The 59,119-nt window shown below is 34.4% G+C and overlaps 3 protein-coding genes and 1 long non-coding RNA gene across 9 annotated transcripts in view; 1 reads left to right on the forward strand and 3 right to left on the reverse strand.

Annotated features, from left to right (window-relative positions):
- LOC146949583 (uncharacterized) overlaps positions 1–1,111 on the reverse strand; it is a 1,404-nt gene extending 293 nt beyond the window's left edge. The window contains exons 1-2 of the mRNA XM_085748537.1: positions 492–1,111; positions 1–425 (exon numbers count right to left, since the gene is read on the reverse strand). The exon at positions 1–425 is cut by the window's left edge and continues 293 nt beyond it. Of these exons, the coding sequence (XP_085604663.1) occupies positions 1–425; positions 492–1,111 (1,045 nt within the window). The remainder of the gene's footprint in view (positions 426–491) is intronic.
- A 10,873-nt stretch (positions 1,112–11,984) lies between these two features.
- Positions 11,985–16,194, reverse strand: LOC146949584 (uncharacterized). Of its 6 annotated transcripts, none has more exons than XR_015027326.1 (4): positions 16,112–16,194; positions 15,990–16,040; positions 15,393–15,844; positions 12,075–13,000 (listed from the first exon to the last, which is right to left on the reverse strand). XR_015027326.1 is itself a non-coding variant. In XM_085745551.1 (2 exons), exons 1-2 carry the CDS (start codon positions 14,658–14,660, stop codon positions 12,364–12,366), a joined length of 678 nt encoding a protein of 225 aa, XP_085601677.1. In that variant the 5' UTR covers positions 14,661–15,370; the 3' UTR covers positions 12,081–12,363. The 6 variants fall into 6 exon arrangements, 1 of the variants encoding a protein (XP_085601677.1); XR_015027328.1 differs by having other exon boundaries at positions 12,078–13,000; positions 15,393–15,511; positions 15,731–15,844; positions 15,990–16,194; XR_015027327.1 differs by having other exon boundaries at positions 12,078–13,000; positions 15,393–15,531; positions 15,731–15,844; positions 15,990–16,188.
- A 15,733-nt stretch (positions 16,195–31,927) lies between these two features.
- Positions 31,928–37,479, forward strand: LOC146949585 (secreted RxLR effector protein 161-like). Its single transcript, XM_085748539.1, has 4 exons — positions 31,928–32,174; positions 32,232–32,336; positions 37,073–37,136; positions 37,404–37,479. Exons 1-4 carry the CDS (start codon positions 31,928–31,930, stop codon positions 37,477–37,479), a joined length of 492 nt encoding a protein of 163 aa, XP_085604665.1.
- A 6,397-nt stretch (positions 37,480–43,876) lies between these two features.
- Positions 43,877–44,867, reverse strand: LOC146949586 (uncharacterized). Its single transcript, XR_015025429.1, has 2 exons — positions 44,770–44,867; positions 43,877–44,116 (listed from the first exon to the last, which is right to left on the reverse strand). It is a non-coding gene; the product is annotated as an uncharacterized LOC146949586 (long non-coding RNA).
- Between the last annotated feature and the right edge of the window lie 14,252 nt (positions 44,868–59,119).

The raw sequence follows: 59,119 nt of genomic DNA on the forward strand, positions 1-59,119 counted from the left end.
CTACCACACTCATTTCCTGGTCTTCCTCCTCGAGATCATCAGTGGGAACAATTTCTTTGATCAAATGTCCTTTTCGGACCCAATCTTCAATACGCATGCCCGCGGTCATCATATCCGCGAAATCGCCAGATGCACTTGCAAGCATATGCTCAAAATAGAACGGATCCAGAGTTTCCAAGAAAATCTCGGTCAAATCTTTCTCTTCCAGAGGTGGACGGACTTGTTCGGCGACGTCTCTCCAACGTTGGGCATAAGCTTTGAAGGATTCATTATCATTCTGAGTCATGGCCTGCAGTTCCTTTCTGTTTGGGGCCAAGTGCAAGTTGTAGTTATATCGCTGGACGAAAGCCTCACACAAATCACTGAAAGTTTTGATATCATCCTTGCTCAGACTCATATACCATATCAATGCGGCACCAGTCAAACTATCTTAGAAACAGTGGATAAGAAGTTCATCATTACCTACTTGAGCAGACATCTTTCTTACGTACATTACCAAATGAAGCTCAGGGCAAGTGTTCCCTTTGTACTTCTTAAAATCAGGGACTTTGAATTTGGGTGGTATCACAACATTGGGAACTAAGCAAAGATCATAAGCATTTTTCCCAAACAGTTCTTTCCCACGAAGAGCTTTCAATTCCAACTGTATTCTGTCAAACTTTTCTTCCAGTTCAGCTATCCGGTCATATGCAACCACATTTTCTGAGTGATAGATTGGTCCAGGGCCCTGCTGAGTAGCATGAATCAAAGGAGCTGAGTAGGTCATAGCAGCTTGAGGGATCAAAGGGCCCGATTGAGGTATAGACATTGTCTGTTGCACAAAAGAAGTTTGAACCTTAGAGACACCAGGACGGAATACTTCATCAGAACTTAAAGGTGTACTCCAGAGATAAGCTTCCAGCATAGCATGTTGAGGAGTACTAGCAAACACTGTTGAAATCGGGGTAGTGGAAGCAATCGTCTGAGCTTGAGTGCAACCAATAGGAAGAGACAATGGCTGACTCTGTGCAAACATTATCAAAGATACCAAGTTCCTCAATATCTCATTCTCGGCCCGGAGGGTTGTCACCTCTTCACGAAGCTTGTGGTTCTCTCGTTCAAAATGATCCATTCTGATTTGCTCGAGTATTGTAGATGCGAGTAGACTGATGGATTGACCTTTTGTAGACAGAAACAAGACATGAGACACGGACTAGAAACTATGAATGCAAAATGATGCATGATATGCTTATGCAAAAATATACCAATTTTTTTTGAAGGACTTATCGAAGCTAATTTGTAAACATTGTAGAGGGACACGATTTCATTTGAATAGAGGGACACGATTTCATTTGAAAATTGTAAAGATATCGCAATCGGTTCCTTTTTCAAGAGGTAAGAACGAAACCAAGGACAAAGTTCTTTAACAAAAGCAAAAGCTTAGTTAAATTTTTTTTTGAAATTGTATTGCTTGGTGTTCATTCTTACAAGGTCCATTCCTTTGATGTTTACAAAAATCTTGGCTAAGTCCTTCGATAATTTTATGAATGGAAAAGAATATTTATGGATGGATGCATGAATGCATGATAATACTAAAGAATATAAAATACAAAGGGGGCTAGATTCACAATGTTGGAGTTGAAGGTAACGCCATTTGGTAAGGACTATGGTTTCCAATTGCACTTGTAACAAGGGTTCTACCAAGGTTCCCAAAGTTTTCAACCACGTTCGAATATTTGTTAGGCGACGAGAGTACTCTCGTTCCAACAATATTCATCGGTTAGTCTCGTTTGGGTGTAGTATCGCGTGACGACCAATACGAGAGTACTCTCGACTAGCCACCGCACTACGTCCTAAAAGGCCAAGATGGGTTAAAGGTGACTAAAGGTCCTCAACTTCGACGGTCCCTTGAAAGTATCATGCCATACGCGAGTACTCGCGACAACAACGGTATACCTCCAAGATCCCTCCATTGAGTGGGCTATCACATGTACCAATGCCGAAGAGTACTCTTGGCATGGAAACTATGATTATACCCGATCCTATCTTAAGTTCACTCAAGCCCGGGTATAGAGCTTATCTCACCATTCTCGTATAAATATTTACAAATTATATACAAATGATAAAGCATAAGAAATAAAGAAAGAAAGGTGGGCTTAACCCGCGTAGGATCCCCAGTGAAGTCGCCAATTTTGTAGACCATGGATTTTCGGGTGTCAATCCATTGATTGGAATTGAACCTTCAAATGTTTGACTTGCTTGATTTTATTCTTGGGAAGGGAAAAATGAGATTGAAAAACCCTTTTTTGGATCCGGGGGTCGGTTACGATTCGGGAAGGTGTTAGGCACCCGCGTCGTTCACGGTACTCCGTGAGAACCTCTTTCTAACTTTATTTTTTTATTCGAAAATTTGTTGTTTAAAGTTGAAGTGAAAGAATGGAGGGAGAAGAAGTGGGAGTTTTTTGTTATTCTTATTTGATCGATTTGAAAGGAATAAAGCCTCTGCCTACGTACCCTTTAAAAGGGATCAAAACCGCCGTAGTTCTCTCTTAAAAATATTTTTTGTGGGTTAGGTTGATTTTAATTTGATTTTGAAAATGGTTTTAAGAAGGGTTGCGAGACCTCAAGGTATAGAAGAATAAAATAGAAGTAAGGTTGTTTCATTTTATTTGAGAAATTTAGTCTAAGTTTAATTAAAGTTCATTTAGGAATTTGATTAAGAAAATAAAGGGAAAACCACTTGGATTTGGATTCAAGGTTTATTAAGAAAAATAATTTGACTTTTGCTTGTTTGATTTTTGAGATAAAAAGGATTTTTCTAAACTAACGGAAGGCGAGCGTAACAATGTGAAAAATAAAGCGAGAGTAAAGCAATAAATAAAGTGATATGGTGTCGGTGCAAGTGTCGGTGTGTGCAATGACTAAGCTATTACATACCATCCTAGGGGCATTCTAAAGCAAGAAATAAAAAGCTCAAAAATAAATTACATCAATGCCTAAAATACACACTAAGATATTGGAAAATAAATAAAGTGCAATGGGAAAATAAAATGCATGAGATTATACTAAAATTAAAGCAAGCAAGATATGATAAGAAATTTAAAAGCATCAAGTACTAGAATGAAATGCAATAATGTTAAGATTTTTAAAGCAAAGCATGAAAGCAAAGTTCACAAGTAAAGCAATGAACAAGATATTTAAAATTGCATGAGATAATGTTTTTTAAAATGTTAAAGCGAAATAAAAACAAAGCCATGAAGATTAAAATGTTTCAAAAATGCTTAGAATTAAAGATACAAAATGAGTTTAAAAATATGCATGAGATATAGATTGAATTATTCAAACAAAACTAAATAATAATAAAAAAAAAAAAAAGACGCATGATATATACAAAAAGTATGAAATGAGATTAAAGTATTAAACAACCTAAAACAACACATGGTATTAAAACACTGATTAAAAATAATAATGCATGGAATAAGGTTAAAATGATGTATTAAGTTAAGAGAAAAAAAAATTACTAAAGATGCAGGGAGGGGGTACAGAGCAGTAACAAGGGGTATACTAGTAGCAAGCAGAAAACAAGACAGAAAACAACACAGTTGGGCTTAAAGAGTTGGGTTGATGGATCGGTTTAATTAAAACAGGTTATGGGTCATAGAAAACGGGTCAGGTTTAAACCCAACTATTGAAGAAGTATAAAGACCCATTAGTGGAAAAAATTCTCATAAAAAACAACACGTTTTCTCTGTTTTTGAACAACATATAACCGCTCTCCACAAAGGTCATCTTCTCCGGTGATTAGAAAGTTTCCGGCACGGTGGCCAGTGGTGCACCACCGTGTCGGAGTTTGAAAAAACACTACGAACTCAAAATTTTTCACGGTTTTAGATATCCATTTCGATGTTAAACATGAATCCAAACTTAGTTTTTCGAAATTCTACCTTACAAACTCTAGATCTACAAAACAACACATCATCAACAAAACTCTTCATACACTAATTCAACACAAGTATGAACATGGAAATAGAGTAGATCGAAACAAAAGGGGAATGAAATAACGTTACCTCTGTTATATCGAAGACAACTATTAAGAAGGGAAAACTTCAAGTCTGCGTTTGCTCCTTCCTCTTACTCCGATCTGATTCAAATTGTTCTTCCTCTTTCGCGTTCGTCTTCCTTCGATTCAGATTCACTAACCTTGATCTCGCTTGACTCGGTTTTGTTGCACTTTGTTCCACCGGATTATGCTTCTGATGTGAGGATCTTGATGCTTCTGTCTCTTCACCGAACCGGTTTCAGCTTGCTTTTCCTTTTTAAACTCGGTTTTGTTTCCTTTGGAAAGTGACAGTTTGAAATTTTGCTAATGAGATCGTGAATGGTTCTGTTTCGCGAGTTCCGATCTGTTATAATGTTGTTGTTGCAACGTTGCAGACGGAGCTAGAACGGTAATTTTGCGTGATTCGAACAGGGAGAGGAGAGTTATTCGTGCTAGCTTGCAGAACCGATGTGTTGTTGTTGAAGGTTTGAGCGGATTTGTGTTGTTACTAGCATTGAAGGAAGTTTAGTTTCTGGAAAGTGAACATGGAGATTCATGATGAATGTGCATCGTGTTCTTCGATTTTTGTTGATTTTTTTATAGTTTTTGATCTGAATTTGAAAAGAGAGAAATGGAAAAGGTGTTTTGTGATGTGATTGGGAGGAATTGTGTTGCTGGAAATTAAAGAAGGTTGCTGGAAATTGTGAATTTATAGAAATGTTCTTGAGAAAGTCTCTTTGAGAAAGGGGTTTGATCTGCTTTTTGGTATAACCAATCAAAGTGTTTGTGTGGGTTGGTGGCTGCCAAATGTGTCAGTCTGTGAATTCAATGCAGCCCCCCTTCTCTCCAATGATTGGGAGTTATATATAGGGACCAACTAGGTTAAATGGAATGAATGGACAAAAGACAAGACTGCCCTTAATGAAACTTGGAGAGAAAGAAAATGCTTTGGATGCTCTTTGGACCAATAACAATGTAACAAGTGGACTTAAGACAAAACAAATTGTTGATAAAAACAAAATAAAAATGACCTTAAAAGCAAAAGAATAAATGGTAAAAATGAAATAAAATAAAATAAAATAGAATTGTAAAATAAAATAAACGTGATAAAAAAAAGTAATAAAATTTAAAGCTGTCGAAACTTCGACTGAGACGACTAAAACTCGCGGTGTTTTTTTTAAAATACAAACAAAACTTGTTAAACGGTTTAATCATACGGACAAAAAGGAATTTACCTAAAAAGGTTTATTTATCAAAGAAATGAATAAAAGACTTTAAAAGCACACACAAAAAATTAAAATGCCTAAAAAAAAAAACAAATAAAGCGATTTCAACTAGATAAAGCGCGAACAAAATTTTACTTGCAAGATAAAAGACTTTAAATTATTAAACAACGAATGAGGAAATTTTAACTGGTTAAAGTGAATAAAAAAGAAAGGGGGATGCTATATATCCCGACAAATTATCGAGCGAAGGCTTCACGACTGGAAATTGCTTTGATAACAAAAAAAAAAAAGTGCTCCCACTTACCAAACATGAGGTCAGCACACAATAAATGCAGAAGTGTTTTAAACTGTCGTGATACTTTGTGATTCAATTTTTCGCTGTACACAGCATTTTCCAAAAAGAAATTAAGCCGTTTTGAAATATAGACAAAAATGGGTAAAAACAGAGCAAAGTGGTCAAAATTTGGGGTATGACACCTAGTTTTGTTGTTGTCTATCTAAACCCTTGTTTCAGCCCCCTCTATCTCTCAAGGTTTACACTGATACAATGTTTATATTTATAGTAAAAGCAATCCCTCATAAATTGGAACCAAATCTCACGCTGAAAAATACGTTTTTATTTTATGCATCAGCGTACCATCGTAGTACGATTTTCCACATCGTACTACGATTTTCCCAGAATGAAATTGCCAAACCTGGTCCAAAAATCGTACTATACGATTTTCCAAATCGTGCTACGATGTTGACAGCTTCCAGACTTCAATTTCTCCAATTTTAAGTCACTTTCACAACATAAGCGGCTGTACATTCATCTTATGTCGTGTGTGTGAGAGTGATGCTCACATGCACTAGCTTGTTTGATTTCGAATTCTTAGGTTTTAATTGTTTCAACGTCCTTTGTGAGCACAAAGAAATGTGAGTCAATATTGTTCTTCAAACCAACTTTATTCCTAAAGAGAATATGTAATTTTACATGTTTAGATCAAGAGAAAAATATTTTGAAAGATAAACTTGAATCACTATTAGAAAAAAATGGTTTAGCGTCAGCTAAAAACTCATACTAATTGGACAACCACAGACACTAACAGTGATTTAGCGTCGTGATAGCATTGATGTTGTGGTTAACTATAGAAGGCTTGAATCTAATAGTAGCATCTGTTTTTTGATTCCAATGCTAATTTTAATGTCAGTAAAGGCCCCAAAAATTTGATATCAAGATCAATTATTAAACGACGCTAGCATTTGTCAGATGAAGTGACGCTAGTTAGCCTCTGCCAGGCCCACACTAATGTTGTAATAAGAAATTTTAGCATCAAAGAGCCTACGCTATTGTCAAAATAAATATTTAAAAAATATGCATCACTGATATTTAGTCTACTAATGCGAAGTATCATAAGAGCATATACAACCTCTCACATGATTACATGAAATAAGAACAAAGGATCCTTTAACCAAGTTGATGTTTTAAGTTTTTTTCCTTCATAAATTGGTCCTTTTTAAGTTAGAAGATATCTGCACCATTTTCCTATTTTCATTAAACTCAATTGAAATTGTTTATGTGGATGTTTAATGTTAAGTTGATAAGTTCAATCTCACTGTTCTCAAAATTAGGGTTTATAGATTTATTATTCAGCATTGATTTGATATAAAATTGATCGATTGCTTGATTTATATTGTTGTTTTTTTTTTGAACAAATGATTTATATTGTTGTTGATAAATGTTTATCTGTAAATTAGGCTCGAATTCAAAAATAAAAAGAAAAAAATGTGTGTAAGTAATCATGTTTGAAGTTATAAGCATTTTTAAGTCTACCACCTCAATGTTAAATGGTGCATAAAACACTTTTTTATCGAAGTTGGTTGAAAAAATGAGTAACAGTGAAATTATTCTATATTTAAAGGATCAATTTGTAAAAATAATAATCTTAAAGGACCAATTTGTAACAAAAAAAAATTAAAAAACTAATTTGTTATAAACTTAGATAACTCGGCCTAGCTACATTTTGATAGGAAAAGCAACCAAAATTGCATGTTGTTAATGGTTCTTTCATTCTAACAATATCAAATACACATTTAAGTTCTCATTTCACGTACTTGATTTTATATATTTTTTCATTCTCTTCATTTGTCAATGGAAAAAATCAACCAGAGTTGCATGTTGTTAATGGTCATTTGAAAACACCTCTACCCATTTTCGTCCTTAGTGCTTAAAAGTTGAAAATTTCATTTTTGCCTCTTCCTAAAGCAACTTAATTCCATCAAAAGAACTATATATTGAAGGTTGATGATGTTTGGTTAAAGATTTCCGTGGTCATCCTTCATGATCACAACCACTTTGTTATGAATGGAACCCATCATGTGTTGGTACCAACGGTGTCATGTGGTGGATTTGTCTGAGGTTGATTGACTGTATGGTTTTTTCCTAATCCTTTTCCTGTTTTGACCGGGGTTGGGTTGATTTTGATTTTTATTGTGGGAGAGTTTCTTTGTCTATGTGGCTTGAGTACTTCTTGTACTCATGATATGTAATTTTTTGTAATCTAATAGAAGTTTTCTCCTTTTCATTTATTTATATATTTCTTTTTACCATTAAAAAGAAACTGCAATAAAATGTTTTGTTGTGCCCTAATCTCAACAAATTTGGGGGTCTTCATGATCACAAACACATATCGTTTATAACGTAAATGATCAGATACTATGGAAAAACTAGCATATGCATGTAGAATAATATAATTAAAAAGAAAAAATAAATTAGAGGATGTAGTACTGATTTTTATTTTTTATTTTGTTACAAGAGGATGTAGTATTATGACATGCTTTGGTACTTTATCGATTTGATTTTTTAGATTTCTGAGTATCTTCGTAGTAACATTTTTTTTTTTTTTTAAAGGATCTTCGTAGTAACATTGTTATTGTAATCTTCCTCTAGTGTTATAAAAATCAGGATTGACCTACATATTTGATTGGTTTGATCAAAAGTTGAAACATTATTAATCTTTTCAATTTCCTATCTAGAAATTTATAAGATAAATGCTAACATTGTTAAGCCAGTACGCTATCACACTTCACACCTATGCTCCTCCACACATCATCCTCTGTATGGTAAGATCTATGAAGAACTTCAGGAGCCACATAATATGCACTTCCAACAATGTCATTAAGCCTCTCCTCTAATTTGAAAAAATCTATAGCTTTTAGCTTAGAATGTATCAGTTGAAGTGTAGAAGAACTTCTCAGGCTTAAGATCTTGCAGCACCACAACTTGAAGATGACAAAATGGAACAACATTTAGTATATGCAATATGTCATCCTTTGCACCATCTTGTGAGAATTTTAAAAAAAAAAATATAGTGGTCACACATGATAAAACCTATGTCATATAATCCTTCAAGACTTTCAAAAAGTGATCATACTTATCTCTCGTATTATCTTGAATAAATCTACACTTTACTTCATTGACAAATTCTAAGGCACTTTTAGCTTCACATTGTTCCAGGGATAGTCCATCCACCAATGGAAACTTGATTTCATATCCATCTTTTGGGCACGCAACAGTTTGATCTTAATATCAAGTCTCTATTACCTACAGATATAATGAGATTCACAACTTTTTTAGTTTCTCCATAGTCCTTCACTACAGTCCACCAAGATTTACGCAAAGCAAAAAATAATAAAGAAATCAATTTTCAAATGAGAAAAAATAATTAATTTGGTAGAGTGCGTATTTTTTTGGTTACATTGATAGTTCAAATTAAAAATAAAATAAAAATCATCAGTAGAAAAAAGATAAAATCAAACTCTTCAAATAAATAATTAATGTAAATCTATGAAAAACTATATCTTAATGAACAAGAAAACTATATCTATGAAAAACTATAACATAAATGATTTGATACTAAGGAAAATTTACCATATGCATATTGAATTGGCTTAAATATGGTATTGGTCCCTGCAAAATAGGCCAGTTTTGGTTTTAGTCCCTGCAATTTTTTTTTATAGTTTTTAGTCCCTGCAAAAATAGGTCAGTTTTGGTTTTAGTCCCTGCCATTTTTTTTTATAGTTTTTGGTCCCTGCAAAAATTTTTATTTTTGAAAATAGTCTCTGACCCCATTTATGTGATGATTTGTCACTTTTATAAATTAAAAAATAATTATTGTATCTGTTTTATTATTATTTTTTAATTAAAAAATAATTATTGTTATATAAATTATAAAAAATAATATTCTTTTTATTAAGTAAGCACATATGCCACATATGCACAAAAGTGACAAATCATCACATAATTGGGGTCAGGGACTATTTTCAAAAACAAAAATTTTTGCAGGGACCAAAAACTTTTAAAAAAAATTTGCAGGGACTAAAACCAAAACTGGCCTATTTTAGCAGGGACCAAAAACTATAAAAAAAAATTGCAGGGACTAAAACCAAAATTGGCCTATTTTTGAAGGGACCAAAAACCATAAAAAAAATTTGCAGGGACTAAAACCAAAACTGACCTATTTTGCAGGGACCAATACCATATTTTAGCCTATTGAATTATATAATAAAAATAAGGGTTAATTAAGTTTTTAGTCCCTATAAATATTCACAGTTTTGTTTTTAGTCCCTACAAAATAAAATCACACTTTTTAGTCCCTGTGCCATTTTTCTTAAGCATTTTAGGGACCAAAAATGTTCATGGAAAAATTTTATAGGGACTAAAAATGCTGATGATAAATTTTATAGGGACTAAAAAGTGTGATTTTATTTTGTAGGGACTAAAAACAAAATTCTGAATATTTATAGGGACCATTTACTTAATTAACCCTAAAAATAATAATAAATTATAGGATTTTGTAAGGATGATATACCTTTGGTACTTCGTTGATTTGATTTTTTAGATTTGTGAATATTTTCATAAGAACGTTTGTCACCGTCATTGTCATCTTCATCTTCATCTACATCTAGTGTCATGAAAACTAGGATTGACTTATAGATCTTGTTGGTTTGATAAAAAGTTGAGCACTTTGTTGATTTGTTCAAGTTCAGATCAAGAAAGCTATCAAATAGATGCTAACACCGCCAAACTGATAGTATATCAAATTAAACCGCCGAACTCACTAGATATTGATACTTGGTAAGCCTATTAAAAGATTACCGAAAAAGTGGAAAGGAAAAAGAAAATATATACGAAGAAGAAACAATGGAAATAAAGATCTAAAACACAAGAGAAGAGAAATCAATAAGCCTGAGAGAGATGAATAAGAAGAAGAATCAATGGAAGGGGCGGCGACTACTCTTTTTATATAGAATTAACAATAAAATGGACTTTAGGGTTTCATATGATGGGCTTGACCCATTACAAATTAGATTCATAATTAAAAGAAGTTTGCTAAATAGGCACCTTTAATTTCTCGCATACCCCTCAAAAGGATAAAATACCCCACTTGGAACGTAACTCCTGATCGGTCAAATTTGGGAGTTACGATCCGAACAACCTCTGTTACATACATGAACCCAACCAGTGACCGTGATTTGTGTTTCAAACTACTTTTTCACACTTTCTTAAACTTAAACAACATGTTACAAACTCAAACAACAAGGGTATAATTTCACAAACTCTACACATTCTTTCTCACTAGATCGTCGACCCGTACGATTCACGGGTCATATCAACCATAACATACCAACAATATGGTATCATACTAACATATTATTCTCAAATAAGTCATGTAATAAATATTGATCCACATTTGTCTAAAAAAAGATCGATCCACATGAATCATAGCATGATAACAGTAATTTTTGTAGAAAATCATACAAAAATCATAAGTTATTATAAATTAAAAAATAATTCTCTAAAGATCACGTTTGACGTTACATTAGTATCGTCATTGTATCTTCAACCTTTCCCTTTAAGTAATAATTCATACAACAACATACAATTGACCATATGAAAACATAGACGTTGCCATATATATACCAACATGTTTTAATGATTGACCTTGATTCATTCGTTGCAAATGAAACAACTACGAAAAATTGTCTTCGTTGAAACTTGAAATGGATTCATGTGTCAGAAGGTGTCAAAATTAACCCGAATATAAACAATTTATGTCCAAAATTTATCAAGTTTTATTTTTGACGTAATAATTTCAAATATGTCTAATGATATTTAGACATACTGGAAATAGTTAAAAGTACTGGCAAAATCAAAAGAATTGTTTTAATAACTATCATGTTCGACAACATTGTTAACAAAAAAGATAAAACTGATGGCACATGAAAAAAATTGTTCCTATAAGTCTTGATATGTTACAACATGATTGAAGAGTTGTATCTATTATGGACCTTTATTCAGCGCCATCAAATACTAAAAAATGGAGCCTTTTCTCAAATTGGTCAAACGTAACAAATTGCATCCGATAAGAAATAAAAGTGTGTTATTTGAATAACCATCATATATCATGATGGCTTCCTATTACAGATTTTTCCAATTATGCAAATACAAATAAGTTCACCAGTTTCCTTCAAAAAGATAAAAAATCAGCGGAACAATTGTTAACAATGGTAGTCACTTTATGAAATGAAACATGGACAATGAATGCCCAAATTAACTGCCTTCATCTGAATTACAAATATTGCATCCATTGGAATCACTAACAAACATATCCTAGGTTTTGTTTGGGAGTTTGAAAGGGAAGGAAAGTGAGGGCTTTGAGGGTGCAAAATATGAGGAAAAATAGGAAAATATCTCTCCTCTTTCTTCACCTCTAAACTCGCAAACAAAGCTTAAATGCAATAAGATCGAACTGAAAATTTTTGTTAGCAAAACAAAAAAATTATACTTACACTACTAAAACGTAATCCTTTTTTACATACAAAAAGTAATCCTTAAATTTCACATCTAATGCTTCATATTTTTTTTTATCAAGGCAATGAAAATAAAATGCAAATCAGGATTAAGGCCTGAACCTGTATACACAAGAGAGAGAAAGGAAACCAAAGGCTATCCTACAGCAACAAAAACAAAGAGTAGCCTGCCATGAAAAGCAAAGGGCTACATATACCCCTAAAGAATTCTAATCAGACATAGCATCTGTTATGCAAAATATATGAGTATCAAACCATCCTAATCATCTAATCACAATATTTGGAATTGCTTTTTATAACACCCTTTTTGGAACGAGTTTGTATGTGCTCACTACTTGTGCTTTTTGGTGAAACTTGTCTATTTGTCTGCTTCTTTTGCTTTTTGTTTCTAGCTGATGATGCACAAACAAGGCTAGACTCATGCTCCTCATTGGTATAATTCCCCCAAAACTTTTGTAAAATGTCCACACTTCTCTGAGCTTCAGAATAACAAGCAAATGCAGTATGCACTGGATGCTTCAAAATAGGAAGCTTGTCTGCTGATAGGGAGGTGTGGTAAGTGGTGATAGGCTGAGGCATAGCACAACCAGAGACAAGGTTCAGCACAGACTTGTTAGCAACAAAAGGCAAAGGCTGAGAGGGCCTGGATTCCGAGGGAGTAGGAGCCTTTTGCACTTTGCCTGGCTCTAAAATTGAATCTGCAGTGTTAGCTTGGGAGCTTTGATTTGTTTGCTTCTTGGTAACCAAAACAGTGTTAGGAGTTTTCTGCCTTCTTGACATAAAAGGAGTGAATATACTTCCCTCTTCAAGATCTCCTTCGAGGTTCTGCTCTTGCTCATCATCACTCATATCAGTCTCTTCATCAACCAAGTCTCCCCACGGAGTTTTTAATATACTTACACTCCTGCTTCATATGAATCATATTATTGTTGAGACTACTTTTAAAAAATTGCAAGCACTTCATGATTCATAACATAAAAAACATGTTAGCCATACTTCCTATCACCAAATTCGGTTTTTGATATCACAATAAGGAACTTGATCTTGCTAACTTTCATATATGCTTCAAACAAATAATCATCAGTCTAATGAAGTTAAATGTAACGGAGAAAGATACTTGTCAATCAAAAGTTCAAAATACTTAAATCATTCATGGAGCAACCAGCGAATGTTATGTCGAAAACCAATATCTATCTCAAACATACAATGAAGTATTCAAGCATATAGAATTCAATAAGTGTAGGAAGTTTCCTAAACAAATTGGTGAAGGAGGATTTTTTAGAAAAGAACACTAATAATTCCTGGTGGAGAAAAATAATAACTTAATGTTGTGAATTCGGACAATATCACACCAAGTAAAAACAAAGATGTGTGAAGTAAAGAAAGTCGTAATCAGTGGATAAAGTTGTTTCAAGCAACAACAAGCATACCTAAATTTATGTGTAGATCAACACCACAAACATAATCAAAGCAATAAAGATAAAAAAGCAAGAATGAAACAAACACACTAAGATTGGAACTCAGTTTGGTCCAATATGACCTACTATGGGGGCGAGAGCAGCTCTCCAATCCACTAAGATGAAAGTGATACAGATGAGTTACAAGAAATTAGCTTAAAAGCTCACAATGAACAAGACCTAATTTCTACCCATTTTTCAAGTCACCCACACTCTCAATTAGGGGCGGAAATAGGCTAGGCTGAGCCTGGCTTTGTAAGGTCTAAGCCTGGCATACTTTAAAATTAATAGGCCTGAGCCTGGCCTATTACCCGTCATAGGCTCATTTTCATGGCCTGTTCTGGCCTATTTAAAGGCCCAATGAAGCCTGAAAGCCTATTTAAAAGCTTATTTTACACTAAAGCCTAGCAACACATGTAAGCCTGCTACTAAATAGGCCAAAATTTACGAAGGCCTAAAGCACATGAATATATCTGCAACTAAATAATGAATTCTTATAAAGGTCTAATCACACCAATATATGTGCTACTAAATAACTAATCATATGAAGGCTTGAGTTTATGAGAAAAAATTCAACGATATCAATAATGGAAGATATATTATACATAAAAAGCTTAATAGGCCGGCCCGACGGGCTTAATAGGCTTTTTTGTAAGCCTTAGCCTGACCTATATAATTAAATAGGCTTTATAAAAAGTTTAAGCATGGCCTTGTTAATAAACGAGCTGGGTCGAGCTAGGCTTTAAATAGGTTAGGCCATAGGCCCCTGTCGGACGACCTGGCCTGTTCCCACCCCTACTCTCAATGAATCCTAAAAGAAAACACTAAAGGAAGCTTTTTGATCCTTCGAATGGTTAAATTTCATTACCCAAGGTGATTACAATGTTTCCTAATTCAGTAGAACCTCACTACAAAGACACTAACCCTAAATTTACCTCCTTTCTAATCCTAAGTTTCTCTCTTTTCAAGCTCTACTTCAAAATCTGAACTGAAACTCTTAAATAGTATCCTGCAGCAGACACAATCGTGTCACGATTCCTTGCGTACGTCCCAAGGTACAATTGACCTTATCCACAAATCGTTCACACCAGCTACAAATTGTGTCATGGTTTTTCTCCAGAAATCACCATGCTTTCTGCCAACGAAATCGTGTCATGCCATCAAATCGTCTCACGGTTTTGAGCTTCCTCATATTCACATATTTAAAGTCAATCTCAAAATGTAACAATCTGAAACATGGAAGTAAACTATATAGAGAAAATTTTAGCAAGTCAATCTCAAAATGTAACAATCTGAAACATGGAAGTAAACTATATAGAGAAAATTTTAGCATGAAAATTATCAACATACTATCTATTAAACATATCATTCATTCATACTCCCTCCATTCATTTTCTTCTGATGTTTTAGAGTTTCAATTATATTCCAAAACTTTTGATGTTTTAGTGAATTTATTATTGTTTTCTCAAGTTTACCCTTGTTGGAAAACACCGTAAACTATTAAAGTAGTTGTGACATTTGGTTTATCACATGTGAATTTAATGATAAATAAGGACATTTCAGTCAAAAACACATAAATATTTATATACTTTAATTACTCCTTAAAACTTGTGCCAAGAGCTAAAACATCAAAAGAAAAGGAATGGAGGGAGTATTAAATATATAGTGTGTGTACCAATTAAGACGTGAAAGAGGAGATCAGCACTGACATTCCAAAAATAACATTTTCAATGACATTTAGCATCCAAAACTATAAAAAATAAATTGCAAAGATAACTGTAAAAAAAAATATAGAAACTTCTAAAAAAGCCTAAAAACAAAACTTGTATGAAAAATTACCTTGAACCATGAAAGGATCTCGAAAACCAAAAAATCCAGGCATTTATCCAACAAATGCTAGCCACTCATTAACAATCAAAAGCCTCACATAAACCTCCTTTCTTAAGTGATGTGCTAATCTGCATTTTGCATCAACTCACTTGAAAAAAAGAAAATAAGGATTTAAAATGAAGAATAAAACCAAGGAGATGGAGTAATTCATGAGAACAATAAATAAGACATCTTCTTAGGAATTAACCATACAACTGATTTCAGCGTCATTGTATTGCAGTAGCTCCGTCATAAAAAATAACGATTAAATGTAACAGAATGAAGAATGATGGAGAAGTAAAACATACATGACTGAGTGCATCAATCAACATTGGAAGCAATAAATGTAAGCATGCGTCAACATTTTTAGGGACTAAATTTTCGCATGACTTTTCTCTCATATGGCTCATAAAGTTGTTCCCCTACAACCATATATGAAAGTTTGAAAAAGAAATTATCGATGAGTTAGAAGAAGAAAAAATATTAACCAAATGAAGTCAAGATATGTATTTTGCAATCAAGCATTAGCTCCTTATTAAGCCCAAACTTAATTAATAGCTCATTTACCTCACTGTGGATGTCAGAATGCTTCATTGGTGATTCCTCCTTTCACATTATCTAGACAAAAAAATCTTAAAATTGCACCAAATGTATGTTTATAGAGAATAAGAGAAAGCGACAATATGCACCTTTATCTTATTGTCACCGGTGCAAGCGACCAACCACCAGGAACACAACAAAAGTTCATAAGCAGGAGGATTTTCATTGAAAAGACCTCTTCCCTTAGCTTCATTGCAGCTTCAGCCTCCTTAGGCTCTCTTCGACTGATATGTGACATTGAAGCAATCAATCAAACAAATAAACAAATGAACTGCACTGAAGCCTTAAAAAAAAAAAAAAACAAAGAAGATGAAGTAGACAATTTTGTGATGACTCCTAGGATGAGATGTCCGGTAAAATTAGAAGGAAATAACTAATCATAGAATCGTATAAAGTAATAGAACTTAACAACAAGCACATTGGAGACCAAAGAGATATGTGGTAAAATGAGAGAAGACAAAAGTAATTTTTTTTTACTTGGAAACTGAACAAAAAACAATTGTACGTGAACTCATTCACTTTTTATTCTGATTTCAATCACTTTCCTACTAATCAACATTCAACTCAATAAATTAGAAAATAGAGACAAATTTTAGTAAAGGATTATAAAAGAAAGCACAAAAATAAGTGTTAAGAGTCCCACATCAGATAAGAGTTGGCCTGACAATGTGTTTATAAGTGGGGGCAATCCTCACCTCACAAGCCGGTTTTGTGAGGTTGTGTTAGGCCCAACCACCATTTCTAAGATGGTATCTGATGACATCTCGTCATTATGAAATTTTTATGTAATTTTGATCACATTTTGGAGTTCACAAGGCAACTTATGCAGCAAGAAAAGCAGAAAAACTGAAGAAAATGTCAAGAGACAAAACGTGTCACGATTCAGATAAAACGTGACAGGATTCTACAAGGCCAAAACATGCATTCGACATTGGGAAATTCGTGTCACGATGTCCAAACCGTGACACGTTTGAGGAAACCCTAATTTATGTGGGTTGTTACACAAGGCATAAATGTGTCACGATGTACTTAAATCGTGACACGATTAGGCAAAATTCTAAGCCTATTTATTCTGAAGTTTATTCCAAAAACAAGGGTTACAATTTGAAGAGAGCAAAGTGCGATTTTGAGACTACAAGACGGCTAGGAGGGCGATTTCTTCATCCTTTTACTAGTTCATGTATGTATTGATTCCTCTAATGATTATGTTATTTGTAAACACCATTATGAGTAGCTAAATCCATTAGTGGTTAGGTCTGAGATGATTCTTTGTAACCCTAATTAAACCATGTTACTGTGAAACTCTATTTATTGTGAATGACAATCTAGTTTTTATTCAATTCAATTGTTCTTAATGTTTTTTATATCCTGGTCAAATATAAATATCATTTAGTAAGAACGAATGACTACTGACTCTAGCTTTCGACTTAGACCTAATTGAATTGTTCTAATAAACATGGTTAGTCTAGGAATGGATAATCCTTTATTAGTGATATTAGGTTAACGTGCTTAAACCTTCAAAGGTTATTAGACCACCTAAGGAATTAGGGGTTGTGATCCTAGAAGAGGGTCCTAACTCAAGGGATTGATTAGGGCTATTTTGTTAACTATCGTGGAACTAGAAAATCATTCATAAGAATAGGTGCAATATACCAATTAGGGGAACATCGATGATTCGAAAGACCTAAACTCATCTCTCTCTTATTCTTAAAACCAACTTTATTTTATGTCGTTACTTTTATGCAATCAAACCAATCAACTGCCTAGTGGCAAAACAAAATAACTTTTATACATCCTATTTTACAATGTAATTGAATTATTGAAATTAAAACCAGTCCTTGTGGGATCGATATTTTTACTACTTCGATAGTATTTGGTACACTTGTCAAACATCTATTAGTATCAAAGCCTCTTCAAGATCCATTTGGCCACCTGCTATCAGGTTTCCGTTATCGGGCCACCCACCATTTGTGTTCACGAACCAAGCCCAATAGTGCTGGTCGTGAGGGGGGTGTGTTAAGAGTCCCACATTAGATAGGAGTTGGCCTGACAATGTGTTTATAAGTGGGGGCAATCATCACCTCACAATCCGGTTTTGTGAGGTTGTGTTAGGCCCAACCACCATTTCTAAGAATAAGCTGTTAAAATGAGACACCTATGACAACAATAAGAAATGCATAAGTTCGTGTATTTCCAAATCCACATTAGTCTTCCAATATCACAAGACATACATAATTTGGATAACAAATGCATATTATTGTAGAATAATTCTTACGTTGTGTAAATAAGCCAAAGCTACCGGTACAAAACTTATGGAAAATGTACTGTAAATGGGAACTAAAGATAAAAGCCAAAGAAACAGTGCTAAAATTTGATGTAAGCTCAGTTTGAGAAAAACATCATTATTTCATTTACTAACAATGAATTTAACTATCATTGTTTTTAATTTTATTTTCTGCCTCTATTTGTTTTGTAACTATCATAGAAACAAATTTGTAAACTCACAGTTCTTAACCAATAATCAAGTGCACCATTTCTGATGGCACCATCACAGAGAAAATATTATCAAATCCAACCAAAATCAACCATAATGTAAAAAAAACACATATGACACACAAAATATATATGTAAAGAGAGGTGCATTTTGAAACAGTTGGCAAACCTTTGACAGAATCATTGAAGTAAAATGAATATAGGGTTGGATTAATTATTTAATTAATCAATTATGAATTGACAATAATCAATTATTATAAGTTGATATCATAATATAAATTATGGTCTATTGTGTTAAGCATTAATTAGTTATGAATATATGTGATTGGGTTATTCTTTCTAAATGGACCGTGATGGGTTGGACCATTTAGCTAAGCCCAATGAGAGGTCCCTGCCCTCAGCTGTTTAGCTATTTAAACGTCATCCCATCAGACGGTTAATTATTCTGAAAATACTGTGAAAACCTAAAGCTAAACGGAACGAGGGTAGTCATTCCTCTCATACTTGTTGGCGGCTGTCCTTGATCCTTCATCAACCTAAACTTAAAGGTACACAGTTTCTTGTTCCTTCTATTATTCTCAATGATATGTTATAACCTGTATCTAGTTATTCATGGCTAAGTCTCATAAATTTCATCAATTGGTATCAGAGCCAAATAGATACGGTTATGGCTATCATTCTTGTTGTTCCGTGTATCATATGATTTTCAACATAATCTCTTTATGCCATATATTTGTTTCAATCCTATGAATGTAAATCGAATGAATTCTATTCTTGTTAGATCAATTTTACAATGAAATCAAAAGGCCCGTTCCAAATTTTGATCTTTTTTTTTTATCAAGCAAAGAAATTCCATTAAAGACCTAGAGAGGGCCAGAACCCTTAGCAACAAAAGTGCTTACAACAAAATAAAAAGAATGTGCAAAACATTACATCACACCGATTTATAACAAGGAAGGCTTGAACAAATTCTCAACGAATTAAACTAACAAAGCAACTGATAAAAGAACAACACCAAAGAAATGGAATAAGCTACTATCTAAACACCAAGGTTCACAAAGATGCTTTGAACACCTAAAGAGATAGAATCAACAATATCATAGAATATGTCTTGTTGCCTGAACAAAAAGTTGCAAATAACACTTCCCATGAAATCTTTTACCATTGAACCAACTATTCGGTATATGCGAAGGAAGCTTTGGGAGTACCCTTCTGGGCACGAGTCCTCATTCCGGCTGAGTTGAAGCTAGTAGGCTTCACTTTGTTTACCTGCTTTTTCTGCTTTCTCTCTGCCTTAGTGCTCTCTGACAGACTTGGATGATGCTGCTCAAAGATTGATGTGATGACTTCATCACTGTCCTCTTCCACAACTTCATCCCCCCAAAATTTGGAGAGAATCTGTACACTCTTAAGGGCTGCAGCAGAATGGAGAGAGGGTTTGGAGGCATGAACCAAGTTTTGGTTTGAAGGGAGCTTGTCACTTGTCAAACTATCATAGTAGGTAGTTACAGGTTGCGGCATAGATGGATGAGATGTGTTGTTGTCAAGAGTGACCTTGACACTAGCATCAATAGCTGCAATATGAGCACAATCACCTGGCTCTTGGGTCATCACCGGCTTATTGGAGGCCAAAGGGGGAAAATCAGAGGGCCTTGTTTCAAAAGAAATAGGTGCCTTTGATTTCTGCCTATGCTCTAAACTAGCCTTCTTAACTGGAAAGCCTTTATCAGATTCTGAGATATTGTTAAACAAGTCCAGCGAGTCCACAAAGTTATCCGAGTCTTCCAACAGTGCCTCCCCATGAGGAAGTTCACAGTCACTCGTGAGCATGTCGAAGGAATTGCGCAGGGATAACGGTGGTTGAGTGACTGCAGCCACTGCAATTTCTGGCCCAGCAGATACATCATCCGTAGCTCCTTCCTGGGTAATATTCTCAAAAGATGCCAAGATTTCAATTGGATCATGTCGCTCTATGACAGACTGAGATTGAGCTACGACCAAAGAGTGCTTGGTCCCTGCTGCACGGCTGACAACAATGTCAGTTTCAAACTGTACATGAGAAGGGCCAGCAGTATTGGTTCCCATTCCCACATTTGGGTGAATGTTGTGCATCTCCTTTGTGCCTATGTGATTATTGGTATCCTTAGTGACCTGATGAGGAATTGATTTTTTTGGAACCTGTAGAGCAATATCATTCCTGTTGTTGGAACTCAGTTTAAAACAACTATGAATATCATGACCCAAAGTCTTACAGTTAGCACAGTAAAGGGGGTATTCTTCATATTGCACAGCTACGGTGAGGGCATGGCCTTCACGCTCCACCACCACTGATTCAAACAAAGGCTCAGACATGTCGACATCCACAAGGACTCTCGCATATAACCCAAACAACCTGGATTTAGTAGCATCATCAATGGTTAGTGGGGTACCAATACCTGATGCGATTTCATACAAGGTCTGTTGCCTCCAATATTCCTGTGGAAGGTGCAAAAGACGGATCCATATCTGCGCGTGTGTTTGGACCTGATGTTGTGGAGTGAAATCCCGTGACCAACAGTAGAAACGCAAAATCCCAGGCTTCAAATTGACAACACTCATCGCCCAAACCTATCGCATATCCTCAACACAGTGAAAGTTGAATTCGTAGAACCCCTTACCAAGCGGTGTTATAGACCAACTCTTGAGCAGCGGCCACAGTCCGTCAAGCTTCGTCTTCAAAGCCTTAGTGGTGAGCGGAGGGTCACCCTTGTTCAGTGTCAGTCTCCCATGGAGGTTAGTTTTGCAATCTTCAATCCCAAATTCATATTCCCTCTGAGAAATCTTCACCCGGACAGTCTTACCCATCACAATTTTGGAAGGAAGCTAATGAGTTGAAGGATCGCGGGAGGATGACAGAGCTTGAGCAAAAGTTCGTCCGGTACCGGCACCGGTGTATCAAAGGCGGCAAGGAAAGGCCACGAACACACCATTGAAGAAATCACCAAGCCGAACAGTGAGTTCCCACCAGAGAAAAACAGAGCTCAGAGAATCAGAAACGTTACCAGGAAAATCAGATCCAGAGACGGTGTCGGAGAGTTCAGATCTGGAGATGAAAGCCGAAAGAGATGAAGAGGAGTTAACACTGTGAAGCAATGAAGCTGGAGAAGAGAGGATCGAAGAAGAAAGTAGAAGCATCAATCAGTAGAAGCCTCGCCGGAGTTTCGCCGGAGAGATGAGGGTTTCGTCAGCCATCACGTTTTACATGACAAACCTTTGTCCAAATTTTGATCTAGAGTTTTATTATATGTTGAACAAAGTTAATTACGAAACCTGATACAATCTTTTGCTGAAATCAATATCCTATCATGTATGAGAACTCATAGGTTTATTTTGGATTCGCAAAACCCAATTATTATTTTTTAATTGCCTTTTCTCTCGCTAATGGATTGTTAATTCGTGAAATTGAAAGAGTGCATATCTTAGTCGATCAATTCCGAATTTAACCCATACTTGATCGTTATTTTTTGAATCCTAGAGTGCTAAATTGATTCGGGTTATTTGTTGGTCGTTACGATCCGTTTCTGGGCAAATCGGGCATAGACGAGACCATCTTTTTAAGAAAAATAAATAAATAAATCCTAGGAACCCACGTGCGTGACAGACTCTAAGATTCCAAACTTTATTTCCTTTTTTTTTTTTTTGAGGGACAAAGTTTATTTCCTTTAAATGCCAAATAAATGTTATTTACTATTCTTATGATTTTTGCATTTCATTTTGGAATTTTTTGACACATGTAAATATTTTATATGTTATTATTTGGGGATAATTAAATTATATTCTCATTATTTTTTGTGTGAAACTTATATGAATATTCCTTACTCTTGTTTGACATTTATGAGAAATTTCACTCTCTCAAACTTGAGATTGATGTGTCAATGAGGAATGTTACATCCTCAATTAACTAGTAAATATTATATTATTTTGGGATAAAAATATAATTTCTCTTGTACCCAAAATATTCGGAAGATTTGATTTATTTTATACCCTTAAAATTTGGGAGTTATATTACTTTATGAAATCTGTAAATATTTGATATAAATTAGTATGAGGATTATATACCCTTTTAAATCATATATTCCCTAAATTTGAGTCTAAAATATCCTATGTGAAAATACTTTTATATTAATAACACTTATGAAAAATATTCTTTTAAAGTGTTATGATTGTGAAAATTCTTAGACTCAATTTTGTATATTCTTGCATCAAATTTTTTTTTATAAATTACTATATTTTGGGATTTGTTGATACCCTTAATTGTTTATTAAGTCAAGAATAATTTAACTATTATAGCATATATATTCTTGATTTGTGGGTTTCAAAATTTTGTCAAATCTTGAATGGATCATATATTCATTAAATTGGGAATAATGTATTTCAAATCATATATTCTCAATATTTGAGCCTAAACTATTTTGAAAATTTACTCTTATATTAGTAACACTAACTATCTAATCAATTAAAATGTTACTATTGTGAATTTATAGAAGACTCAAATTTTATTAATTTTAATGCCAAGTATAATTAATTTAAATTTTTCGATTTTAAATATTCTTGGCATTATAAATATTCTAATATAAGATATTCTTGAATTCATATTGTCTTAGCATAAAGATCCAAAGTTCACTAATTGATCATTCTTTCGGCGACATATTCTAATTGATCATTCTTTTTGACCGTGATGGGCTTTCTACTATTCTCTTTATTCTAGACCCGTAGTTTATTACTCTAAATTTTGTGACAAACACCATTAACTATCTAATTATGTGTCTTGTCGCAATTAAATATTTGGATCACAATAATGTTAAACTATATATTTTATATATAGTGAATAATGCATTGTTGCATTTTTTATGCTAAAATTCTAATTATGAATTAAAATTTGTACGCCTCTTTGTTGTTTATCCGTTAACTATTATCAAAACAACTTATTAAGAATCTAGGCAATCTTTTAAAATATGTATCATCCTTACATCTGAATTCTTATATAAATCATATTGATTTATAATTAGAGTCTCACATATGTTTATTTATAATTGCTTATTCTCTATTGAGAAATATTTTGAGATGACTATATTATAAGATATTCTCGTTAAGTCATCAAAATTCAGTGGCTCTAAGTATAAGGATGAATGTCACACTCTCCGAGGTAAGTTGTGATTTTATTATTTTATCCTCTTGTGACTTATTGCTTAATGTTGCACATATGAAGAAATTTAGTCTTTCTTCTCTTTTGTTGTGCAATTATGATATCCTATATAGAAGTGAAATCCTTTTTTAGAATATTCTAAATAGAACTATGTTGTTATATACTATTTTCTTACTATAATACTCCATTTTGTATTTATGTTCTTTCTAATTTATAGTGGGAGTATTGAAAAATTTTATTCTAAGAGTTCTATTCTGGATAAAATAGAAAACTATTTGACACACTTGTATTCTAAATAACAACTTTTGTTATTATACTACTTCATATAAATAAATTCTAAAGTCATATTTATGATGCGCTAATTTAAAATATTGTTAAGCACATTTTTCTATTATTTGAATATGACCGAAATTGAGTAAATTACGAATTGTTTATGCATGATATTATTTTATCATATTCTTTTAGGCGTAAACATTATTGATTTGTATAATTGTATTCTCACCTATCGTGGATACAACTATGCAAATTTTGTTAAATAGATTAACATTATATTGGTGACAGTCATACCCTATGGGTGTGTTGTTATTAATATAATTGTTATTATTCAATGTACCTAATATGTTTATACTTATGTCAATTATAATACTCTATCAATGTTTAAATTTTGAGACATAAAAATTGTACATTGTGATGATATAGTTCTTACTTATTATTATCCTTAAGGTCCTTGAATGAGATATACAATAAGTAAGTTACTCGATTAAAAGACATGTAGAAAATTGTATAAATTTTGCAATCCAATATTATTACATTTTGAATTAAATTTCTACCTAAATGTGATTTTTTATATATATAAATATATCGGCTTGCTACTATCCCTTTGTTATGTGAGTGACGGACATACCCTATCGGTGTGACGTTACTTAACATATCATTTTGTGATAGAGAAATAGTTGAATATTTTATTAAAATATCTTTCAAACTTTTTAATTCAACTATCATTGTCTATTCTCTATCAAGTGGGAGAATCATTGCTATGTATTGTGTAACGTGGTGGACATACCCTATCGGTATGACATTACTTAACATAATCATCCTTTTGTGGGTAAGATAGTTTAACTATCATTCTCCACCAAGTGGAGAAAATATCATCCTTCAACAAGTGAGAAAAATTCTACATGTCAACTAACTATATCTCATTAACAAATATATTTATTCGTTTCATAACATTAGATATGAAATTATTGTAGAGACTTATATTGAGGATATTAATTATGCTATTTCTATTCTTTAATTCTTATGGAAGCTTATGACTATTTTCTCTTATATCCTCAGTAATAATAAAATATAAGTCTTGTGTATTTCCGCTGCTTCTAACCTAATTTTTTTTCTCAAATGTGTGGAAGTATAATTGTAGCATTTGAGTTTTGAGTGAGTTCCTAAAATTGTGAATAGAGTCTTATATCGCATTTTATAATAATAAGAGACTTATCTCACTCATATGATGATAAACTTTTTATATAATCATCATACTCTGTCATATAAAGGTTACTATATTTATAAAATTCTTTGGAATTTTAATTGTGAAAAGGAGATCTTGTGTTATAAAATTCTTAAATGAAAATTTACATTCTCCTTAATTTCAAATGCAGAATATGTGGTTAACTATGAAACCCAATTCTTGATGATATTTGTCATTGATAAAATATGTATTTAAGCGGTTTTATATTATCCTTGAGTTACCACTTGTGTTAATAATTCTGCTATGCTTATGTGCAAAATATGTGGTTGAGTTCATGAAACTCTGTTAGTTAAAATTATATAACCACTTATGTTAATAATTTTGCACTAGCAACTAAGTATCCCACTATTGAATATTACATTATTGTAATATTTTTATATCAGTGATCACTAATGAGAATCTCTCTTACTCTTGTTTATATATATGTGGGATCAGTGGGAGTGTGTACACAACACTATATATTATGAGCTTAAATGAGAAATCTCACTCTTGTTTATATATATGTGAGATCAAGAGAAATGTGTACACAATATTATTCTCGTCATTGCCATATACTCTTGTGCACACTATAAAGTATGGCATAGCTTAAGAGACTTTAAACTTTAGTCTCTTTCTATTATATTGAGATATATATTAAAATTCTATCAATCTCAATTAGCATCATAATTGGATGCTTAAGTCAATTTTGTTGGAATATGCACAATAACCTCGTAGCATGCAAATATATATGTGCTTCTGTTTTATCAACATTCCACATTTTATGAGGTCATAAATAGTAAGTACAATGTATAATATCAATACTCCTATCGAGTATGATATTGTGTTCTTGTGGTACTTATAATTTGAGATAATCATAAATGTTCTTTTGTTATTGACATTCTAATGGCCACATTAATCCACATCCTTTTTCTTCAAACTAAGTGACTATGTTAATCCAATTTGGGGATTCTTGAATTTCCTATTTTATTTTTATGGATTTTCATAGTCACGCTTTTGCTAAAACTTGGATTAATTGAATGTCATAGAACATTTATTGATTTTTGACTAAATGTAATTACACTCTCTTAATAGGCTATCCCTATAAGTAATTACTATTTGTATACCTATGTGGATATATGACTTCTATAAAATTGGAAACTCATTGGCAGAACCACTAACCACAAACTTGTATATATGAGTATTGTAACTCATGATGATTTGATTAAGTCTACAATATTTTGGGTTAGTGGGAGTTTGTTATAGCATTTTTTAAAATGCTTGGGCCATTCTTTAATGACACATTCTCTTCAATTCAAAGTGTCAAAATAAATTCATCATTTGTTAGAAAAGTGAGTCTTTGATCTGTATGATTTGTTTTCCCTATCGGATTCAATTTCTGCAGCATTAAAGCTTACTTCTCTTTTGAATGATTAATGCTTTGACCATACATATAATTTTAAATTTTAAATTCTTCATGACAAGTGAATTTTTTATTCTTTTAGTAAATGAGTATTGTCATCCAAGTGGGAGATTGTTGGATTAATTATTTAATTAATCAATTATGGATTTACAATAATCAATTATTATAAGTTGATGTCATAATATAAATTATGGTCTATTGTGTTAAGCATTAATTAGTTGATGAATATATCTGATTGGGTTATTCTTTGTAAATGGACCGTGATGGGTTGGACCATTTAGCTAAGCCCAATGAGAGGTCCCTGCCCTCAGCCGTTTAGCTATTTAAACGTCATCCCATCAGACGGTTAATTATTCTGAAAATACTGTGAAAACCTAAAGCTAAACGGAACAAGGGTAGTCATTTCTCTCATACTTGTTGGCGGCTGTCCTTGATCCTTCATCAACCTAAACTTAGAGGTACACAGTTTCTTGTTCCTTCTATTATTCACAATGATATGTTATAACCTGTATCTAGTTATTCATGGCTAAGTCTCATAAATTTCATCATATAGCTCATCCAACAAAATAAAATCAATTGAAGATTAATATGCACTGACAGGATTTGAAAATAGCATATTAATATGCAAAATGGAAAAAATGAATAGGGTTTTGATGAATCTCTGTTGCATCCTTTCTTTACAATCTATAAGTATCAGATTCGACCTTCCAAGTGCAGAAATGAAGAGAAGAACAAATTAATTAAAAAAAAAAAATGAGAAGGTGATGGAAAGAGCGCATTTTGATTTAAAATTGGACTGATTGGAGGTATTTAGGTGATAACCCTAGAGTAGAGAAAATGAATCACAAATAGAAACAAATAATTTTGAGAAGTGATGGATTCAGATACGCTTCGATTAATGGAGAAGAGGAAACAGAAGCTTCTAGACGGACGGTTCCAAATTCAAACTGAGGGGGAAGAGAAAGAAGATGTGTTTTGATAAAGGGATGCATGAAGGTGCTTGAACAATTACCTATATAATATGCCTGTTTTCAAAGTTCAGAGAAGCTTCTCAATAACTTTGCATTGGAAGCTAAAAGGTGAGTCATTGAGCCTAATGAAGTGATTATTATGCATTAACTTAGGTAGTTGGCCATCAAAAGTTACCAAAAATGCATTCCTGAATATGCTTACTCATAATTGCATCGACACAGATGTGGCTTCCAACACTACTCACAATTGCAAACAATATTTTCTCACGTCAGTATTCTTTTGCTATACCATAAATACGAAACCATACATGACTAATGTATTCTTCTTGTTGGAAAATGACTCAAAAATGATGCATCCTGGAACTGTCAAAATCGGCGCCCGAACACTGTGCAATCGGGGCCCGATTTTGAGCTAATTCTGAAGGCCTGTGATACTGTAAAAATCGGCGCCCGAATGGTATAAATCGGGGCCCGATTTGTTGCGCTGCAGAAGTTAAAAAAACGGTTTTTTCATGGGCCGGTTCTGTTCCATTTGGTTTTTTGAGGGATGCTTTCCACTATAAATATAAACCTTGTATCAGATGATTAGGTGGTGTAGAAAAACAAGGTTTAGAAGCCAACAAACAAACTAGGGTTTATAGAGAAATTCTCTTGGCAACAACACTAGGGTTGGGATTGTTTTTGATTCACCTTGAACAAAGCACTATTAGGATTGAGTCTCTTGGTCACGGGAAGAGGCTGGGACTGAGGGTAGAGTTAGGTTTGAAGACTAATTCTTGTAACCTTCAAAATCTCTTTGTAAAGAAACTCATATCATTATAGTGGAACGGAGAGCTGCTCTCTCCCCCAGAGTAGGTCATCATTAGACCGAACTGGGTAAACAGATTCTTGTGTTCTTCTTCTTCTTCCTTTATCTCTTGCTGTTTATTTTTGTTTGAATTATTTTTTTGCCATCCGCTTCAATTGATTGCTTGGTATTAATTTGCTCCACGCATCAGTTTTATTATTGGTGTGGTTTTCACAACGAATTCACAACAATTGGCGCCCACCGTGGGGCAAAGGTCAAATCAGTAACCAGGTATCATGGGTTCGAAGTGGGATATTGAAAAGTTTACCGGTAGTAACGACTTCGGGTTGTGGAAGGTAAGGATGAGGGCAATTCTAATTCAACAAAAGTGTGTTGAAGCATTGAAGGGAGAAGCACAGATGCCTGCGCATCTGACACCTGTTGAGAAGACGGAGATGAATGATAAAGCGGTCAGTGCTATCATTCTGTGTCTTGGTGATAAGGTGTTGAGAGAAGTATCAAGGGAGACTACTGCTGTGTCTATGTGGAATAAACTTGATTCATTGTACATGACCAAGTCCTTGGCACATAGACAATGTCTGAAACAACAACTCTACTTTTACCGAATGGTGGAGTCAAAACCTATAATGGAGCAACTGACGGAGTTCAATAAGATTATTGATGATTTGGCGAACATAGATGTAAATCTGGAAGATGAGGATAAAGCCTTACACCTACTGTGTGCTTTACCTAGGTCCTTTGAGAATTTCAAGGATACTATGCTTTATGGCAAAGAGGGAACTATCACTTTGGAGGAAGTTCAAGCAGCTTTGAGAACCAAAGAGTTGACCAAGTTCAAAGAGTTGAAGGTTGATGAAAGTGGAGAAGGCTTGAATGTCTCAAGGGGGAGAAGTGAAAACAGAGGAAAGGGGAAAGGCAAGAATTCCAGGTCAAAGTCTAGGTCAAAGGGTGGTGATAATAAAACAAAGTACAAATGTTTTCTTTGTCACAACTATGGTCACTTCAAGAAGGATTGTCCGGAGAGAAAGGGCAATGGAAGTGGTAATCCATCCGTTCAGATTGCAAGTGAAGAGGAAGGTTATGAGAGTGCTGGAGCACTAACTGTGACAAGTTAGGAACCTGAAAAGGGTTGGGTCTTGGACTCTGGGTGCTCTTATCACATCTGTCCGAGAAAGGAGTACTTTGAAACTTTGGAGCTGAAAGAAGGTGGAGTTGTTCGCCTTGGTAACAATAAGGCTTGCAAAATTCAAGGTATGGGTACTATCCGTCTCAAAATGTTTGATGACCGTGATTTCCTTTTGAAGGATGTGAGGTATATTCCTGAACTTAAGAGAAATTTAATATCTATAAGCATGTTTGATGGTCTAGGATATTGTACTAGAATTGAACGTGGTATGATGAGAATTTCTCATGGTGCATTAGTTATAGCTAAAGGGTCTAAAATACATGGTTTATATATTTTAGATGGTTCCACTGTTATAGGTCATGCATCGGTTGCTAGTGTAGACACTCTGGACATAACTAAACTGTGGCATTTGAGGTTAGGTCATGTCAGTGAGAGGGGTTTAGTTGAGCTAGCTAAACAAGGTTTGCTAGGGAATGAAAAATTGAACAAACTAGATTTCTGTGATAATTGCACATTAGGCAAACAACACAAGGTGAAGTTTGGGGTGGGTGTGCATAAATCTAGTAGGCCTTTTGAGTATGTTCATTCGGATCTTTGGGGTCCAACATCAGTTAAAACTCATGGGGGAGGTTCATATTTCATGTCTATTATTGATGATTTTTCTAGAAGAGTATGGGTATACATTCTGAAGAATAAAAGTGACGCTTTTGAAAAATTTAAAGAATGGCATACACTTATAGAAAATCATATTGGAACTAAACTGAAAGTGTTGAGAACTGACAATGGCCTGGAGTTTGTTTCAGAGCAGTTTAATGAGTTTTGCAGGAAACGAGGTATAAAGAGGCATAGAACCGTGGCATACACACCTCAACAGAATGGTCTTGCTGAAAGAATGAACAGGACCTTGTTGGAGTGTGTGAGGTGTATGTTGTTGGGAGCTGGACTGTCCAAGAGTTTCTGGGGAGAAGCTGTTAGTACTGCAGCATATTTGATTAACAGATGTCCATCAACAGGGATAGATCTTAAGACACCTATGGAGGTTTGGAGTGGGAGACCGGCAGACTACTCTAATTTGAAAATTTTTGGAGCTTTAGCATTTGCTCATGTGAGACAGGACAAACTTGATGCTAGAGCTGTGAAGTGTATTTTCATGGGTTATCCTGAAGGTGTGAAAGGTTACAGACTGTGGAAGATGGAACCTGGAGGATCAAAATTTATTATAAGCAGGAATGTTACTTTTGATGAGACTCGTATGGGGATGAAGTGCAAAGACCTGGATACAAGCTCAGAAACGGGGGTAGAGAAAATTCAGTTTGAGGTGGAGCCTACCACTGATGAAAGGGAAGGGGAGGATCAGACTCCAGTACCTGATGAGAGTGAAGGCCAAGAAACAATTGATCCTGACTATCAGCTAGCAAGAGATAGGATAAGGAGACAAATTAATCCACCTGTTAGATACGGTTATGCTGACCTCATTTGTTATGCTTTGAATGCAGCTGAAGAATTGCAAGACTCGGAACCAAAGAACTTCAGGGAAGCATTAGAAAGCAACGAAAGCAAGGATTGGTTGAAGGCAATGAATGAGGAAATGCTTTCATTGGAAAAGAACCAGACTTGGAAACTTGTTTCATTACCTAAGAATCAAAGGGTAGTGGGAAGCAAGTGGGTGTTTAAGAAGAAAGAAGGTATACCAGGGGTCGAAGCACCAAGGTATAAGGCAAGACTTGTAGCAAAGGGTTTTACTCAGGTGGAAGGGATTGATTACAATGAAATCTTTTCACCGGTGGTAAAACATTGTTCTATAAGGGTACTTGTGGCAATTGTTAACATGTATGATCTTGAGTTAGAACAAATGGATGTGAAGACCGCATTTATACATGGAGAGTTGGAAGAAACTATCTATATGCAACAACCAGAAGGTTTCGTGGAAGATAATACAAAAGTGTGTTTGTTGAAGAAATCTTTGTATGGGTTGAAGCAAAGTCCAAGGCAGTGGTATCGTCGGTTTGATGAGTTCCTAGTAAAGGCTGGTTTTGTGAGAAGCAACTATGATAGTTGTGTTTACATGATGAGGAGAAATGAGAAAGTCATTCTCTACCTTCTCCTTTATGTAGATGATATTCTTATGGCAAGTTCTGACATGCAAGAGATTCAGAAGCTCAAGAAAAGATTGAATGATGAATTTGAGATGAAGGATCTTGGTAATGCAAAGAGGATACTTGGTATGGATATCATAAGGGACCGAAACAAAGGTGAGTTGTTCTTATCTCAGCAAGGTTACTTGAGGAAAGTGGTGGAGCGGTTCAGAATGAGAGATTCTAAGGTCGTTGGCACTCCTCTTGGTCATCACACAAAGTTGTCAATAAAGTAGTGTCCTCAATCCGATGAAGAGAAAAGCAAGATGGAGGGTACTCCCTATGCAAGTGGGGTTGGAAGCATCATGTATGGTATGGTTTGTAGTAGACCGAACTTATCCTATGCAATAAGTGTGATAAGTCGGTTTATGGCAAATCAGGGTCAAGTGCACTGGCAAGCTTTGAAGTGGGTTCTGAGATATTTGAATGGGACTTTGAAAGGTGGTCTGAAGTATACAAGGTCACAACCAGGAAGGGATGCTTTGGAGGGATATGTGGATGCGGACTATGCAGGTAATGTAGACACTAGAAAATCTTTATAAGGTTTTGTGTTTACTTTGTTCGGTACAGCAGTAACTTGGAAGGCAAATCAACAATCAGTTGTAGCTCTTTCAACAACTCAAGCAGAGTACATAGCCCTTGTTGAAGGGGTCAAGGAAGCCATATGGTTGAAAGGTATGATTGGAGAAATGGGGATTAGTCAAGAGTGTGTGAAGATACATTGTGATAGCCAAAGTGCCATTCATTTGGCAAATCATCAGGTCTATCATGAAAGAACAAAGCACATTGACATTCGTTTGCACTTTGTTAGAGACATGATTGAGACAAAGGAGATCATGGTGGAGAAAGTGGCATCGGAAGAAAATCCAGCAGACATGTTCACCAAATCATTACCGAGATCAAGGTTCAAGCATTGCTTGGACTTGATTAACTTCATTGAAGCATAGATGAAGGTTGGAGAGAGCAGCAAGGTGATTGATGGTTAAATTGGCATCATCACCATTTTGGAGTCAAGGTGGAGAATTGTTGGAAAATGACTCAAAAATGATGCATCCTGGAACTGTCAAAATCGGCGCCTGAACACTGTGCAATCGGGGCCCGATTTTGAGCTAATTCTGAAGGCCTGTGATACTGTAAAAATCGGCGAACGAATGGTATAAATCGGGGCCCGATTTGTTGCGCTGCAGAAGTTAAAAAAACGGTTTTTTCATGGGCCGGTTCTGTTCCGTTTGGTTTTTTGAGGGATGCTTTCCACTATAAATATAAACCTTGTATCAGATGATTAGGTGGTGTAGAAAAACAAGGTTTAGAAGCCAACAAACAAACTAGGGTTTATAGAGAAATTCTCTTGGCAACAACACTAGGGTTGGGATTGTTTTTGATTCACCTTGAACAAAGCACTATTAGGATTGAGTCTCTTGGTCACAGGAAGAGGCTGGGACTGAGGGTAGAGTTAGGTTTAAAGACTAATTCTTGTAACCTTCAAAATCTCTTTGTAAAGAAACTCATATCATTATAGTGGAACGGAGAGCTGCTCTCTCCCCCAGAGTAGGTCATCATTAGACCGAACTGGGTAAACAGATTCTTGTGTTCTTCTTCTTCTTCCTTTATCTCTTGCTGTTTATTTTTGTTTGAATTATTTTTTTGCCATCCGCTTCAATTGATTGCTTGGTATTAATTTGCTTCACGCATCAGTTTTATTATTGGTGTGGTTTTCACAACGAATTCACAACACTTCTGAAGACTATATGATTGAAATCCTTTATCCAAGCAAACCGCTTAAGCAATCCGGACTTGAGAATCAAAGACCCTACTGACCTGACACTTCTAGCATCCTCAATAGAGCAAAACTAAAACTCAAAGAAACCATTCCCAAGAGATGTAACTCCCCGGTAGGGTTGGGAATAGGCCAGGCTTTGATAGGCCCGAGCCTTGCCTACGAAAATTTTAGCAAGCCTAAGCCTGGCCTATAGCCTTTCATAGGCCTATTTTTTTGGTCTGGCCTGACCTATTTAAAAGCCTGGACTGGCCTAAAAGCCTATTAACAGGCTTATTTTATATTAAAGTCATTAAATACTCAATTTTATTTATTTTTAAATAGGCTACATCGGTCTCAAAGCCTATTTAACTATAAGGCTTGTCTATCACTATAAGGCTTTAAAAGCCTATTTCACTATAAGACCTTAAAGCCTAATTAAAAAGTTTATTATTTAAGTTGTTTCTCTATTTTTATGTTTAATATAAATTATATTTTAATATAAATAAAAAATAAGTTTTATTAATTTGAATAAACAGGCCGGCCTATTAGGCTTCATAGGCTTTTTTTGATAGCCTAAGCCTGGCCTATTTACTTAAATAGGCTTTTTCAAAAGCCTAAGCCTGACCTTTTTAATAAATAGGCCAGGCCAGACCAGGCTTAAACAGGCCAGGCCATAGGCCCCTGTAGGTCGACCTGGCTTATTCCCAACCCTACTCCCCAATGACCAAGGTTTTACCAAATCGATTTTAACTTTTCTTTCGGTGCTATAATAGCTAAATGACTAGATCCTTTGGCCAAACTATTCTAGCATGAAGGCTGTTCTTACAAGCATCTGACCCTAACAAGTATTTCCTATAAAGGAATGGTGATTGAGATTTGACCCCCTTTCATGGTAGGCACTGACAATTGGCTTGATGTGATATAACAAACATTATTGAGAGCATTCGCGAAAGATTTTTGGGCTTTGGGTATTGTAACACCCTAATTTTTCTATGTTTAATTAATTCAATGAGGTTTAATATGTGGGTTTTTGATTAATATTATTGTTGATGCTGCTTGTGCGTGAGTATTGTTTTGTTGTTGAGAAAATAGATATAATGATGTGGAGTGGGAAGTGTTTTGAGAAAATTAAAAGGAACAAAGATGAGAGTCCTAACAAAATAAATAACGAGTCGTGGGTGTAGAAAGTAAAATTTTAATAAGTGGGGGATGGGAGAAGTAAAAGAGTAGTGCGTAGGAAAGGAATAGTGAAGCCATATATAAATAGGAATATTAGGGATTAGAAATTAGTTTGGCTTATCAGAGAAAAGGTAAAAGAGAAGCAAAGGGAGAGAATCGGAACCCTAGTGCAGCAATATCGAGCCAAACCGAAGTCTTATACGGATTCCAGGTAAGGGGGAGAATCTCTTCATCTCTAGGATTTAATTTTTGTTTTGGGGCTGTAGGAATGATAGAGAAGGAGAGCTACTGAAAATATTGAATGAGGGTTATTTTTGTAGTTGAAAGATTAAAATTCAAAACCCAGCGTTAGGATACTTGATTTAGAGCCTTTAATCATGTGAAGAGTGATGCAATTAGGTAAATGGTGTGAGAAAATAGTGTTTGGATGTTAAGGTAGTCCTAGGTAATGTTTCATATAAGTTTGGGATCATAAGGGCTCTAAAAGTGGACATCAGGGAAACTTAGAAGCATTCCCGTATCTCAAAAATGTATAATTTGGAAACATCGCCTAGCGCCCACAACCCGAGAGTGGGCGCTTCAGGTGTCTGTTCCTGGCACCTGGCGCCCACTTATGGGTGTTTTTCACCCATTTCTGTTACGAACTGGGTCTTGGTGTAAACATGAAAAACGTAGGTATGGATTTTAGCTTTCATGTGGCTTGGGAGTAACTCTGATAGGACTTCTAAAACTTGAGTTATGATCAAAATACTACATGGAGGTCAGCACGGTCATGCACTCTTCCTAGCTTTAGAAAAACCAACCTTTCCACCCCTCTCTGTACCGAATTGGATTTAGGTTCCTTCATGAAAGTTGTAGATATGGATGTGACCTTACTTTTAGAACTGGTTTTACCTCATTCATACATTCCTAAGTTGAGTTATGATTAAAATGTTGCATGTGGGTCATGTTGCATTGTTAATGAAATTTCAGCACAATCCTCCTAGTGGGCTCTTCAACATCTATAAAAGCAATAGTGATTTTAATAAATCCATTAGTGTGTAAAGTAAAAGGAAGGATCCCTAAACTATATATCTACGTGAGGGAGTGTGTTCGAGCATAAATAGAAGCGATTGTCTCAAGTAAAATGCAAGTCTAATTAAATATGAACCGAAGATAGTAACCTATAAGAACCTAATGATGTTAAAGATGGCCTGGTAATAGGGAGGAAAATACAATGATAGGGGGAGGGGGAAAGGGAGAGATTTACGGTAGATGACTAAGGTAAATATAGGTCCCTCGAATTAAAGATGAGCCTAAAACGCTGAAGTGGTTTAAACAGTAGGAGGAGAAGTAGAAGAGATATAGAGAAGTAGTCCACAGTGAGGTGGTAACACGAGAGTAAGCCCTTGGGATATTTAAAAAGGTCTAATGTGGTAAATCAATTAAGAAGGTATAAAACATGAAATAGATAAAGAAGTGAAAAGGGACAATGTTATGAGGGGGATACAAAGTAGGTGTTTTACTTGTAACTGATGAAGTTAAACATGATCTCCCTTAACCAATGATGAGTTTAGAAATATCGTTAAGTTGAAGAGTAAAAGAGTCAAAGTAGTTAAGAACTTAAGATGAATGTTAGATAGTAATGTATAAGGTGTAAGAATGAATAAAGAGTATAGAAGTCCAAATTAAATGATTGTAAATGATGAGTGTTATACCCTAATTTTGGACCTAAAAATACTAACTCAATTCTTCTTTTCTTGCATTTCAAGCCATTTGATATGTCTCTGATCAATTGCATCTTTCTCTGTTTCCTATTTCAATATTACTTGCAAAATTTACATAGAAGGGTATTTTAGTCCTTTCCTATGTTAAAACTTCTTTCAATCTTTGAAAAATTGTTTGAGTCTTTTCAACTGGTTTGAATAAGTCCTTATTTCAATTCTATGTCAAAATCCATTTCAAAAATTGCATTTGAAGTCATTTTGAGTCAGTTTAGCCCCTAGGGGCATTTTAGTCTTTTCAAGTGTTAAAGCTCTGTTTAATCTCTTAAAATTGTCTCTGAGTCTTTTAATTCACTTGTATAAGTTCTTGCTTTACTTTCCTGTTAAAAATCCATTTTAAAATTTGCATCTGAGTCATTTTTAGTCGTTTTAGCCCCAGGGGCATTTTGGTCATTTCACACAAAATTTCGACAGAGAGAGGTTACTTTAAAGTACCTCATTTAAGTAGTTGGTTCGTTTTAGTCCGTTTTGTGTCTTTTATCGTTTCACTTTACGTTATTTTCCGTTTACCAATTTTAGTTCAATTTTCTTTTTAATTTTCTTTTTGTCATAAAATTCCTAAAATTGCACTTTGGTCCTTTAATTCCTAATATTTGCATATTGGTCCTTTTTGTTACTTTTCTTTTTTAGCTCTTTAATTTTTAATAATTGCAGGATAGTCCCTATTTCGTATCAGTTTTGTTCTTTGTCCTTTTTATCAATTTTTGCAGGTCAGTCCCTTAATGTCCAGAAATTGCACAAAGGTCCTCAGGTCCAAAATTCAGCAAGGGACGAGTTAGTTACAAGTCCAGGACACATGTCACCATTTCAATGGGTCTCAAGTACACATGGTAGGTTATAAATAGGGTACAGTGTCAGAATTGGCCACAGAATCAATCACTACGAGCCACATCACCACAAACAATTCACACATTTTCTCTCTCCTCTAACAGAATCAAACAACAAAATCCATCAAGAACGAAGATGAATCTTCATCTTCTTCGTTGAACCCTAACTTCCCAGTAACAACTTTTTCAATCAATTGGAATGAATTCAAAACAGTTCTCAGAGATTCACTGAGGAATCTTCATCATCGAACCGTGACTTCTGCAATTCGAAGCTCAAATTCGTCACTTAAGCAATGAATTCGAACGATCACAGAAGCAAGAAAGAGTGAGAAGAAGAGGATTGAAGCAAAATCACACCAGTGAAGAAGAAAGATAAGAGAACAACTGATTTATTTTCAGATCAAGACTTACCAGAAGCTTGCGTGGATCTTTTGTTCGAATCTCCAAATCAAATCAGGTAAACATACAAAACCTTCTCGTTTTTCGTTTTAAATCATCATCGAAGGCTTAAAATTGAAAACAAACGGTGAATCGAAGTAAAAACTTCGAAAAGATTCGAAAAAGTTTGAAACGAAACCCTAAGATTTAAAATCACGAAGGTTCACCGTTCGTTTTTCAAATCAGAGCTCAAATTCGTCATCAGCACAGAAAATAGGTCAAGTTAGGGTTTGATTCCAAGAAGATTAGAAAACTTTTTCAAAACCCTAGAACGTAAGATTCGAACGTAGATCTGTTCGAATTTAAGCCTTGTTTCAAGAAATTAGTTCCAGAATCATAAAGAGGAGACTCAGATGAACACAATGGTGCAAAAAAGTTTCGAAAAATGTTCAGGTGTGGTGGCGCCGCCGGCGAACCACCACACCTCCGCCGTTGTGTTCATCGGAGAAGATGAAGAGAGATTGCAGAGCATCTCTCTCTAAAAACGTTGTAGTGAGAGAAAGGGGAGAAGGAAATGAGCTGGACCGGTTTCATTGTGTTTATATAGACACATGAACCGGTCTGGTTCAGTTTGGTTCATTCCACTTCTCAATCTCCATCGTTGGATCTTTGGTTCGCCACGTGGATGATCCAGATGCCTTGTTTCCATGTGCCTGAACCACCTTATGGTGTGCTGCATATTTGTAACCGTTTGATCTAGGGTTTGAGGATCCTGGATCAATCCAACGTCCCTGATACGTGTGGATAGTCCAGGATCCATTTTCCCATTGGGCTTGGGCCTATTTCTACTGGTGTTTCGTTTTATGCTTATTTTTGTGCTATTTCAACACTATATGTTGTTAATCACACCCCTGTTTGCTTCAAAAATACATGAGAAAACTCCTAAAAATATTTCCTAATGTTTCCTTGATATTTTTTTATGGATTCTTGGTGTTTTTATGTGTTAATAATGGTTAGGAAAATATATGTGAAATTGTTGACTTCTTGTTTAGTTTAGTGCCTTTAATTTTGTTAAAACCTTGTTAAAACTTCTAAAATTTTTATGAATTTCCTTACAACTATTTTTGACACTTGAAACTTGTCTCTTAGGATATTTTGACATATAAAAATAAAATAATAATAATGTGTTGTGTGTTGCTTCAATTCTTGAATGTTAGGTTAAAAACTTATGAAAATATGCATAATTTTGATTCCAATTTTTAGTGTATGCTTGTGAGTTAGGATGTGTGGATTGGGGATGGATTTGTCACTGTTTGGATGTGTTTTTGCTGTATGTGAAATATGTGTGGTTGATTACTTGCTTTACAAGGCAACTTAATGTTTGTTTGTGAAGATAAAGTGTCAAATATGTCTAAACATATCATGATTTTTGATTTGAATGTGTTCTTATAATCCTCACATCATTGATTGTAATAAAACCTTTAGAAAATTGTCATGGTGTGAGAATTATAGGTCATATGCTTGTCTTGATATTATGGTAAAGTTTTAGACATACTTTGCTACTTGTCTTGCCAAGTTTTGTCACTTTGTTAGTGCTATCTTACCTACCTATATCTCTATCTCTTTGCCTTATATCATTAACCATTTGTTCATTGTTTCATACATCATAAGCATTTCATCTTCCATCTCACATTTTCATCCTCTACTTTCTTACACTTTAACTTTCATGCAAAGATTAGAATGTAAAACTTAGGAATTTTGTAATATTTTACTTTATACCTTTAAATTTCTTGCAAGACCATAGAATGTATCTAGGGTATGATGTAAAGGACAATGGACTCTAATGATGTACACCGACACAAGCACCGACACATGCACACACCTCACTTTAGATGTATGGCTAGAATATGCATGCTTAGATGGATGTTTAGGATTGTATGTTTAGATGAATGCTTAGGATTTACACTTAGAAAAAAATCTTTTTCCAAACAAATGTGAACAATTTCACTCAAATCATTTTCTTAATAAACCTTGGGGTCAAAATCCCATTGTATTTTCTCTTTTATTTTCTTAATCAAAATTTCAATGAATCTTAATCATACTTGGACCACATTTTGCAAAATGACTAATTCCACCTCACTTTTTTCAATCTTATGCCCTTGAGGCCTCTTCTCTCTTATTCTTCAAAATCCAATTTTCAAACTTAAAATCAACCAACAAAAACAAAAACATTCTTGGAAGAGAACTACGGTGGATTTGATCCCTTAAACGGGTACGTAGGCAAGAAACAAAATTCCTTCAATTCAAATAAAATAAAAATCCAAACACATTCTTCTTCCTCCAATTCTTCACTTAGAAAAACTCTTAGGTTTAAATAAACATTTTCCAAATAGCATTTAAAAATAAAGCGCGCGCGTAGAAAGTAAAGACGGTTCCTATAGGATACTATAGTCGTTATGGGTGCCTAACACCTTCCCGTAGCGAAAACAACTCCCGGACCTCGATTCTCAAGGGTTTTGCTTACTTTTTCCCTTCCCAAGAAAAAATAAGATATCACCGGTTAAAAAGGTTCAAACGTAATCAATGTTTGACACCCGAAAAACCAAGATAAAACAATGAGAGGGCTGTTAAGACGAAAGGTAAGGAAAGATAAGGAGTCATATATCAAGTAATGAAATATAATAGGAAATGAAGATAGCGGTGAATAAGACGAAATTCAATTAGAAGAAATCAAGATGAACGGGAAAGAGGATAAGAGACGATAATCTTAATGACCAAAATTGAGAGAATAAAATTTTGAATTATAATGAAGTCGTAGTGAGGAAAGTTTCTGAAGGTAATGATAAGGTGAGATAATAATTTTAAATTAGAATGAAGTTAAGATTAGGAGAATGGTTGATGTATAGATGACGACGAAGGTGAGAACGAGGTAATAAGATATAAAGTTGCTTTAATAAGAAGAATAAGTATAAAAGAGTTAATGACAATGGTGAGGAAGAACCTAGTTATATAGAGGGGAGACGTTGTATGTAATGATAATGAATAAGAAAACATCTTGAGACTAAGAATGAGGAATAAGGTATGATATCAGGGATAAAGTTTGTAGAGAGCCTAGAATAGATGAGTGAATATAGTATGTCCGTAAGATTAATAATAAAACAAAATATAGGGATGTTGACATATAAATGAGTCACACGTAAGAGTTGGATTAACGAAGAGATATGAGAGTGGTTTAACCGGTTGACAGAGAGTAATGATGAGTAATCTTATAACTGTGACAAAGAGTGATGACGATTGATATTATATATATGTGAATAAATAAATACGAAGAGGAACAATGTGTATATTATAATTACGAGGAGAGTAATGAGGGTTAAATTACGATGATGAGGATGAAAATATCTATATTATAAAGACGATGAGAATGACGATAACTATATTATTATGGTGGGGAGATAGATGATGCTTATATATGATGATGAGGAGAGTTGTAATGTTCTGTGTGCTTACAATAGAGTCATGCATTTTAGGGGGAGTCTTGCATTAATATGTGGGTTATGTGACTATGTGTTTAATTGTATATGTGCAATACTTGCTGAATTTATTTCCTTGTGTCCATATAGAGTCCAGAGCATCGTGTCTTGCATGATGTGGGAGAAAAGTCCAGTAACATACTTCTGCCAATTATGTGGGAGAAAAATCCAATAACATATGTCTGGCAGGCAACTATGTAGGAGAAAAGTCCAGTAATATAACTCTGGCAAAATGGTGAGTAGGTGTGGTACCACATTCATATAGGTCGTTAGGAGAGTCCATATGCATGTATATGATGGTGTTTGTTTCTGGTATTTAATTGTGAAAATGTTGGGTTACTGTGTTATGTGAAATGAAGAGATTATATATGGTAACTGTTGAGGGTGAATAGATAGTAGAGATTATATTCCTTGATATTTATTTAATGTGCGTGTGTTTTCCTAATAATATGTTATTGCTGGATTTCTCATCTCTTTCTTGTTGTTGTATTTATGGCATCTATACGCATGGGGTACATATACTTAGGACGAGGAGATCTAGTTGTGGAATGCCTACAAGGTTGCGACGGGAATTGTCTTCCGTCAATTTTAATTTAGTAATGATTAGACATGTAATCAATACGAGCTCTGATATGTAACACCGGGGTTGGGATTGACGATTTAATTTTAATTACATTTTGAGTTGAATCTTGGAAAGTTTGTTATTATCTATTTATGATCGTTGGAAGGCAAGTACGAATTTATTAATGTGATCAGTGAATGATTTTCTTCTTCTACAATGGATTTATTTTAAAAGAAAACATATTATTATTATTATTTTGTGATAAATTGTCAAGTTTTGTAACATCCTTATTATTAAATAAATTCTTATTATTTAATATTTATCGTCGGGAAATATGGTGTTACAGGTATAGGTTTCGATTTGTGTTTTGTTGTGTTTGATGAAGGATTGGACTCGTTTATGAACTTCAATGGGGGTGATAAAACGATTGTTGGCCATTTTGGAGAGGTTTTGATTATGCGGGACAATTGTTATGGGTTCATCCGATGGTGGTAAAAGGGGACAGAACGTGAGCGGTCTTTTGGAGTGATTTGGGGAAGTGGGTTAAGAATAAGATTACCGATTTGGTGAGTGTAGGGTGAGGGTGGTGGTGTCATGGTCGATTTGATATGTTTGGGTGAGGGCGGTGGTGTGGTGGTCGATTTGGTGTGATTGGGTGTGTGGCACATTTCAATCGGACAGTGGGTGAGAATGACAGGTCGTGTGGTTATCAATAATGTGCGATGAAGTGAGAGACAATTTAATTGGAGATGATTATGAACAGTGTTTTCATCGCCAAAGCATTTCAGTGTTTATGTATATCTCTTTAATACATGTTTTTTTTTTAAGAAGCTAAACTAGCCCACCTAAATTGGCACCAGAGAGAATCGAACTTTTAAGAAGCTAAACTAGCCCACCTAAATGAAGCTAAACTAGCCCACCTAAATTGGCACCAGGGAGAATCGAACTTGAGACCTTGAGGAGGAGCACACTCCCAGATCCCAAGCCAATACCATCAGGCCAACCCAAGTGAGTTATCTCTTTAATACATGTTATGATCAAATGAACTCTAAAAGTTTATAATGAGACTTTTCTGCATATTATGTACTCCCTCCATCCCAAATAACCGACCTATTTGTCAAAATTACTTGTCTCAAAATGACAGATCTTTTTAATTTTTATGACAATATTAATTACTTTTTTCCTTCCAATTATACCCCTATTTGATAAGAATAATTTAATAAATGTTATATTTTCTCTCTTTCATTTTTATATTTTTTTTTCTTAGCATATGTAAAACGGTCCAATTAGAGTACTCATTGTGGGAGGGAAGGAGTATCTCATATGTTTTCTGCAAATACAAACATAATATCTCATATATTTTCATAAATATAAACACATAAAAACATTTCAATCACCAATTGAGAATTCACAAATAAAATACATATAGACACTTTATTTTTGTATTGAAACTATTAGTATTCAAATTTATAATTTTTTTATTATAGATAATTAAACATATTAATAATCAAAATTATCTGGGGACCTCATACGAAATCAACAAAATTAAACAAAAATAATTTAGTTACATCAATTGACATCATTTAGTTTTATTCTCTTTTTTTTTTTTATGGACTCTTTTAATTTTGTTAATTTCATGTGAATGTACCCAAATACTCCATCCATTTCAAAATGAGTGTCATTTCAGTAACAAAAAAAATTGTTTCAAAATGAACGTCACTTTCAGTTTTCTATGGAATAATAACTTTTTCTTTTTCAATTGTACCCTTCAATTATTTTTATATACACTATTTTGTAAGTTTTTTTTTCTTTAATGAAAAACAAACCAATAGAATAATAACTTTTTCTTTTCAATTGTACCCTTCAATTAATTTTATATACACTATTTTGAAAGTTTTTTTTTCTTTAATGAAAAACAATCAATAGTTTTTTTTTGAGAGAACAAACCAATAGTTGATTAGGATAATTTGATAAAATATCATCTCTCTTTCTTTTAATTAATGCATTTCTTAATATGTGTGTAAAAACCTTAAACGACATTCATTTTGAAACAGATGATGAATATTAATTTGGATGTCTCTATTTAAGAACTGAGGGAGTAAACTTTATCATCTTTTAAAGGATTAGATTATGTCTGAGTCTAAAATTGTTTTTCAGATCAAAGCGATGAGTAATTTATTAGTAAACATATGATTTAAAACTAAAAGGCAAATGTTAACTAAAATCATTGTATTTATTTTCCACCAGTCAAAAAGACTGTGTGACGATATACTTTGACAAGGTACTACAATTATTTGATGCAACAACATAAATCCTCCCTTACACATTTACCGATACCAGTGTAGAAGCCCCTTTCTTCACAATAATCAAGACACATTTGTATGTTCTTTGGACATGACATTCTGGGAATGCAATGTACGGTTGGAGGAGGTATTATATACCCTGCTGCTCCTCCTACAATCAATAGAATGTTGTAAAAAATTACAAGCACAAATTTAAAATTTATAAATTTATATAAAATCTAACAATTATTATTATTTTATTTTTTTGAATACAACAAGTTTGACTATGGATCATTCTACATATACCAACAAATTTTTTTTTTTTTAGGAAATATACCAACAAATATTATATTAACATATCATAAGAAGAATGATTTGAACCTAATAAAAGTGATTAATGCATACTAATGTTCATTGAATATGATTTTTTTTTCAAGTACCTTTTGTTTGACAAATTTTTTTCAAGTATTTAATCTCTAATAATATTCATATGAGTTTTTTTTATACATATTGTTCATTGTTCAATATTATGTCCTTTTTTACTGATCGTCCAATACTAATTAAAACTTTTAAACATGTCAAACATTGTACATATTTTTATGAAAAACACTATTCTCAATGTTAGAACATAATTTTAATTTCATTCTCGTTGAGTAGAGATAAAACTTTTAAACATGTCAAACATTGTACATATTTTTATGAAAAACACTATTCTCAATGTTAGAACATAATTTTAATTTCATTCTCGTTGAGTAGAGATGATTGTATTATAATTCTAAAGAAAAGTACATGAAAAAATAGATATAGAAAAAGGAAATTTGTTACCTGGACACAAAACATAAACAATGCATAGAACATAAATGAAAAACTGCACACGGTTTATGCCGGTTGCCATGTTCTCTTGAATGATGAATGAAAAAATACATTGACAACAATAAGCTATTTATAGAGTTTTTCTAGTCAAACATATTATTAAATTAGTTTTTCTAGTCAAACATATTAATTAGTATATTTCATTTTTTTTTGTGGTGGTCGAGGTTTATTAATTAGTATATTTTATATTTATTTTTTTGTAGTGATCGGGGTTTGAACCTCAGACCTTCAATATGGCAACTGTACTCATGAGCTTAACTCAGTTGGTAGGGGCAATGATTATATATGCAAGGTATAAATATAGATATAAATATAAATATAAATATAAATATAAATATAAATATAAATATAAATATAAATATAAATATAAATATAAATATAAATATAAATATAAATATAAATATAAATATAAATATAAATATAAATATAAATATAAATATAAATATAAATATAAATATAAATATAAATATAAATATAAATATAAATATATATGTTTTTGTAATAGTTTTAAAATAAATATTTTGATATTAAATAAATAAATATTAAAATTAAAATATTTCTTTGTATAAATAAATAAATATTATTAAAATTAATGATTTTTGTCCCCATGAGCATAGCTCAGTTGGCAAGGACATGCATTGTTATATGTAGGGGTCGGGGTTCGAACCCCGGACACCCCACTTATTCACCTTGGAAAAGATGAATTTTAACCACTAGGTTACATCGGGGTTCGAACCCCGGACACCCCACTTATTCACCTTGAAAAACGTGAATTTTAACCACTAAATTACATCGGGGTTCGAACCCCGGACACCCCACTTATTCACCTTGAAAAAGGTGAATTTTAACCACTAGGTTACATGACAAAAAAAAAAATTAATGATTGTTCTAGATAGATAAATATTTTGAGTGTTCTATTGTCATAACTTAAATACATATTTCTTCGTATGAATAAATAAATGTTTTTTTGAAGGAATATGAATAAATAAATGTTATTGAGTGTTTTAGTTAAATAAATATATTAAATTTAAATTTTTCTATTTGAATTCTAGCCACTAGGCTACTTGACCAAAAAAAAATTAATGATTGTTCTAGATAGATAAATATTTTGAGTGTTCTATTGTCATAACATAAATAAATATTCCTTCGTATGAATAAATAAATATTATTGAGTGTTTTAGTTAAATAAATATATTGAAGTTAAATTTTTCTATTTATATAAAATTATATTAGTGTGTGTACCCATTGACCACAAAGAGAAAAATTATTTTGAATTAAATTAAAAATAAAATATTTAATGCTTCATGTCAAATTATGTTAAATTTGAGGTAAAAAAAAAGATCACAAGAAAATAAGACAACTTTTAAGTTTTATGTTATATCTAAAATAAATTGAATAAATATAGCATAAGATATGCTAATAATAAGACCATTGGTATATAAATAAATAATCGATGAACATATTTTTATTGTAAATATATTTTAGCTTACTCAAGAAGTTGTAACATCCCGCTCGTCAGCTAATGGAAATTTTATCTGTTAAATGTAACAGAGGACTCAGATTCAAGGACAGTGATTATGGTGAAGAATGTTAAGTACGACGGATGATATTTTTATGAAATATTAGTCAAGTATGGACTTATGTATCAGTGTCAGGTAACACACGACTGAGACGAAGGGCATATAAGTATTTACGCACAAGGGAGTATATAAGCATGTTTGGTCACAAAATATTCATTTTCCCTTACACTTTCTCTCTCTAGGTTTTTGAGAAGAAAGTTTCTCCTCCTTCTCTCTACTTGGCCGCCCCATCCTTCCTTTCCCTAAGGCATCAAAGCTTCACAAGACATGTAAATTGGTGGATTAGCAAGCAAGAAACAAGAGGAAGCATGGATTTAAGCATGGTTTGGTGGGAAAATGGTGGATCAAGAATGAAGAGGAATCTAGGGTTTGAGCTTGGATCTTGAAGGAAAGCAAGAAAACATGATTAGGTGAGTTCCATAGATAGTTAACCTACCTTTGGTTGTGTAGATTCATGTTAGAAAGGATAGATTTATGTTTATGAGGGATTTAGGACCCTAATGTTCTTTTGAACAATTCTTGTTGATTCCATGTTAGTTTGCCATGAAATAGGTTATTTTTAGTCAATATATGTTGCTGGATGATTATGGTGCATTGCAGGATCAAACCGGACAAGTTTTGGGTCAAAACTGGAAATTTTGTACCTCAGACCCGAAGAGCCACGCTATTAGCGAAATCTACGCTAATAGCGAAATTCTCAGGATGAGCCACGCCCCAGCTGAGCTAATAGCGCAGCTCTCTGGACTTGGCCAACTTGCTTTGGCCTGTTGGCCCAGTTCAGGGTCCGTGGTGCCTTCCGAAGCTTTTCTTTCAACGTTTTACAACTTTATAACCCAAAACAACATCTAGGCAATGCACATAACATCAAACGATTCTTGAAATGAAAATCATGGCAATCTTAACATGAATGGCAAGAGTGAATTAAGAGAGTTTAAGCCGATATTACTCGGATAGCAATGAATTAAGAAAGGGATTAAAGTAGAGCCTCGATATAGCTTGTCGAGAACTAGATAGTTAAGCATAGAGTTATGCTTAGAATGTATTTATGCTAAGTGTGAAAGGTTAGATAACTATTCACAAAGAAAGATAAGCAAGCATTAAGATTACCTCTAGATGGATCGTTTAGGATCCGAGGTAAAAGAGAATTAGCATGGTTAAGTTTAACCTTCATGCATGTCACTAAGGAAGTACTTAAGAAAGAAAGAGTGTCATGTCTCTTGTTATCCAAATTGGATTCAAGGGGTTCCCCAAGGGGAATGGTTAAGCCGCAAGGGAGCCGCATTTCACTAAGCTAAGGTGTCGTGTCTTTTGTATTCCATCCAAGGTTGGGTACAAAAGGTTCTCCAACGGGAACGGGGTAAGCCGTAAGGGACCCGCACGTTCACTAAGGGAGTCCAGTGCGCTCTTGCTAAGCATTTCACCGGTAGTAAGGGATTATCTTCCGGGGTTACTCCACTCAGGACTAATCCATAAAATGAATTCAAGATAATTGTTTGTTACACGCTAACATAATCAATGAAGCTAACTATGCATATTGTTCATATATTTATATGTTATGTCATAGAGCCTTGACGTAGATCGTCAAGAACAAGTAGAGACTTGGCGTAGATCGTCAAGAAGTAGTAAGTTAGCAAGAATCACTTTTGTGATAAGAGATGATATGTTGAAGATACAACATATTAAGCAAGTAGAAGCAATTAAAGAAAGATATACCGATGACGATCTTAGGTTTCCCCTAATCGTCCGGTTTAGATTAGTGTCATGATATGTTATGTTTAGGCCTCGATACGTAGAGCGTATTCTTGGCAATGCTGTCTTAGATTCCCCCTCGACCGCCATGACACGTATAGGAAGTGAAGCCTATAACAAGTTAAGACAAGATTATGACGGCTCTAGTATGCACTACCGTCTAAGTATGCAAGTCCCCACACACGTATAATCAACCGTCAGGTTGTAATGTAGACACGTGGTGACCGTAGGTTTTCCCTTGAGGTTGCCTATAGCCTAGGATTTAGGGGAACTCACTGAGACATTATGTCTCATTCCAATCCTTATTTGTTTCAGATAAGCAGGACGTTTATGCATGCTCGTAGCCGGATGGATATTACTTCAAGGGTTCGTTCGTACCGCTGCAGGACGTGATGGTCATCAAGGATGTATCTTTATGTATGGATGAGATGTATTGTATTATTTTTATACGAACGGGACTTGATGTAAACATTATTGTTATACCCTAATTTTGGACCTAAAAATACTACTCCAATTCTTCTTTTCTTGCATTACAAGCCATTTGATATGTCTCTGATCAATTGCATCTTTCTCTGCATTTTATTTCAATGTTATTTGCAAAACTCACATAAGAGGGCATTTTAGTCATTTCCTATGTCAAAATTTCTTTCAGTCTTTTGAAAATTTGTTTGAGTCTCTTCATTTGGTTTGAATAAGTCTTTGTTTCATTCTATGTCAAAATCCAGTTCAAAAATTGCATTTGAAGTCATTTTAAGTCAAGTTTTGCCCCTAGGGGCATTTTGGTCTTTTCACATGATTAAACCCTGTTTAAATCCTAAAAATTGTCTCTGAGTCTTTTAATTTTGCTTGTATGAGTCTTAGTTTCAATTCCCTGTTAAAAATCCATTTTAAAAATTGCATCTGAGTTATTTTTAGTCGTTTTAGCCCTAGGGGCATTTTGGTCATTTCACACAAAATTTCGGCAGAGAGAGGTTACTTTAAAGTACCTCATTTAGGCCATTGGTTCGTTTTAGTCCGTTTTGTCAAATTTTAATCGTTTCACTTTACGTTTAGTCAAATTACCATTTTTTTATTCCAATTTTATTTTTAGTTTTCTTTTTAAGTCTAAAACTTCCAAAATTTGCACTTAAGTCCTTTTCCTAGTCTTAATTTTACTTTTAGATCCTTACTTTGTTTATTTCGAATTTTAAGTCCTTTTCAGTCAATAACAGTCCAGTCCTTTAACTTCAACAATTTGCAAATTAGTCCATAGTCCTTTTTTAGTCCAAACTTGGTCCAGGGCACGTGTCAGCACTTCATTGGGCAAGAGGAACACTTGGCACCTATAAAATAGTGCCAACTCAGGTCAAAGGGTCAGATTATTCACCATTCCAGAAAAGCCAACTCATCAAAAACACAGTCATCGTCTTTTCTTTTCACGCGCCACCACACCAGAGCTCTAACAAACTCTCTCCGCCACTGAAACCACCGTAACCGTTTCCAATTCACCAAAAGCACACACAATTGCACCAAATTCATCACAAAAACACTCAAAAATCAACGAAAGTTACAAAGATCGAAGCAACAATACACTCAATTCAGCAAAAATGTTCGAATTCAATCAAGTTCTCAGAGATTACTTGCGTAATCTTCATCATTGAACCAGAGGATACGAGGAAGAAGTTTGAAGAAGAGAAGAAGGGAAATCGAAAGATCAGAGGATACGAAGAGAAACCTGCAACAAAAACAGTTCAGAGTTCGATTCGATCAAGTCCAAAACCCTAGGGTTTCGAATCCAACACCAAATCGAAGAACAAGCAGTGAAGAAGATTCCAATCGAAACGGTTAGGGTTCAGGAATCAAGAGGCGAAGGGAAAACCGAAGTATTCCATCGTCTTCTCTCCTTTTCCAGTCATCAACAGGTAAAACATTCAGACTCCTCAGCTTTTCCTTTAACGAATTCATCAGTGAAGTCAGTTTAATGGTAAACGGTGTGGATCTTCGTACCTTTTCTCGTCTTTCTTTGAAAACGTTGTAAACAGAGGAAGAGACGAAGATTCACATCGTAAAAACGAACGCCATAGCCTCGTTTCAGATCGTTCTCTTTAAGTTTCAACATGACCGAACCCTAAAAGTGTAGATCTAGAAAGATCTACGAGTTTTCTGAAAGAAATAAGAAGAGATTCGAAAAGAGAATGAAAAGACGAGTGTTATGGTGTTTCGTTTCATCAAAAATAGTTAAGTCTCATGTTCATCGGAATCTGGAGATGACGGCGGAGAAGATGAAGTTTCCGACCGTTCTTCATCCTCTCCGACGAGCCAGTTGCAGAGCTCTCAGAGAGAGAAGGTCTTAGAGAGAGAAGGGAAATGAACAAATGGATTGGACCGGTCCTAGAACCTTTATATAAGCAATTGAACCGGACCGGTTCAATCCTGGTTCATTTCAACTTGTTTCCTTGCCGTTAGATTTAGGTCAAGAGTGATCTGGATCAATCCAACGCTCGTGGAGCACTTGGATGATCCAGAACCCGATGCTTCTTTGGGCCTGGGTCCCTTCTTGCTGTTTTTTTTTCGTTTTTGGCTTCTTTCTTGCTAATTACACCCCTGGGCTTTGCTTCCTGCACCTCCTGTGTGTCAAAATCTTTTGCAAAAAATTCCAAAGCATTTTTCCATGTTTTCTTGATGTTTTCTTGGTGTTTTTTCTAATACTTTTACACTGGAAATTTTGATAAAAAATATATAGGCAATTTTAGTGTTATTTCTTGAATTTTATGTTAAAAAATTGGTGAAAATTGGTTCAACTTTGTTTCTTGTCTTTGATGCACACTTGTGATACATGATATGTGTTCCTATAACTTCTTAGTCACTGTTTGAACATGATTTTGATACTTGTGTGTGAAATTTAGTTAGTTGCTTAGCTTACAAGTTAGTTGTGTAGTTAAATAATGCAAATAGGCTTAAAGTTTGTTTTAAAATGCCAAGTGAATCATGTTGCCTTAATTCCCATTCCAAGACTTGATTCTAAACCTTTAAAAATGTATTGGAATGTGAGAATTATAGGTCATATGGTTCTTGCATTCTATGAACAAATTTTAGCCATGTTTGCACTCATTTTCTATCCTTTATGTTCTAGTGTTTCTCTTGCTTTATTTCCTTTGATATTGTCATGTGTTGCTAACCATTTCATTTCATGTCTCATATTCTCCATAAGCGTTCCCATTTCATTCCACATCCCATCTCTTTCTCCACTTTAATTTCTTGCACTTTAAGTTTCAATTTCATGCAAAAATTAGAATGTAAAGATTTAGGAGTTCTTGTAATATTTTACTTCCATGCTTTTAATTTCTTGGCAAAGAGGCCATAGAATGTATTTAGGCCAATGATGTAATAAGGACAATGGACTCTAATGATGTACACCGACACAAGCACCGACACATGCACACACACCACTTTAGGTATATAGCTAGAATATGCATGTTTAGATGTATGTTTAGGATTGTATGTTTAGATGAATGTTTAGGCTTTATACTTAGAAAAAATCAATTTTCCAAACAAATATGAACAACATCACTCAAATACTTTTCTTAATAAACCTTGGGATCAAAATCCCATTGAATTTTCCTTTTCTTTTTCTTAATCAAAATCCTAATGAAATTTAATCATACTTAGACCACATTTTGCAAATCACTAATTCCACCTCACATTTTTTTAATCTCATTCCCTTGAGGCCTCTTTCTATTCTTCAAACTTCATTTTCAAACTTAAAATCAACCAACAAAAACAAAAAATATTTTTGGAAGAGAACTACGGTGGATTTGATCCCTTAAACGGGTACGTAGGCAAGGAACAAAATTCCTTCAATTCAACTAAAATAAAAATCCAAAAACATTCTTCTCCCTCCAATTCTTCACTTAGAATCCCTTTAGGTTCAATAAAACACTTTCAAAATAGCATTTAAAAATAGAGCGCGTGCGTAGAAATTAAAGACGGTTCCTATAGGATACTATAGTCGTTATGGGTGCCTAACACCTTCCCGTAGCGAAAACAACTCCCGGACCTCGATTCTCAAGGGTTTTGCTTACTTTTTCCCTTCCCAAGAAAAAATAAGATATCACCGGTTTAAAAGGTTCAAACGTAATCAATGTTTGACACCCGAAAACCAAGATAAAACAATTATTCATTTTGGAAAATTTTAATGTTGTATATTTTAATGTATCCAGTACTAAATTTAATGCACGTGCTAGACTTTCTAGATACGTCTGGTATGGGTGTTACATTTGGTATCAGAGCAGGTCGATTCAGACCGTGCCTTGGGTCATTAAGTTACAACAAAAGTAGTGGGACCATTGGGTTCCGGGTAAATGTTCTAGTTGTTGTTGTTAGTTGAGCCTGATCAACTCAATTTAGCATTCGATGATTAGAATGGATGCCTGAGAGCTGAATAGGACCCTGGAGGAACGAAGTATGTGATGAAGATGCACCGGAAAGTGTGAACTCAGAAGTAAGAACTCGGAGTGAGTAATAGTAAGGGGTTGATTGTGCCAGTAAGTGGCCGGTGAACTAAGCAAGTATAAGTGTGAATCCTCCGGGAATGTAAGGCAATGTTAAGACAGTATGTTCCGACAACGTTGGGTAAGATGATGGTGATACTTCATGTACCCGTAAGTGAAGAAGTTGGATATACATATATATAAGCATGACCGAAAGTTCGGTAAGAGTTGTTGTTGGAACGGGTTTATGGTATTCTGGAATGTCAGAACAAGGTTACAAGATAAGGATTTAAGAGAAAGATTTGTGTTATCAAGATTGAGGCATTGATTTTCGACGTGCCAAGAATTGTATCGAATTAGGTTGATGCTTGCCATGCATAGATGATAAAGTATTTTATGAAGGTAGGAGTGACTGATGTGCACTGGATTACTTGAGGAATGATAGTTGTAAGTAAAATATTTTTTTTCCAGAGAATTGAACTGAAGAAACTCGCCAATAGCAAACCTGGAATGAGATTTCCTATTTCATGAAAACCGTTAATTCATCTCCAGGGTTTCGTTGACTATTGGAGGGTTGTTTTCATAATATTTTTCATGCAACGAAAACCTTTTTATGACATCAAGTAACAAATGCACATCACATTCTAAGGTTCCCATAGAAAAAGGCATGGGCAACCATTAATGAAGTCGGTTCAGTTTAAGGTAACTTGGGAAGTTAATGTATCAAGAGTTAAGGATGAGCTTAGCCTAAGAGTTTAAAGGTTCCGGTATGTGGAATGGACATCACGGATGAGAAAGCTTGAAGCAAGATGTTAAGTGGTGTGAAATCACAAGGTTCACGTTTTTGTGGAACTAAGAGTATTCCTCGAATCTATGTTTTGTTTAATTGACTTGCTAAGGCTCGTTACGATGTTAAAACGTAAAGTTTATATGATTTTAGAAAGATATATGCATATGGGTGATTGAAGTTGACATTTTCAAAATTTAAAATAAAATGTTGTAGGTACCGATTTGTTATGACTCGTGTAGAGTGGGCTAAACTCACTAGAACCAAGATTCGACGACACACATGTGTTATCAACTCGTTCTGTGATTTTACAGTAACAAATGGGGCCTAGGTTCAGTATATGTTTATATAGTGAGGAATCGTCAACGTCCATGACCCATGTGCTAGTTTATAAAATTTTCGTTAGAAGAAGGACTAACGAGCAAGCATGAGAATGATTAAGCAAAATATAGTATGCGAGAATACTAAGATACAAAGATAGATATTTAAGGAAGGTATGTCAAAGTGCAAGATGAGTCTACTAAGGGAATTTGAGGTACGTACGGAAACAAGTTTAAGTATGATATGTATATATCAGAAGGCGAATCCAACTGGTAAGAACGTGAAGTCTATTTCCGAGTAAAGTATTATGAGTATACGATAAGTTGATCGCGAGTTTAATCTTGCAAACAAAGGGTAGAGCAAGGTTGCAGAGTTGATGCCAACATAGAAAGTTTTGAGAAGAGTTCAAGAAGTTTGTAATGTATTGATAGAAGAAGGCGAATTACATTCGTCTCAGCAGATTAGAGTATTGGTTGAAGCCAACCGGTGGGAATCAGAGTAGCGCGATGGAAGTTAATCAGTAAATTTTTTGGCAATAACTATGGAATTTAGTAGTAAGAATCTTCGCGAAGAATGTTCAAGTTGGTAATACAGTTTTAGTAAAGAAAGTACTACGAGACGAGCTAGAGGAACTCTCATATGATAAGTAAGTATTGATGCTTATACCGTCAGTGATGAGTAAGGTAAAAGTTTAAAGGATGTATCTTCACTTAAGCAAGACAAGAAAGACTAGAGTTACCACAGATGAAGTAATCGGATTGCCGATTGATGAGGTTGAATGTGTTAAGGAGCTATTGGTTAGTCAGGAAAGGTTATGAGCTACCATAAGAGAATACGGTGCACGAGTTATGCACGAAGAAGTACATACCCTCATATACCCTACTTGTTAAGTGATAACGATACTTGCCAGAATAAAGTTAAATTTTGATTTTGTGACTTTTAAAGTTAAGATTGGTATTAAGGAACTTGGGAACGAGGTTTGTTTTAAAACATGACATTGTACATTGTTGAAACTGAGAAGGCATGTCGTAAGCGAGTAAGCTTACTTAGGGCGTGCAGACTTCAGGGCCAACTTGTCATAGGCAAGTTTGGGACGAGTTGTAAAACCTTTTTCATAATATAGAGACTCGTCCTGAGGTTTTGCGGTATCATTACAAACTCGGTTTCAAAATGAGATTTTCTTTTAGTCAAGTAAATGTTTGTTCCAAGGACCTATGTATCAAAGTTTAGAAATTTTTTTTGAAGAAAAATGCTAGAATCAGTATCGTTATTAACTAACAAGAAGCGGTACTTGAAGGAATGGGAATACTATGGAGATAAGATTTTAAGAGGAAACGGCAAAGTCCTTATGATATCAATATCGTATGAGATTTATGGATTTTTGCTTAAAGAGTTCAAGTGTAAGTGCAAAAGGGATTTAGTAGAAGATTTTAAGAGTATATAATCTCCAAGACTGGTAAATAGATTGTCAGATGAATCGACGTAATGGATTTCACTTCTTCATGTCAAGTTAGAAAGGTTTTTGAAGAGCTTGAAAGAGTTAAGAGATTTGTATAATCATCAAGATATGTAACATAAGTAAGAGATATAAATCGCAAGATGCGGTAAGAAAGATTATGTATGCATAGTAAGATGTATGCATGATAAGATGTTTCAGATATAAGAAAGCACTGCAGGGCAAACCTGGATTCCGGTAGGACCCCAGTATAAAGGCAAATCCTGAGTGTTCTAGTTATGATAAGTTACTTATATGGATGATTTACATTAGGCGGATGTAATATGGAGCTGAGATAATAAGCCCAGGTTATCACAAGGATAGGATATGATCAAGATGATTCGAATTAGGCCAAGTTTATGAAAGAGTTAAATTTTCACCATACGAGAACTACTTTAAGATATTATGCTTTGAACACAGTAAATGTCAAGCGGGTAAGATCCGAGTCTGAGACAATAAGTTATGTGTGGCAAGGTAAGTTCTGAATCATGATATGCTAAGAAGACTCTAAGTTTGAGTGATATTAAGATCAACAAGGCTATGTTCAGTTACATGCGGGTTAAGAAACAAGATGAGAACATGATGCGATGAACCCTTCAGATATGTATGAATGGAAAACGTTTGGCTCAGACCATAGATGGTAAGTTTTTGGTCATGATGATTGGTAGTCGATCTCTAAATTTCGAGGACGAATTTTTTTTAAGGGGGGTAGAGTGTAACATCCCGCTCGTCAGCTAATGGAAATTTTATCTATTAAATGTAACAGAGGACTCAGATTCAAGGACAGTGATTATGGTGAAGAATGTTAAGTACGACGGATGATATTTTTATGAAATATTAGTCAAGTATGGACTTATGTATCAGTGTCAAGTAAACACGACTGAGACGAAGGGCATATAAGTATTTACGCACAAGGGAGTATATAAGCATGTTTGGCAACAAAATATTCATTTTCCCTTACACTTTCTCTCTCTAGGTTTTTGAGAAGAAAGTTTCTCCTCCTTCTCTCTACTTGGCCGCCCCATCCTTCCTTTCCCTAAGGCATCAAAGCTTCACAAGACATGTAAATTGGTAGATTAGCAAGCAAGAAACAAGAGGAAGCATGGATTTAAGCATGGTTTGGTGGGAAAATGGTGGATCAAGAATGAAGAGGAATCTAGGGTTTGAGCTTGGATCTTGAAGGAAAGCAAGAAAACATGATTAGGTGAGTTCCATAGATAGTTTACCTACCTTTGGTTGTGTAGATTCATGTTAGAAAGGATAGATTTATGTTTATGAGGGATTTAGGACCCTAATGTTCTTTTGAGCAATTCTTGTTGATTCCATGTTAGTTTTCCATGAAATAGGTTACTTTTAGTCAATATATGTTGTTGGATGATTATGGTGCATTGCAGGATCAAACGGGACAAGTTTTGGGTCAAAACTGGAAATTTTGTACCTCAGACCCGAAGAGCCACACTATTAGCGAAATCTACGCTAATAGCGAAATTCTCAGGATGAGCCACGCCCCAGCTGAGCTATTAGCGCAGCTCTCTGGACTTGGCCAACTTGCTTTGGCCTGTTGGCCCAGTTCCGGGTCCGTGGTGCATTCCGAAGCTTTTCTTTCAATGTTTTACAACTTTATAACCCAAAACAACATCTAGGCAATGCACATAACATCAAACGATTCTTGAAATGAAAATCATGGCAATCTTAACATGAATGGCAAGAGTGAATTAAGAGAGTTTAAGTCGATATTACTCGGATAGCAATGAATTAAGAAAGGGATTAAAGTAGAGCCTCGATATAGCTTGTCGAGAACTAGATAGTTAAGCATAGAGTTATGCTTAGAATGTATTTATGCTAAGTGTGAAAGGTTAGATAACTATTCACAAAGAAAGATAAGCAAGAATTAAGATTACCTCTAGATGGATCGTTTAGGATCCGAGGTAAAAGAGAATTAGCATGGTTAAGTTTAACCTTCATGCATGTCACTAAGGAAGTACTTAAGAAAGAAAGAGTGTCATGTCTCTTGTTATCCAAATTGGATTCAAGGGGTTCCCCAAAGGGAATGGTTAAGCCGCAAGGGAGCCGCATTTCACTAAGCTAAGGTGCCGTGTCTTTTGTATTCCATCCAAGGTTGGGTACAAAAGGTTCTCCAAGGGGAACGGGGTAAGCCGTAAGGGACCTGCACGTTCACTATAGGAACCGTCTTTACTTTCTACGCGCGCGCTTTATTTTTAAATGCTATTTGGAAAATGATATTTACACCTAAGAGTTTACTAAGTGAAGAATTGGAGGGAGAAGAAGATGTTTGAATTTTTATTTTATTTGAATTGAAGGAATTTTGATTCCTTGCCTACGTACCCGTTTAAGGGATCAAATCCACCGTAGTTCTCTTCCAAAAATGTTTTTGTTTTTGTTGGTTGATTTTAAGTTTGAAAATAGAATTTGAAGAATGGAGATTGAGAGGCCTTAAAGGCATGAGATTTAAGAAAAAAGTGGGGTTTGATTAGTTATTTTGCAAAAAAGTCTAAGTATGATTAAGAATTTGTTAAGATTTTTGCTTAAGAAAAGAAAGGGAAAATCAATGGGAATTTGGGATCCCAAAGTTTATTAGGAAAAAGATTTGAGTGATGTTGTTCATGTTTATTGGAAAATTGATTTTTCTTAGTGTAAACCCTAAGCATTCATCTAAACATTCAATCCTAAACATACATCTAAACATGCATATCCTAGTCATACATCTAAAAATATCTATGTGATGTGTGTGCATGTGTCGGTGCTTGTGTCGGTGTACATTATTAGAGTTCATTGTCCATATTACATCATGCCCTAGTTTACATTCTATGGTCTTGCAAGAATTTAAATTGCATAAAAGTAAAGTACAAAAAATTCCTAAGTCTTACATTCTAATGTTTGCATGAAAATTAAAGTGCAAGAAATAAGAGATGAAAATATGATGTGAAACGCTATGGAAAGGAGACATGAAACAAGAAAGGTTAGTAGCACGAGTGAAATAGAAACAACATACTAAAGGCATAGCAAAGTAAATGTAACTTGAAAGTGAAGTAACAAGAAAAATTAACCAAAAGTGATAAAAGAAACTTGACATTTTAACACAATTCTAAAGCAAGGTTAAAGGCCTAAACCCTCATGATATTAGAGAAGTTTTGAATGACTTGTTTCAAGACGAAGAACATGAGAATCAAAGAATTTAACCATGTCAAAATTTATAAGGTTTTCAAGTTCTTTATGCACTTTTATTTCTCCAAAGATTTTCACATTATTTACCAAACACAAGGTCCACAAAAACTGAATGAAAACAGCAGGCATACACCAAAACAAGAGGCAAATTCACTTCAAAAACTACATGTCCAAAACCACAATTACATGCCAAAATCCAAGTTCAAGATCACATCGAAATTTTCACAAAAGTCTTGACTAAAAGTGAGCTTAAAAGTAAGAACAAGGTCACACATAATCTTGAAGTGGATTTTAGCATGACATCACATTCCAAAATATATGCCTTAAGTGTCAAAATCACCACAAGAAGAAGTTCACAAAATTTAGAAGTTTTTAACAAAATTTACACACAAATGAATCACATTGAATTAACAAGAACTCAAAATATTTTTCATACACTTTTAATCAAAATTCAACAGGAAAACAACATTAAGATTCATCAATGGTCCCAAGAAAATCATTAGAAATTTTGTGGAATTTTCAAAGAGTTTTTGAACATGAGCAGAGGTGTAAAAAACAAATTTGCAGTATACGAATAGCAAAAAAATCACAAAAAAACGAAATTAACAACACACAAGGGCCCAAGCCCATACCTGAGAGAAGAAACTGGTTTATGTGGAATTGATAACCACGGAGAGGAACACCAACTGGGCAAATCCAAGCTTGGGCAGCTTCG

The sequence above is a fragment of the Medicago sativa genome, chromosome 2 (genome assembly GCF_051527215.1).
Source record: "Medicago sativa cultivar Bolivia chromosome 2, Bolivia_mono, whole genome shotgun sequence".
NCBI classification, from domain to species: domain Eukaryota; kingdom Viridiplantae; phylum Streptophyta; class Magnoliopsida; order Fabales; family Fabaceae; genus Medicago; species Medicago sativa.

Excerpts from the sequence above, each read along its gene's own strand:
- LOC146949584 (XM_085745551.1), bottom strand. The coding sequence starts at position 14,660 with ATGACACAATTTGTAGCTGGTGTGAACGATTTGTGGATAAG. Across the intron at positions 13,001-14,619 it reads GTGAACGATTTGTGGATAAG|GAGTGTAAGTATATTAAAAA; the intron begins GTCAATTGTACC and ends CATATGAAGCAG.
- LOC146949585 (XM_085748539.1), top strand. The coding sequence starts at position 31,928 with ATGGAGGGTACTCCCTATGCAAGTGGGGTTGGAAGCATCATGTATGGT. Across the intron at positions 32,175-32,231 it reads TGTGGATGCGGACTATGCAG|CAGTAACTTGGAAGGCAAAT; the intron begins GTAATGTAGACA and ends TGTTCGGTACAG. Across the intron at positions 37,137-37,403 it reads CAAAATTCAGCAAGGGACGA|TTCTCAGAGATTCACTGAGG; the intron begins GTTAGTTACAAG and ends AATTCAAAACAG.